This window comes from Phaseolus vulgaris, chromosome 5 (genome assembly GCF_000499845.2).
Source record: "Phaseolus vulgaris cultivar G19833 chromosome 5, P. vulgaris v2.0, whole genome shotgun sequence".
In the NCBI taxonomy this organism is placed as follows: domain Eukaryota; kingdom Viridiplantae; phylum Streptophyta; class Magnoliopsida; order Fabales; family Fabaceae; genus Phaseolus; species Phaseolus vulgaris.
Genome location: NC_023755.2, coordinates 26,955,231 through 27,027,319, shown reverse-complemented (window position 1 = coordinate 27,027,319; position 72,089 = coordinate 26,955,231). Strand labels below are relative to the sequence as shown.

Genomic DNA, 72,089 nt, shown 5'->3' with positions numbered 1-72,089 from the left:
AATTGCTCTTTTCTCTTGCATCAAGACACAACCCAAACCCTGATAGGAAGCATCACAGTAAACTTCAAAAGGTTTTCCTGTATCAGGAATCACTAACACCGGAGCACTAGTTAACCTTTTCCTCAGCTCTATGAAACTCTACTCACATCTGTCAGTCCAAGCAAAAGGTTGATCTTTGCGGGTTAACTGAGTCAAAGGAGCTACTACCCTGGAAAAATATTCGATGAACCTCCGATAGTAGCCAGCTAGACCCACAAAACTTCTTATCTCAGTGACTGTCTTAGGACGTTCCCACTGAAGCACTGCCTCTACCTGGGCTGGATCTACTGAGATCCCCTGAGCTGATATTACATGCCCTAAGAAGTTGACTTCCTTAAGCCATAAGTCACACTTAGAGAACTTAGCATATAATTGCTTCTCCCTCAGAATCTCCAACACTATCTTCAGATGTTCTTCATGTTCTTTCTTGGTTCTTGAATAAATAAGTATGTCGTCTATAAAGACTACAACAAACTTATCCAAGAAAGGACGAAAAATTCTATTCATGTAATCCATGAACAGATCTGGAGCATTTGTTACTCCAAACGGCATCACCACATATTCATAGTGTCCATAACGAGACCTAAAGGCTGTCTTCTGAACATCTTCAGCCTTTACCAAAATCTGGTGATATCCAGATCTCAGATCAATCTTTAAGAACACTGAAGCTCCATGTAACTGATCCATCAAATCATCAATTCTGGACAGAGGATACTTGTTCTTGATGGTCAACTTATTCAACTATCTGTAATCTACACACAACCGAAACCCTCCATCTTTCTTCTTAACTAGAAGCACCGGAGCCCCCCATGGAGATACACTGGGCCTGATGAATCGTTTCTCCAACAAATCTTCAACTTGCTTCTTTAGTTCAATCAACTCAGCTGGAGCCATTCTATAGGGTCCCATTGACACTGGTCCAGCTCCAGGTACCAAATCAATAGAGAATTTCACTTCTCTCTTGGGAGGTAATCCAGGTATTTCTTCTGGAAATACATCCATGAAATCCTTCACCACATGTATACTGCTCATTTCTTCTTCATTCTTCACTTTCATCTGAGTTAAGATTACAAAGCATCTTGATTCTTCTTTCAATTCTGACCACACATGTTGAGCAGATATCACATCTGACTCTTTGAAATCTGAAAACATGATTTTCTGTTGACCACAATCTATGAGAATGTGATTGGCAGATAGCCAATCCATTCCTAGGATAACATCCAGATCCTGAAGAGGTAGGTAGACAGATCAAATTTATTTTGAACCTGCGTCCCTCTACTATTACTGGACATTCAGAGCAAACTGTAGGGGTCAATACTTTTCCTGATGTAGGTGTAGAGACCATCAGTTCAAACGACAACTCTTTCACTAAAAGACCCAACTCATCTACACACAAACTTGATACAAAAGAATGTGTCGCTCTTGAATCAAACAAAACTTTAACACATCTACCAGCTATATAACATAGACCTTGTACCAAGTTACCCGACTGAGATGCTTCAGCTCCTCGCATAGCAAAAACTCTCCCTGTTGCCTGAGGTCTACTGCCTTCACTCCTAAATTGTTGAAAATCGCCTGATGGAGTCATCCTATTCTTGTTAGGACAATCTCTAGCAAAATGTCCCATCTTTTGGCATGTAAAACATCTTTTCTCTGGAGTTCCCTTGGTGCACATATTAGTGGTATGTGGTCCACCACAATGGAAACATCTAGGTTTCCATGATTGTTGCTGCTGAAACTGGGGTGGAGCTGCTCCTGTCCTTGCTGTGGAGATCTAGCATAAGGCTTGTGTGGTTGATGTTGTACCTTGGCCTTCCCACTAGAAGACCCTCCTGGGTGTGATCTCATTACCCTGGAATCACCCTTTTCCAAGGTCTCCACCATCTTCGCCTTCTCCACTAAGGCAGGAAACTCCTTGATGCACATAGGTGATATAGTCTTCTTCAACTCATGTTTTAAACCTTCTTCAAACTTCCTACACCTCCAAGCCTCAGAGGTAGCTTGGGTGTAGAATCTGGCTAAATACTCAAACCTAGCGGCATAAGCATTCACTGACATCTCTCCTTGTTCCAACTTGAGAAATTCAGCTTCCTTTGCAAACCTTGCACTATCTGGAAAATATTTCTCCAGAAACTTCACTCTAAAACACTCCCAGTCCAAAACTTCAGCTCTGGTTTCCATCATTTGTTGAGCTCCCATCCACCAGAACTCTACTTCTCCAGACAACAAATATGTAGCAAAAACCAATTTCTTATCCTCAGGGCAGGAGGTTGCCCTAAAGATCTTCTCTAGCTCCCTTATCCATTGGTCTGCTTGATCAGGAGTGGCATAACCCACCCAAGTTCAGTGGGAATGCCTCATAAACTCTGTGAGTCCCATCTGTTCCTAGGACAAACTGACATGGGAAGCTGTTGCAGCAGATCTAGCATTCTTCCAATGATGCATTGCTGCCTGGTGATTCTGAGCCATTGCCACATTCTGTTGTTGGATAGCATTTGCCATCATCTCAATAGCCTTGGCAATCTGGTTCATCTCAGAATAAGGTTGGAGAGGGGTAGGAGGTCTAGGAGCCATTCTATAAAACACACAAAAAAGATTCATGCTAAATCTTTAGAATTTTAAACTATGTAGTTTTACTAACAAACAAACTAAAGCACACATAAACAACCCCATAACCCTTAGGTCTCCTAAGGTTCGAACAGCTCTGATACCATAATGTAACATCCCTAACTTTTACCTTTTTTAAAAAAAAAAATAAAAAATTACGTACAATATCTAATTAGCGTACAATATCTAATTAACATATAAACATATATTGTTTTCTCATATTTGTATCTCAAAATATATCCCTCTTCATAGGGATTTAATATATACATCCAAAAAGAAGTTTAAAAACAAAACAAAGCAAAGCATTCAATTTAAATCTATCTAATCCTTCTGCTGCTCACTGAGGAGCTCTATTACCTGCAATCTCATATGCTCCCGTGTAAATACACGATCATCACAGTTAGAGAAACAACACAACCAAATAACAGGGTAAGCTAGTCATATAAAACAAAATTCTATAAAATTTCACTTTGAAATAAATAAAACATAAATCATAAGTCTCATACAAATTCTCAAATCATCAAATGTCATACAATTTCTCAAATCATCAAGTGTCATACAAATTCTATATTCATCTTTCACATATCAGACTTCCACTGACTCATGTAACATAGACACTTGACTCTACTTCCGGAAGACTCGTGCGTTGACTTAGACTCAGAGATTTGCACCTGTCATACTATCTCACTGTGAAATCCACACAGTTATGCGCATAAAGAATCTCAATATCATATCTCTCCTAGTATGACAGGGTTAACTCATATAACAGGTCAATTTAGTTATCTTTCAAACAACTTACCCATTCATATGAACCTCCTTCGACTCTCACCACCTGAATAACTTCATCTATATGATTTCATTATCTCAGGAGAGTCAGGATATCTCCTTCTAGACGAATCCCTAGTCAATGCACATCCTAAACAATCTTAACACGGTATTTTCTTTCCTGAAAATACTATGTTTTGATTAAAAATTCATATTCTAAACATCACAATCTCCAACATCAAACAATCAAATCATTCCACAATTTAGAATTTGCAAAAAACACAACAATTCATTTACTAATCATATAAATGTCTTGAATCAAAAGGGTTCCAAAGTGTTTATGAATAATGTCAAGTTTTACTATCCAAAAAGAGAAACAATAAAAGGAGAATGAAATAAAATTTATCTCTCAACTACCACTATATCCAACAGCTCTCAACTTCTTCCAATTTGCACAAGCAATAACTAATTCCAACATGTATTTAATAAAAAGGATGAGGAAGCCACAACATGAAAATGACAATTAAAGTTTGATCACCAATTGTTAAACCCAACAACTAATTTATCTCAAAAACACCAGAATTCATATTACAATCAACATAGCTCTCAAAATAATCAACTCATAATTTACTTTAAAAATTGTCACAAACAATTTTAGTTCATAAACTGAATCATCAGGAAATATTCAAAATATATGCTCTGAAATTGTCAAGAAAAAAAATCATCACAAACCTTTTTCAAGTACATTCAGTAATTCATTCAATTCCAAACTTATATGCATTCTACTCCATCTACTATATCTAAATTTTACATTTCAATCTCAAACAGTTTCCAATCTATACCAAACAAGAGATCCTGTAAGAAAATTTTGAAACTGGTGACCACGTCAACCCCACATCCAGATCTTCTAGCTTAGGGTTCTATTGGCAATTTAAAAATATAGCTTCCCTTACCTGAACTTTAGCTGATGCTCACTAGGAGCTCCAAATCTACCAAAAGCCTAAAGGTAATTAACCTGCACCACAAAATCCTGATAAAAATCTACCACTAAAAAAAAACCCGTACAACCCGTACAAATTCAAAACTAACCCGTACAAAATCTAATATATCAAAATTAACTCAAAAGAAAAAGGAGCCAAGAATGAACTTACTCTATTTGAGCTTTTGATCCGGCAAACTTATAGGGTTCACTACCAAGAGTCCAACGGCAGACTCCGATCGCCAAACTAATAAGCGAGGTAGTCAGAATCTTAAAGAAAAGGGAGAGAAAAGGAAAAAAAGGAACAAAACTGAACTTACTCTATAAGAGATTCTGATCGGGTAGACTTGTAGTCTTCGCTACCAGGAGTCTAACGGTATATTCTGATCGTCAAACTAATGAGCGAAGAGATCAAAATCTTAGAGAGAAGGGAGAGAAAGGAAAATGATACTTTTAGAGAGATGGTGGTTCTTTTAAAATGAAACCTGAATAACTGATTTTTCTATTTATATGCCCTTTTTCATTTTAATAATAAAATATTCAGGTATCATTTAAAATATACCACTTCTACTCTAAGGTTATTTTCTAGATCCTTACAGGTAGTAAGGATATCAGATTAAATCTTTCAAATCAGTTTTCACAAGGATTTGCTTCAAGCTTTGGACTTTTCTAAGAGTGGAATAGAGTTGCTTTGTAACTTTTGAATTCAATATGTGATTGTATCAGGTGTGATCGTTCCTTTTCTCTCTTGAATGTTGTAATTATGTGTAAACGTGTTCTGTGCAGATCCAAAGGGTGTTTTGTGATTTGTGGTGTGTTGTTTGCTAAAGGAGGTGTGTCTTCTTGAAGGGTTCAAGATCACCTTTTTGGTGTGTGGTTTGTAATCAAGGTTATTGATTGCTTAGTGGAATACCCAATGGTTTTTGGAGACTGGATGTAGCTCTTGGATAAGAGTGAACCAATATCAATCTGCTGTGTGAATCTTTCTATCCTTAATCTCATTTAAAAACAATTTTGGTTTGTTTTTATTAACTTCCGATAAAAACAACTGGTTGAATCGCATAAACAACAGGTTGATTTTCTGGAAACATAATAAAACAAATTTGTTTCTTGGCTAACTTGGTTTCTTTCTCTTTGATTCTTCATTTGCTTTCTCTATGCCTTCAATATTTGCGAAAATCTTTTAAAAAGAATTCATCCCCCTTTTAAACAATTGGCATCAATAGCTAGGTTTTTGAAAGTCATACAAGTTTTGATCCAAAAATCTTTTTTCATGGCTGATAAACTACCCTTTGGGGAGGGTGCATCTATTAATAGACCACCTCTGTTTGGTGGTGTAAATTACCAGGTTTAGAAGGTAAGGATGAAGATCTTTGTAGAATCAATTGATAGAGGAATTTGGGATGCAATTAAAAATGGTCCTTTTGTTCCTATGCTTGAAAATGATAAAGTGATTTCTAAAAAACCTTGGTCCCAATGGACGGAGCATGAAAGAAAAAAAGGCTCAATATGATTGTATTGCAAAGAATATTATTACATCTGCCTTATGTTCTTATGATTTTTTCAGGGTGTCAGAATGTGAACCAACAAGGGAAATGTGGGATACTCTAGAAGTCACTTATGAAGGAACAAATGACGTGAAGAGAGTAAGGAAGCATGTTCTCATTCAAGATTATGAGATGTTTATGATGCAGAAAGGGGAAACAATTGTTGAATTACAAAAGAGGTTTACCCAAATTGTCAACCACCTCATGAGCTTGGAAAGATGTTTGAAAAAAAAGGAACTCAACATAAAAAATCCTCAAGTGCCTAGACAGATCTTGGTAGCCCAAGGTCACAACTATCTCTAAGTCTAATGATTTAACATCTATGACCATAACTTCATTGTTTGGAAAGCTCAAAGAAAATGAATTAGAGATGAACAAGCTGAATGTTCAACACTAAGTTTGCTGACCAGGAAATTCAACAAATTCCTGAAGAAAAACAACAACAAAAGTCAATCTTCCAACATGTATAGTAGCAAGAAACTCAATGATTTTAACTCTAACAAATATACCTGCTTTGGTTGTGGTGAACAGGGACTTATTAAAGCTGATTGCCCCAACAGTGAGAATAAAGAAAGACGAGCAAGCAAGAAATGAGAAAAGAAAGGCAAAGCCAAGAAAGCCTACATTGCTTGGCAAGATAATGAAGTTTCTTCATCTAACTCATTTTCAAGAGATGAAGAAGCAAATATTTTCTTGATGGAAAAAGAAGAAACTGATGTAAGTAGTGTAAGTTCCAACCCTTCAATTAATTTTGAAAACTATAGCCAACTTCTTGATGCTTTTAAAGAAACTCATGAAGAAGCTAATAGGTTAACGCTTTCAAATAACCGGTTAAAAGGCTTGAATAATTGGCTGGAAAATAGAGTCAAGGTATTGGAAGAAGAGCTGGATAATTTGAAAAGTTATTTTGAAAATCTGGATATGATTTACAAGAACTTTTCTTGGAAGTGTGATTCAAATGTTTGTGAAAACTGTGAATCTCTTGAAAAGAAGGTTCACTATCTTGTGAAAATTGTGAACAAGCTTTCTAAAGGAAAATCTAACTTTAAAACTGTTCTTTCTTATAAAAAATGTGTCTTTGTTAAAGTTGGTTTGGGTTTTAATCCACAGAGCAAGAAAAGTGGTGTTTGAAAGCCTTTTTCAACATTTTGTGAAAAGCAATCGATTGAAAAGTTGAAACAACCGGTTGTTTCATACTTCTATTGTATGAAAAAGGGCCACTCTATCAGATTATGAAGAGTTGGAAAGTTTTCTATTTCCAGGGGTATTTTAAAGTGGGTTCCTAAGAATTCTAAGGATCCTAATGTTCCTACTAACAGTCATGGACCCAACTTTATAAGGGGACCAAATCTTGCTACTAGATCTTGTTTCTTGTAGGGTTCTTTGACAACAAACTAACACTTATGATACCTGAACTGTGGCTGTTCTAAAGCACATAACAAAGGATAAATGCAAGCCTGTCAAATTTACTCCTTAAGCAAGAAGGTCATGAGAAATATGGGGACAACAACAAAGGTACTCTTGGGAATCAAGAAAAATTTGGGTTAAAGAAGAAGTGCTCTGGGGAAAACTCATCAAAGTGATGTCTGCTCTTAAGGTTCAGAAGTATGCACCTTACTTAGATTCTTGACAAGTCAAAAATTCATGACCCATGTAAAGTAAGTTGGATATTCTCATCTTATGCATGTGCCTCATATGACCAGATGAACATCTAAACGTTTTTATCTTGGTTAAATTTGTTGAGGTTGTCTCTGTGCAAAGATATGAATGTATTTCATTATGCATTTCCCATCACTTTGAAATATTATTTGCTTTGAAAAACATTTTCTTGGTGTCTCAGTAAAACAACCGATTGTTTTCACGAAACAACCAATTGTTTTACCTCTGACACATCTGAACAAAGTTGCCATGAATTCTTATGCATGGTTACAACTATTTTTTTTTTCTTTCAAAACCCATTGTGGGTCATACATGCATTTATTGTGCCTCTAAATAAGATAATAAAGGGATATATTCTTTGTTTTCCTTGAAATTCAAAGCTTTTTATGAATGGCAACCACATTGGTGGTCATGGGGTTGATGAATATTTGTAAATATGATTATATTTGGAGTCTTCACCTTGCTTGGAGGTGGTGAATGCAAATGTATCTTTGAAACATCTGGAAGATTTGTCTTAGCAGAAAATATTTCTCCAAATCCACCCCTTGGGCAAACATTAAACCAGCTTCCTAGTCAAAACTATATTCTATTGATGATGGTTCAAAAGATTTGGGTGTAGTTGGGATGTGCTATAAGTGCAAAATGATCATTTTTATCCCAACTGATTTACTTTTGTTGACATCGAGTTATGAGGATGGGATATGCTATATGGACACTATGAACTTAGATGGTGAGACCAACTTGAAGATGAACTTTTTGAAGTGTTCTATTGTTGGTACTGCATATGGTGTGTGCTCTAGTGAGGTTGAACTTACTGCAACAAAGCATATGACTTTTGATATTGGGGACCAAGATGTAAGGTTTTACAAAAGAGTGTTCTAATGTATGGACCACCAGGAACGGGGAAGATCATGCTTGCCAAAGCTATTGCTAAGGAGTCTGGAGCAGTTTTTATCAATGTTTGGATATCAAACTTTATGAGAAAATGGTTTGGAGATGCCCAAACTCGTGTCTGTCATATTTAGCCTAGCTCATAAACTCTTGTCTGCCATCATATTCATTGATGAAGTTAACAACTTTTTGGATCATGGTGAAGCAATACTTTGACGTCTTCCTTAAGCATTTGAAATTGATATTCCAGATCAAAGGAAAACGATCGAGATATTGAATGTTATCTTGAAAGGTGAGAGAATTGAAGAAAACTTTGACTTTGACGTATAGCTTTCTTATGTGAAGGTTACACTAGTTCGGATCTCTTTGACCTGTGCAAAAAAACTGCATATTTTCCATTTAGAGAACTGTTGGATGAAGAAAATATAGGGGGAGAAATTGTGGTCTCCTTGTTGTAATTTTTAGGGTTTATGGTACTTTAATTCTATGTTAATTCTGCTGTTATCATAGCTCTAATACAATATAGATTTTTGCTGCAATTTTGATATGGTATCACATGTTGTTGCTATAATGGTGCTACCACACACACTAGTTTTCTTCTTAAGAAATGAGTTTCTTAAATTCAGTCTTTATCACTTGTCTTACACTATCTGAGAAGACAAACAGGGGGGAATTATCTGGATGGGTTGAACTGTTGTAATTTATCTGGTTTTTTATTTAGTTTAAATCCAACGTATATTTGTTGTTGCTTTGCTCTGATTTTGCACTTATTTCACTAGTTTTCACACTGGTTTTTATGGTTTTTTTTTGCTGGAAATCATATGATGAAAACTGGTTCAATGGTGTTGTTTAGATATGTGTTTTATTGCTATCTGGTACATGCACAATTGCTGTTTTGCAGGTGCTTTCAAATTCAAACAAGACAACACAAGCAAACCAGAGATTTTTTGACTTCATCAAATAGGGGGAGATTGTTGAAGATAGGCTTTGATGTCTCCAAATCTATGAAGATTGGTTGAAGGCCTTGTTGTTGCTTGTGTGTGTGGGTTCTAGGTAGTTTGAATTTGTAAATCCATTCTTAGTTAGGATCCAAAGTTGGTTTAAATCAAATTCTTTTGAAAAAGAGTGTTTTCCAAAGAAGTGAAAAAACAACCTTTTGTTTTATCATTTCAACCGGTTGTTTTACACTTAGTGTTTTCGAAACAGGTTTTGACAAAACTTGAAATTGGTTGACCTTGTTGTCAAACCAATTCAATTGGTTATTTTGACATTTCAATCGATTGTTTTATGAAAATCCTTAACATAATTCGTTAAGTTTGGTAATTATGTTTTAATTGATTCAAAACTGATTTGACTCTAGCATTGAATGTTTTTAATAGCCTTTTAGAGTTTAAATAATTTGTTTTACGCTCCTAGTAGTTATGATATCAAATTAAATCTTTTAAATCAGTTTTCTCCAATATTTGCTTCAAGTTTTGGATTTTTCTAAGAGTGGAATAGGATTGCTTTGTACTTTTGAATTCAATCTGTGATTGTATCAGATGTGATCATTCCTTTTCTCTCTTGAATACTGTAATTCTGTGTAAACATGTTCTGTGCAGATCCAGATGGTGTTACGAGATCTATGGTGTGTTGTTTGTCAAAGGAGGTGTGTGTTCTTGAAGGGTTCAAGATCACCTCTTTGGTGTGTGGTTTGTAACCAAGGTTATTGATAGCTTAGTGGAATACCCAATGGTTTCTGAGGATTGGATGTAGCTCTTGGATAAGAGTGAACCAGTATAAATCTGTTGTGTGATTGTTTTTATCCTTAATCTCGTTTAAACCTATTTTGGTTTGTTTTTATTAACTGTTGATGAAAACAACTGGTTGAATTGCATAAACAACTGGTTGATTTTCTAGAAACATAATAAAACATATTTGTTTCTTGGCTAACTTGGTTTCTTTCTCTTTGATTCTTCATTGGCTTGCTTTATACCTTTAATATTTGCAAAAATCTTTTATAAAGAATTCACCCCCTCTTGTTTAAGGCCTAAAGTTCTAACACTACCTTTTAGAAGGTTTATCATAAATTCTGCCCCTACCCCTCTCTCTCTTGCTCTCCAAGACACTCTCTCTAATAAATAGAGTGTCCTGCCTCATGTATTGACACCTTGAATTTTCAATAGAAAAAAAACTCTCTCACAGTTTTTAGTGAGTCTTGAGTACTCTCATTTGGGTCTTATCTTGAGTATAGCGCACTTCAACTGGTGGCTCTTCACCATTCATCTTGGAGTCTCCCACCACTCCAAGTGGCGTGACCACTCTTTCCATCATCCACAAGCTTATCTTGTTCTTTCTCTTTTCCTTTTTCCTTTGTTCCATTGATCATTTTCATTTCATGTCCTTTTAATGTTCTCTTCCATTCAGTCATCTTTTGCCATTTCTATCTTATATTTTTTAAATTTCACACGTCATCATCATCACCACATAATTCTATTTTCTCTTTTGCTCTCTAGAAGAAAACATTCACACGTACTTAACTACTTGGTTAAGTTCGTGTCCAGTGGCAATCTTCTTTGAGCTTATCACCATAATTGCTAATTCAAAAATCATAAACAAAGTTCAACCTCTGAATTGTGCAATCCTAAAATCAACTCACATCACATGTGTCGCCCCCTCTCATGCACTCTTGCTCACCAAGGCACTTGTATACATAAATAGGGTGTCTCACCTCTTGTATTGGATATTGAATGAATAGTTAAAAAACTCTGATTGAGTGAGTCTTGAATACTCCTAAATTCCTTTTAGTCTTATCTTGGCAAAGATGGCGTGATGTGAGTTGATTTTAGATTTATCCATTTTAAGGGTGACACTTTACTTATGATTTAGATTTTAGCAATAATATGGTGAGACCTAAGGAAGATCCCCATTGGACACGAACTTAACCAAGTGGTTAAGTAAGTGTGAAGGTTCACTTCCAAAGGAAAAGAGAAAAATCAAGATAAGGTGATAGTGATGATGCATTCAAAAAATTGAAAGACATGAAATGAAACAATTAAGATGTCCATGGCCAAATGCTAAATGGAAGAGCAACACAAGAACACAAAGGAAAACCGAATTATAACAAGTATAGGAACACATGATTAAAGTGACGTAATGGAAATGAAGGAAAAGGATGGAAGTGGCTTGGCCATCTCCTTGTTGGCTTGAATTGTATCATGGCTGCAAGTGGTGACTCACATCCTCACTCATCTTAGAACTTCCTCCTTTAAGTTGCGTGATTCACTCCCATTCTCTCCACTCCAAAAGATTCTTCATCCCTATCCTCTTTTCCTTTCATTATTCCGCCTATTTTCATTCATTGTTGTTCATTTATCTTCTTTTCAATTCGGTCTTTTGATTCCTTTGTCTTGCTTTAATTTTGTGTTCATCATCATCATCATAAAGAATGTGTGTGCTTTTTCTATTTGTTATTTAGAATAGAACCTTCACACTTACTTAACCACTTGGTTAAGTTTGTGTCCAATGACAATCTTCATTGAGTTTCAGCATAGCTTGTTAATAAAAAATCATAATCCAAGTAAAAATCTCTAAAAATGTGCAATTCTAAAATCAACTCACATCAGATTTTCAGGATACCAATGAATTTTCCAGGAAAATACAATAGCCATGGACTGATCTTCGATTAATACGATATCCTCCCCAATCTGAATCGCAATAGGCTTTCATCTTAAGATCATTATTAGAGGGAAGTAATATTCCTTGCCTGGGTGTCCCCTTGATTTACTTCAAAACCCATAATGTTTCATCCTAATGTGTGTTGCGAGACTCTTGCATAAATTGGCTTAAAGTTCTAACTGAGTAGACAATATCTGACCTTATAATGGTGAGGTAAATGAGCCTTCCAACCAACCTATGATATTTATTTGGGTCATGTAATAAACCACCATCAGTAAGAGTGAGTTTTAAATTTTGCAACATGGGGAACTTCTCCGATTTTTCCCCAATTAGACTTATATCGTCCAAAATGCTCAACATAAATTTTCTTTGAGACATAAAAATGTCATGTTTAGATCGAGAAAATTCAAATCCCAAAAAATATTTTAAGGTGACAAGATCCTTGATTCGAAAATATTGGATCAAAAATACCTTGAGATGCTTGATTTCGACATCATCATTTCCTGTTAAAAGTATATCATCCACATAGAACAAGATAGTTGTGAAAGATGATCCAATAGTCTTGGTACATAAAGAAGTCTGCTTTTGATTGAATATATCATGCTTAGCTAAAAAAGTGCAGTGAGTAGAAGATAAGTTGGAATAAGACATAAAATGAGAAAGTGGGTATCGTGTACCTGGGAGAAAACCTTGGCTAAGAGTGGACTGATTGGTGCGGGATGGCATCAAGTAATCTTTATGCCATGTAGGAGGATGTTTGACACTTGTAGAATATCGAAGTGGTTGTGTAGAAATATCAGGGGATGATATAAGCTCAGGAGATGCAGTGGTCATAGGTTCAAGAATGGGCTCAATGGGTATGAGTTTGGTAATGAGCTCATTGGGTGAAGTTGGTGTGGTAAGAAATGTAGAATTTTGATGGTTTAAGTCAAAGAATAAATTTGGTAGCACAAAAGAGTGTAAAGGTGATGTTGTTTTATGAAAAGGAAAAATGGTTTCGTGAAAAACCACGTCCCTGCTGGAAAAAACAGTGTTATCTTCAAGATTATATAATCTGTAGTCTTTATGATTAAGTGGATATCCAATAAAGATGCACCATCGAGCACGGGGATCAAATTTATGTTTGGGATAATTCATTGTTGCATAACATAGGCTGACAAAAATACGTAAATGTGTAACAGATGGAACTTGGTTTTATAATAGTTGAAAATGTGTTTTATTTGACAGAATGAGGGAAGGTAAGAAGTTAATGAGGTAAACCGCGGTTAAAACACAATCTCCCAAAAAACGAATAGGTAAATTAGACTGATAAAGAAGAGATCGTGCAACTGCGAGGATATGATAGTGTTTACACTCAACCACCCCGTTTTGTTGGGGGTATAGACACATGTACGTTGACATTCAATGTCGTGATCAAGAAAAAATTGACGCATGGAATGAAATTCCGTACCATTATTTGTTCGGACGACTTTAACAATGATGTGGAATTGTGTATATACACATGTGATGAAAGATTGTGGTAAATGTTGAGTATCTGATTTGTATTGCATAAAAAAAACCCATGTGCATCAAGTGAAATCATGGATGATGGTTAAAAAAATTGTGCATTTGAATAAGTAGGTGATTTATGAGGGTCACAAATATCATAATGTAATAAACTAAATGGACGTTATGTATTTATTGCACTAGAAGTAAAAGGAAGTCTTGCTTGTTTAGCAATGGGATAGATATTGTAGTTCTTATGAGTAGACGTATTATTGAAAGAAAATAACAAAGATGTCAATTTTAAATGGGATGAAGACGGATGGGGAAATCTTATATGCCAGAGATCCGTATTGTTGGAAACATGAAAAGAGTCAGGCAATTTTTTGGAAGGTTTCATATAATTTAGATCACCTTGTTGTCCACCCAAGCCAATTATCCTCCCCGTAGCCAGATCTCGCAGGATACAACCATTTGGAAGTAAGACAACACAACAATTTATGTGACGAGATAATTTGAGCCACGTTGGGTAGTTTGATCCATTCAATTTCTCTGGGACAAGTAGGTGTTTGGGTTGATCTGAATGATATACGTAGTATGGATTTGATGTATCGGTAACTATGTTTATGGAGTTTTTGACATACATGGCTGTTAAGGATATAAAAGAGCGAAAGAAAATTTTGTAGAGTCATCAGAAACGGTGCTTTGATGTCATGTCAAATATTATGGAAATGATATTTCTGTATATTCCTTCAACGCATGCCTACTATTTATATACAATCATATTAGAGAGATATGCTCCATATAATTCACTACTCCATATGTTATGCCTATCTATCAGCAATTACACCAAACTATTACCTTGTTTTACCATGTATACTATACATTGATACACTTTATATACATATATGGAAAATATAATAATTTCAATACTTATGGTACCTCGAAATACTCAATTTTCAGCCTCAACAAAAACCATTATGAAGTTTATTGCATGAGATTGTTTCCTCTTCAAATTTCTCATTGTTAAAATTTATGACATTCCTTTTTTTCATATGCATCATACCACAACACTACATATTGTTGAACCAAGTGGTGTTCATGTTTTGAAGAATCCAAATCCTTTGAAGGATGTTGAAGCCTCTGCTATGCTTGATGTTGCTGTGCTGGTTTAAGCTTTGTTCTGGGGTAGTTTATATGTTGTAATCCACTATGTGATTAAATCTAAAGCATTAGCATTCTCAATCTTTGTGAAAGTAAAATGTGTTGAACCAAGTGGTGTTCAATGTTTTGAAGAATCCAAATCCTTTGAAGGATGTTGAAGCCTCTGCTTTGCTGTGTGTTGCTGTGCTGGTTTAAGCTTTGTTCTGCGGTAGTTTAATGTTGTAATCCACCCTTAGATTAAATCTCAAGCAATTAGCATCTCAATCTTTATCAAAGTAAAATGTTTTTCAAACTAAGTTGAAACAACCGATTGTTTTGTCGAAACAACCGATTGTTTATACTTAGGTGTTTTGAGAAAATTTGAAAACTGTTTTTGAATGGTGAAATCTGTTAAGTAACAAAACAACTGATTGATTCAAGGAAACAATCGATTGTTTGTTTTGAAACCATAACAGAAAAATTGTTTTCTTTGACTGAGCTTTAAATGCTTTAACTGAATACGCTCCAGTCATTAAATGCTTTGACCAATCTATTTTAAATGCAAAAGAGTTTGTTAAGATTTGATAACAAACTATATTCTTGAATATATTCTGAAAAACTGTTTTTAAGGATTAAGAATCTTGAGACAAAGTTTTTTTAACTAAGAGTTTTTCAAAGAGTTCTGAGATTGCTTAAGAGTTGAGAGATTGATCAAGGTCCTGGAATAGGATTCTACTTGTATTGATTTCAGATATTCATCTGTAACAAGTGTAATTTTTGTAAACTACTGAACAATTCGTTTGTGTGTTTTGCTGAGATTGGCTGTGTGATCTTGAGGTGTTCAAGATCAACAATCTTAGTGTTGGCCAAAGAGAGTGTGTTTCTTGAGGTTTTCAAGGTCATTCTCTTGGTTGTTGTGTAAGTGATCAAGGTGTGATTACTTAGTGGATTTCCTCAGGGTTCTGAGAAGACTGGATGTAGCTCTGGGTTTGGAGTGAACCAGTATAAACAACTGTGTACAATTTCTCTATCCCTATCTCTTTAAATTCAGTTTTGTCTTTTTGAGACTGGTATAAACAACCGATTGTTTCGCTAAAACAACCGATTGTTTTTCCAGCTTTGTGCTTTTGCTGTTTGTTTTGGAAAAATTGAATCCTTAATCAAGGTTCTTTCAAAGAATTTCTATTCTAAGTTTAAAAGTTTTCAAAAATCCTCCTTAAACAATTCACCCCCTTCTCGTTTAAGGCCATATATTCTAACAAAATGTTTTCAAACTAAGTTAAAACAACCGATTGTTTTGTCGAAACAACTGATTGTTTATACTTAGGTGTTTTGAGAAAAAGATTGAAAACTGTTTTGAATGGTTGAACTGTTAAAGTACCAAAACAACTGATTGATTCGAGGAAACAACCGATTGTTTGTTTTGGGACCATAACAGAAAAACTGTTTTCTTGTTGACTGAGCTTTAAATGTTTTAACTGTTTACGCTCCAGTCATTAAATGCTTTGACCAATCTTTTAATGCAACTTAAGAGTTTGTTAAGATTTGATAACAAACTACATCTTTGAATACATTCAGAAAAACAGATTTGATTTTTTAAGAATCTTTGACAAAGTTTTTCTTAAGTGTTTTTCAAAGTGCTGAGATTGCTAAGAGTTTGTGATTGATCAAAGTGTTGGAATAGGATTCTGCTTGTATTGATTTCAGATTATCTTCTGTAACAAGTGTAATCCTTGTACCTGTTGAACAATTCGTTTCTGTGTTTGCTGAGATTGGTTGTGTGTTCTTTAGGTGTTCAAGATCAACAATCTTAGTGTTGGTCAAGGAGAGTGTGTTTCTTGAGGTGTTCAAGGTCATTCTCTTGGTTGTGGTGTAAGTGATCAAGTGGTGATTGCTTAGTGGATTTCCTCAGGGTTCTGAGAAGACTAGATGTAGCTCTGGATTTGGAGTGAACCAGTATAAACAACTGTGTACAATTTCTCTATCCCTATCTTTTTAAATTCAGTTTTGTCAATTAATAACTGGTATAAACAACCGATTATTTCGGTAAAACAACCGATTGTTTTTCCAGTATTGTGCTTTTGCTTTATGTTTTGAAAAACTGAATACTTAATCAAGGTTTTCTTGAAGTATTTTTCATTCTAAGCTTAAAAGTTTACTAAAATCTTTCTTAAACAATTCACCCCCCCTTCTCGTTTAAGGCCATATATTCTAGCAATTGGCATCAAGAGCTTGGTTCTTGAAAGTTATTCAAGTTGATAAAAAATCTTTTCTATGGCTGGGAACCTATCTTTTGAGGATGGTGCTTCAATCTACAAACCACCTTTATTCTGTGGATTGAATTATAAGTTTTGGGAAGCAAGAATGAAAATCTTTATTGAATCTATTGATAAAAGAATTTGGTATTCAATTGAGAATGGTCCTTACATTCCAAAGTTCAAAAAGGATAATTCTTTCATTGCAAAACCTTTGTCCAAATGGAAAAATGATGAATGTAAGATGGCCCAGCTTGATCGTTCTGCTTAAAACATTATAGCTTCTGCACTAGATACTAATGATTTTTTCAGGATATCAAAGTGCAAAACTGCTAAGGAAATGTGGGAGACACTCAAGGCTACTCATGAACCAAAAGAAGAAATGACAAAAAGTCAAGCAAGAAGGAAGAGAAGGCAAAATAAGAAAAGCCTCAATCTTTGCTTCATGGCCAGAAAGGAGGATGACTCAAGTAGTGTAAGTTCATCAAACTCTTCAAACTCTTAAAATTATGGTCAATTGCTTCAAGCCTTTCAAGAAACGCATGAAGAAGTCAACCGATTGGCTCTCTTGAACAATCGGTTAAAAGAAAAGAACAGCTGGCTAGAAAACAGAGTAAAGACACTGGAAGAGGATTTAGAACATTCAAAAATGGATTTTGAAAATCTGGAAATCATTTACAAAAACTCCTCTTGCAAGTGTGATACTCTAGTTTGTGAAAATTGCGAAAATCTTGAAAAGAAGGTCCACTATTTTGTTAAAACAGTGGATAAGCTTTCTAAAGGCCAATCCAACTTTGAGAGTGTGCTAGCATCTCAAAATTGTGTTTTTGGAAAATCTGGATTGGGTTTTAATCCACAAAACAAACAAGATAGATTTTCAAAATCATTTTCGAAAATGCCAGAAAAGCAATCGATTGGACCATCGAAACAACCGATTGTTACATGCTTCTATTGCATGAAAAGAGGCCATTCTGTGAGGTTCTGTAAAATCAGAAAACATGTTGTTCCTAAAGGGCTTATGAAGTGGATTCCTAAGGGAAATAAAGCTTTAATTGATAAGTATAAACCAGATGGACCCACATTTATAAGGGGACCAAATCTTTGTACTTGAAAATTTCTTTTGTAGGAAATCTTGGAGGAGCGCAAGCAATTATGGTACTTGGACAGTGGATGCTCCAAGCATATGACAAGGGACAAATCAAAGTTCCTGAGAATATCCTTTAACCAAGAGGGTCATGTCACCTATGGAGACAACAACAAAGGAAAAATTCTTGGGAGAGGATCCATAGGAGATGAGAACATCTTGGTAATCCATGATGTGCTCTTTGTTGAAGGCCTAAAGCATAATCTGCTGAGCATTAGCCAACTTTGTGACAAGGGATATCAAGTGATGTTCAAGTCAAACACATGTGAAATTTGTCTACCCAACACCAAAGAGGTAATGTTGGTAGGTAAGAGAGTTAATAATGTGTATCTTCTAGATATCTCTTCACCATGCTCAATTGGATGTCTCCTATCCAAGCAAGATGAATCTTGGCTTTGGCATAGAAGAATTGCTCATATTCACATGAATCATTTGAACAAGCTAATATCAAAGGATCTTGTGATTGGGCTGTCAAAACTCAAGTTTGAGAGGGATCACATTTGTGAAGCATGCCAAAAAGGGAAACAAGTGAAAAGTTCTTTTAAAACCAAAAATGTTGTCTCTTCTTTGAGACCTCTTGAACTTCTTCACATGGATCTCTTTGGACCCTCTAGAACTATGAGTCTTGGTGGAAATTATTATGTTCTTGTTATTGTTTATGATTTCTCTAGGTACACTTGGACTTTGTTCTTGGAATCAAAGAGTGATGCCTTTGCTGCATTCAAAAAGCTAGCAAGAAGACTACAAAACACAAAGAGCAGCAACATAGGTTCTATAAGGAGTGATCATGGAGGAGAATTTCAGAATGAGAAGTTTGGCAAATTCTGTGAGAAGTTGGGAATTCTGCACAATTTCTCTACTCCAAGAACACCACAACAAAATGGAGTTGTAGAGAGGAAGAACAAGTCTCTTGAAGAGCTTGCAAGAACAATGCTTAGTGAATCATCACTTCCTAAGTATTTTTGAACAGATGTAGTGAGCACCTCTTGTTATGTGATGAATAGGGTGCTTATAAGGCCCATTTTGAAGAAAACTCCATATGAACTTTTCAATGGAAGGAAGCCCAACATCAGTCACCTCAAAGTCTTTGGCTGCAGCTGTTCCGTTCTCAACAATGGAAAGGAAAGCTTGGGAAAGTTTGATGAGAAAGCGGACCTTGGTATATTCATTGGTTATTCACTCACAAGTCATGCATATAGAGTCTACAACAAGAGGTTGATGACTGTAGAAGAATCCGTTCATGTTGTCTTTGATGAGGTAGATCGCATAATCAGTCGGATCCCAAAGACTAGAGCTGAGGAAGATGAACAGAGCATCAGTTTGGAGAAGCTGGAAATCTGTGCAGAAAAACAACCGGTTGATTCGTAGAAACAACCGATTGAAATTATGCAACAGAGTGAGCTGCCCAAAGAGTGGAGGATTCCTAGAGATCTGTCAATGGATAACATCATAGGGCAGATAAAGGAAGGTGTCTCCACACGTAGCTCCATCTCAAACTTTTGCAGACACACAACTTTTGTATCTCAAATTGAACCAAAGTCAATTGAGGAAGCTCTTAAGGATGAGAAGTGGGTTGAAGCTATGCATGAAGAGCTAAATCAGTTTGAAAGGAATGAGATTCTGACTTTGCAGGTTGTAAGCTAGATAGAAAGAGCACAAGTGGCACTTGTCATCTTCTTGGCTCAAGTCTAATCTCATGGCATAGGAAGAAGCAAGCATGTGTTGCTCTCTCTACTGCTGAGGCTGAATATATAGCTGCTGGTAGCTGCTGTGCACAGATTCTATGGCTCAAGCAACAACTTGCAGATTTTGGTTTACAAATCAGCAAGGTTCCTTTGATGTGTGATAACACAAGTGCTATCAATCTCACCAAAAATCAGATTCAGCACTCAAGGACCAAACATATTGAGATAAGACATCATTTCATCAGGGATCATGTACAAAATGGGAACTGTGAAGTGAAGTTTATGCAGACCAAACTGCAGTTAGCTGACATTTTCACAAAGCCTTTACCAAAAGAGAGCTTTTTCTTCTTAAGAAATGAGTTAGGTATTCTTGATCTTAATAATCTCTCTTAAATCTGTTTTTGGTACATGCTAAAGTCTATTTGTGAAGACAAATAGGGGGAGAATTTATTGGATCTTGTATATCTTTGTCTGATACTGCATAAAATGTTAAAATCTCTGATATAAAAGTGTTTTTTGCTGCTGTTGATAGAAACAACCGATTGTTTCGTTTAAACAACCGATTGTTTATTATGTTTCATGCTTTAAAAGAGTAATAAACTGACTTGCTGCTGTAAGAAGCTTTGGATAGTATAAATGCTTTTTCTGCAGGAACTGCTTCAGATTTAATCAGATCAAACACAAGCACCAAGGATTTATCTTCATCAAATAGGGGGAGATTGTTGAACCAAGTGGTGTTCATGTTTTGAAGAATCCAAATCCTTTGAAGGATGTTGAAGCCTCTGCTATGCTTGATGTTGCTGTGCTGGTTTAAGCTTTGTTCTAGGGTAGTTTATATGTTGTAATCCACTCTGTGATTAAATCTAAAGCATTAGCATTCTCAATCTTTGTGAAAGTAAAATGTTTTCAAACTAAGTTAAAACAACCGATTGTTTTGTCGAAACAACCGATTGGTTATACTTAGGTGTTTTGAGAAAAAGATTGAAAACTGTTTTGAATGGTTGAACTGTTAAAGTACCAAAACAACCGATTGATTCAAGGAAACAACCGATTGTTTGTTTTGGGACCGTAATAGAAAAACTGTTTTCTTGTTGACTGAGCTTTAAATGTTTTAATTGCTTACGCTCCAGTCATTAAATGCTTTGACCAATCTTTTAATGCAATTTAAGAGTTTGTTAAGATTTGATAACAAACTACATCTTTGAATACATTCAGAAAAACAGATTTGATTTTTTAAGAATCTTTGACAAAGTTTTTCTTAAGTGTTTTTCAAAGTGCTGAGATTGCTAAGAGTTTGTGATTGATCAAAGTGTTGGAATAGGATTTTGCTTGTATTGATTTCAGATTATCTTCTGTAACAAGTGTAATCCTTGTACTCTGTTGAACAATTCGTTTCTGTGTTTGCTGAGATTGGTTGTGTGTTCTTGAGGTGTTCAAGATCAACAATCTTAGTGTTGGCCAAGGAAAGTGTGTTTCTTAAGGTGTTCAAGGTCATTCTCTTGGTTGTGGTGTAAGTGATCAAGTGGTGATTGCTTAGTGGATTTCCTCAGGGTTCTGAGAAGACTGGATGTAGCTCTGGATTTGGAGTGAACCAGTATAAACAACTGTGTACAATTTCTCTATCCCTATCTCTTTAAATTCAGTTTTGTCAATTAATAACTGGTATAAACAACCGATTGTTTTGGTAAAACAACCGATTGTTTTTCCAGTATTGTGCTTTTGCTTTATGTTTTGAAAAACTGAATTCTTAATCAAGGTTTTCTTGAAGTATTTTTCATTCTAAGCTTAAAAGTTTACTAAAATCTTTCTTAAACAATTCACCCCCTCTCGTTTAAGGTCATATATTCTAACACATATCACATACCATTATTGCTTCTACATTGCATACTCCCTACCATAGGCGTTTTACACCTCACACACACCATTTTTTTTTTACTTTAGACAATACTGAACTAAGTCACACTTATATAATCGTTTCCTGAACATAAAAAGGTAACGATTTTACAAGTGTGATTTAAGGACTACCAGAGACCACATTTGTCTTTAGAATATGTGCTAAACAATAAAATTGTGGTAAAAAAGCGGACATAGACGTATAAATGTGGAATAAAAGTGAAAAAGACAACACTTTTAAAAATATGGCTTATAAATCACTATAGATCATATTTTTCGCATCATGGATGTTTAAGTCACCATTTTGTAGTGTGACATTTTAAAAAAGAATAAACCACAATGAAAATTTGTGGCCTAACATAATAAAAATATGACCTTTAATTATGGACATTTTAAACTATATATTTAATTAAACTTGCATTTAATATAGGAAACTATTAATAAAATACACTACAAGAAAATCATGAAATAGAAACCAATTTTTGGAGACCAAAATAATTAGTTACAATAGGAACTAAAATAGAGACCATTTTAGAAACTAAAAAAAAAAATGGTTTCTAAATTAGTTTCTATTATTTTGTATTATTGTTAAATAGTTTCTAAATTGATATTAATTAGCAACTAAGGTTTTAACTACCAATTATTTAGTTTCTAAATTTGGTAGCAAAAACTTTGGTTGCTAATTAGATACCAATTTAGAAACTATTTAACAATAAAATAGAAACTAATTTAGAAACCAAATTTCTTTTTACTTTCTAAAATGGTCTCTAATTTAGTTACTATTGCAACTAATTATTTTGGTTTCTACAAATTGGTTTCTATTTCATTATTTTCTTGTAGCGATATGGTTACTTTAACCAATTTTTTTTCTTAAATTGTGAATATTTTAAACTACATTCAATTAATATATTGATAAAATAAAATAAAATATACTTTAAATTTCAAATATTCAATATGATTTTCTTTGTTTTTCATTTTCTAACACGTTCCTGAAACAGTTTCCAATAAAATTAATCTTTGTAATAGTTTCCACTGATTTACAAATTAAATTTCAAGACAAAATCTTATTTTAAAATTGAAATCCAAATTATTAATATTATTATTATTAATATTTTGTTAATAATAATAATATTGATAATGAGAGAATAAAAATAACATCAATAATAATATTAATATTACTATTATTTTTATTAATATTATTATTATTATTATTACTAATAATAATATTATTATCAATAATAATATTAATAATAATAAAAATATTAATATTAATAATAATATTTTAATTATAAATAATAATAACAATAATAAAATAACTATGATAATATGACAATAAAATTTGTATATGGTACAATGGTTATAAGTTTTATCTTTACTCATGAAACTTATGTTCGACAAATGTGGCATACGATAAAAAAGTGTTGTCTAAACATTAACATAATTTGTTTTTAAAACAAGTGTGGTCATAAGATAAAAGTTGTTGTCTTTGAACAATGCTCATACCAAAATATTTGACGATAGGAAAATTGTAACCTAAAATTTAGGGACACAATTTTTATGCTTTAGGTCACGATTTTATATTGTTGCTTAAAATAATATTTGTTAAAGTAAAAAAGTTACATTCTATTATATGTATAACTTTTAACCTAATGATAAATACTTAATTCAAGAATTAATATAAAAATAATTATAAATTCAAGTTCTAACAGAATAATTGTTGAGAGAAGGCATAATCCATATGTTAATTGTTGATAAATGCTAGATGATATAAACTAGAAATTGTGCTTGGACATTATTTTTGTTGTACTTATTTTGTTAATCCTTGATAAAAGCTAGATGAGTAAAACTATAAAATTGTGCTTTGGAGTATTACTTTTGCTGTGTTTATTTGGGTCCTTAGCCAATCAATTTAGTTTGAAGGTAGTGAATATTTCTTAGAGTATAGAAACGATATATAGAGAGAAACTTTCTTAATAGATTGTTTTGTTGGTTGAAATATTTGGGACGATAAAGTAGTTATTAAGTATTTATGTCATAATAACAAATACATAATAACTTTTTTTTGTCTTTATAAATGTATGTTTATGTATATGGTTGAAACCTCAAATATCTCGTTTAATATATTATTCTTTTGTTGAATAAAATAATGAAGACGTTTTTTCTATTAAATGAAAATTTACTTAAATTGGCAAAATGGGGTTAGGACAAAGACAAGGTGTGTATACTTGGGGAAAGATAGACCATATTAGCTTCTGATACACGAGATGGAGACACAAAATTTTCATGTCCTTTTTTTTTCAAATATGAAAATAAAGTATTGGTAGGTGACAACGGAGATAGCATACGGCATTGAATTTTGACTCCAATTTAATTAAAAATGAAAGCATATCTTTGGTATCCACAAAAGTATGCTTATTTAATGACACGCCATAAATTGATCATATTATTTAGTCAATCAACTCGATCTAAGAATTGTGAGAAGTGCATATAGAAGATTTTAGAGTGACCAAATGCAGAAACTCACGATAAATTTTATCATTATTTTTAGTTTCTTTTTAAATATTGTATTTTTTTCAAAAATATGTTATTTTTAAATTTTAAGATAATATCAAGTATTTTTATCTTTTATACTTTATTTTAAGATAATATATATACGTATATAAGTTAATTAATTTTTATTGGTTATATATACGAGAGGTGACGATGAATTCGTAGCGATGGTGTGTGTATGCGTGGATGAGACTCTCTCTCACCTAAACACACTATGACTCACCAAAACCTTCATACGTGTTTCATTTTCTGATTGACAAATTCTTCGTATTTTAATCTCACTAGCTTGATGGCTGCATCATGCTTCCACGCTTCTTCTGCATGTTGTTCAAGTTTTCAACTTAATATTCCGAATTCTGATAGTTTAAAGGAGAAGGCACAAGATTTTGGTTACGTAGCATAAGAAATTTCTGGAATTCGTATAATTCATTGAAAGATTCAGTGATGTAATGCTGTTTCATGGATATGTTTATTAATTCTTCATACATAGAATAACAATCTGGTGCAAAGGAGGTAGACACGGAGAGTAAACTAATTAATACGCATCAATATTGCGTAGCTAACGGCTGCTATATCACTCGTCCAAAAAAGGTAAAAAAGGACGATTATTTTAGCTTTAAAATGGAGATTTTTTTATCAGTACTTTTCAGCGTATAGTCTATTCTCTTCAAGAAAGAAGGTGACTATTTAGTTGCCGTGTTACATTCTGTCTAAAAAGGTTATGGTAAAAGTCTTCGTTTTATACTCTCCATAATCTTAGCACACATGGTGCTCCAATCTCAGTAACGGTGGTGGTGAAGAGTAGCGGAGGTGAACGACAACGACGGGCTCACAACAGTGGCTAGCAGCGGCGAAGAACCAATGGAGGCACAAAAAACAACTAATGAAGACAGAGGTGGTGAAAGACAATGAAACAACAAACAATGAAAACTTTTTCCAACAATGTAAGACAAAAATGAATAAAAGAAACAAATAAGCAATGGTGAGTGAATGAAAGAAACTTACACATTGACAAAGAGCTTGAAGATGAAGAAGAAGTAGAGAGAGCACGAAGCAGAGAGAGCACGAAGCAAAGAAGGAAGACAAAGTGCAAGAAGATGAAGAAAATACGAAAGCATAAGTGACACACTACGAATTAGGATAATAAAATGAGTGTAAAACGGCGGCTCAGAGGTAAATGCACCATTTTAGACCAAAGCGCTTAGTCTAAAACGACGACTATGAGTTAAAACGTCGTTTTAGACCAAAACGTTTGCTCTAAGACGGCGACTACCTCTCATAGCCACCTTTGTAGATCAAGCTCTTTGGTTTAAAACAACGCTTTAACTCATAGCTGTTGTTTTAGACTCGCTTTAATTTCAAAAATGCTACCACGTTTTGATGGAAAACGTTTGACACTAAAAAGCTGTGAATGTACTAGTAATTGTATATAAAACTATATGAATACTAGTTATACCTAAAATTCTAATTAACAATTTGAAAATCTTATTAGAATATTTGTAAAGAATACTTAGTGTAATGAACTCATCCTCGAGCAAATTTAATGAACTCATCTAACATTTTAACATTTTAACATTTTATATATATATATATATATATATATATATATATTGTTTATATTTAAAATTTAGCATTTAGGGTATGTCTTTCTCTCTCTTTTTCTTTATATATATATATATATATATATATATATATATAACAATAGATAAATTAAATTAAACTGGAACACTATGAATGTTCCAATTGCCTAAATATAAGAATTGTATCCAAGCATTGTGATCCACATTACATTATATTCTACAACAAAACAAAGAACATAATATAGACAAAGAAGGCTTATAGTTAGTACCAAAATAAAAACCTTAAGAGTGTATATGCATTATGGTTTTAAAGTGATAAAACATCTTCCATAAAAAAAATCCCAAAAAAAAAAAGTTGCACATGTAATTTGGGCTTCATAAAAATGCACACATATTTGCTTCCCTCATATAAGTAGTTGATAGGACAACTTCATGTCAATAGAGTCTTTTTAGTGTTGAATTTTCTGTCCCTTACCTTTATAATTGTATATCAAACCTGTATGAAGATCAAGAAGAATATCTAGATGGTCTGATATAACTGTTATCCCATTATACTACATCTGTCAAATGTGACTAAGAAAACAATAGCATAATGATCTTAAACAAACTTGGGGACACAAATACCAATCAGAAGAGAAGATCGCTTTGGGATATTTATTGGATATTGAAGCCCTATTTTTAATTTGAATCATCATAAAAACTTCAATCTCGTTTGATTTATGCCTTTTAAAAATAACATCACTTCTATGAGTCCAAATTGACTAGACAGTAGAACACACAATTTCCTAGATTTGATTGCATTTAGTATTGAACCCTATGTGAACATTGTTGATCAAGAGTGATCAAAGGCTTTGAAGAATCCAAATCCAAGTGTTTGATGCAAGGCTGGGAGTTGTTGTTGTGTTTAGGATAGGATCTGGGTAGTTTATTTGTGTAATCCACTCTTTGTTGAATCTAAAGCTAATGTGTTTTAAAACCTTTTTTAGTTTAAAGTGTTTTTCAAACTAAGTGAAAAACAACTTGTTGTTTTGTCGAAACAACCGATTGTTTTGCTCTTAGGTGTTTTTGAAAAGGTTGAAAATTGTTTTGGTTTGTTGACTTGCTGTCAAACAAAAACAATCGATTGTTTCGTGGTTTCAATCGATTGTTTCTTTGAAAATCCTAATAGAATTCTGTTTTGTTAGTTGAGTGTGATTTAAATGATTTTCAACTAAATACGCTCATCTATTAAATGCTTTGACCAATCTTTGAAAGCTATAAATAGTTTGGTTATGTTTTATGACAAACAAGAAAAGCAAATTTGAGTTTTTCAGTTGAGAAAGATTGCTTTCAAGTTTTGAACATTCACATCAAGCTTTGGGTTTTCTCAAGAGAGAGTGGAATAGGATTACATTTGTATTGATTTCAGATTGTTCTGTAAAAAAGTGTAATTCGTTTTGAAAATTTTGTAAATTCTGGTGTTGTTGCCAAGGAGTGTTGTGTGCTCTTGAGGTTGTCAAGATCAACATTCTTGGTGTGTGTTGTGCCAAAGGAAGTGTGTTTCTTGAAGGGTTCAAGGTCACTTCTTTAGTGGTTTTGTGTGTAATCCGTTTTGATTACTTAGTGGATTGCCCAGTGGCTTCTTCTCTTAAACTCAATTAAATTCAGTTGTTATTGCTTTACTGACATAAACAACTGATTGTTTCGAAGAAACAACTGATTGTTTTTCTAGTGCTTTGCTGTTTTGTGTTTTATATCTTGGTTAACTGAATTTATGATTGAGTTTCATACAAAAGATTTTGTTCTAGCTGAAAAAGTTTTTAAAAACCCCCTTAAAACAATTCACCCCCTGTCGTTTAAGGCCATATATTCTAACAATTGACATCAAGAGCTTGGTACTTGAAAAATACTTAAGTTTGATAACTACCTTTTGGGGAGGGTGCCTCAATTAACAGACCACCTCTGTTCTGTGGTTTAAATCATCAATCCTGGAAAGTAACAATGAAAATCTTTGTTGAATCTCTTGATAAAGGAATTTGGGATGCAATTGAAAATGGCCCTTTTATTCCTAAATTTGAAAAGGATGGATCTTCTATTGAAAAACCTTGGTCCCAATGGACTGATGCTAAAAATAAAAAGGCCAAGTTTGATTGTTTCGCCAAGAATATCATAACATCTGCTTTGAATTCAGATGAATTTTCCAAGATATCACAATGTTCATCGGCCAAGGAAATGTGGGACACTTTGGAAGTCACCCATGAAGGAACAAATGATGTGAAGAGAGCAAGTAAACATACTCTAATACAAGTGTATTAAATGTTCAGAATGTTTAAGGGAGAATCTATTGCTGAAATGCAAAAGAGGTTCACTCACATCATCAACCATCTAATGAGCCTTGGGAAAACCTTTGATAAAGAAGAACTAAACATCCAGATTCTCAAGTGCCTTGACAGATCTTGGCAACCTAAGGTAACAACAATTTCTGAATCAAAAGATTTAACATCCTTGACAACGGCTTCATTGTTTGGTAAGCTTAGAGAAAATGAGTTAGAGATGAATAAACTCAATGTTCAAGAAAGTGAAGACAAGCATGTGAGAAGCATTGCCTTGAAAGCTGCCAAGCACAAAAGCAAACAAGATTCAAGTGAGGAAGAAAACCTTAGCTTACTGTCCAAAAAGTTTAGTAGATTCTTGAAGAGAAATCGCAACAAAGAAAGGTATGGAAACAAGAAAACTAGTGATTTCAATTCTAACAATTATACTTCCTTTGGTTGTGGTGAACAACGACATATAAAGCTGATTACCCAAATAAAGAAAGCAATGAAAAGAAGTCAAGCTACAAGGAAAAGAAAGGAAAATCAAGAAGGGCATATATTGCTTGGGATGAAAATGAAGTATCCTCATCAAGCTCCTCATCAAGTGAAGATGAAAAAGCTAACATATTCTTAATTGCAGAAGGAGATGATGAGTCAAGCAGCTCAAGCAGTGTAAGTTCATGTGCTTCCCTAAGTGCTAAAAATTATAGTAAATTGCTTCAAGCTTTTCAAGAAACTCATGAAGAAGCTAACTGATTGGTTCTCTCAAACAACCGATTGAAAAGGTTGAACAACTGGCTTGAAAAGAGGGTTAAGACACATGAAGAAGAGCTGGAAAAATCAAAAATTGATTTTGAAAAGTTTGAAAAACATTGCAAAAACTCTTCTCATGTGTGTGACTCTCTTGTTTGTGAAAACTGTGAAAATCTTGAAAAGAAAGTTCATTATCTTGTTAGAACTGTGGATAAGCTTTCAAAGGGTAAATCCAACTTTGAGAATGTCTTGGCATCTCAAAATTGTGTTTTTGGAAGAGCTGGATTAGGTTTTAATCCACAGAACAAGCAAGATAAGTTTTCAAAGACTTTTTCAAAACTGTCAGTAAAACAACCGATTGTTAAGTCGAAACAACCGGTTGTTACATGCTTTTATTGCATGAAAAGAGGCCATTCAATTAGATTCTGTAAAATAAGGAAATATTTTGTTCCTAGAGGTTTCATGAAATGGATTCCCAAAGGTTGTGAGGTTTCAAATGACAAAAATAAATCAAATGGACCCACATTTGTAAGGGGACCAAATATTGTTGCTTGAATTCATTTTGATGCAGGGATACTAGAGAAACATGAAGCTCTGAGTTATCTGATCACGATCTTGGAAGAAAAGGATTGTGACTGGAACTGAATTGAGGGTAAGTACCAGTCCAAGCTATTTCAAAAGCCAAAAGAAGCATTCTTGATCACAAACAATGAATCATTGAAGGGACTTCATAAAAGGATAAGACCTTCCTTATATTTGCTTTTTATTTACTGATTCATGATTAATTTATTCTTCTTTTTCAAATGAGCAATTACATCTGTTTTGAACCTCTCTCAGTCTATGTCTGAAACTCACATTCTGTTAAACTGTTGCAGAAAAACAACCGATTATTTCTCCTCTGACAGCACTGGGAATAATTGATTTAATTTCTCTAAACATTTTGTCTGTTGCAGATCTCAATAATAAAGGGATCTTGATACAATAAAGTAGTCTTGAAAGCCTGATTTGGTTCTGGAGGAAGTTACAAGTTGTCATAAAGGAATATATTCCATATCTTGAAAATTCAAGAGCCTTTATGTCTAGTCAAAAGTCACATGTACTGACCATGTGCTTTTTTGCTCTATGCTGACGTTTTCTGTGCAGAGCTTGGACCAGTTTCCTTTCTTGAAGACTGAAGGTTTCTCCTTTGCTATAAAATCTGTTGCAGTTGTTTTCCTTCACAAAAACAACCAATTGGCTCATCTCTTGCAACATCTCTTTCTCTCCTTGTGTGTGTGCCTTTGTCTCATTCTGCTCTCATGGATTCCACTCCACTTACATCCAAGAGGATCAAAACGAGGGTTGTGAGGTAAGGAGGAAGGCTTGAGGGCTGGTTTTTAGGAGATAATGAATTAATTGAGAGGTATCGTTTTGAGACAAGTACAAAAGTGATGAACAATCCAAAAGTTGTCTCCTTTGATTGGTTGAAAAGCCAAAATCTGGACAATGTGAGAAGGCTTCTCAAGGATCAGCCGCTAAAGAGGTTCTTGGAGGTGAAGGGGAACATTTATCCAAATTTAATTCGGGTGTTCTACACAAATTTAAAGTTTGAAGGAAACAATCTTGTTTCACATGGAGATTACCCATGATGTATGGACTGTTGTAACTGGGTTAAAGTATGCTGGTCTTAGAATCAATAAAGGAAACATTGGTGTTGTGGAAGATTTCAACAAGATTCAATACTACAAAAGTTGTTTGAAGAATCTATAAGCTCAAGTAAGAACTTGTTTAGTCGGAGGATTGAAATTAGATGAGAGGGTGTTGGCTCTCATTGTCACTTGGATTCTAACTCCAAGGGGGAGCAACCATTTTGTTTTAACAGAAGAAGATCTTGTCTATATCTACTACATCATGAAGAAAGTCAAGATCAATTGGATTCATATCATCAAAGAGCATATGCAAAAGTCCATGAGGTTAAGTGACTACCATTACCCCTATGTTGTTTTAATTTATAAATTTCTACTCTATTTTGAAGTGAATCTTGAAGATGAAACCTCCGAGTTGGTAAAATCAACACAAGAAGTGAACAATGGTTCACTAAGAAAAATGGGTTTCACCAAGATAAATGGAAGATGGGTAAGCAAAGATGGTGATCATGGTGGTTCCTCAAGTGCTACAGCTGCTGATTTTGATGAAGAAGATCAAGCTGCTGATATGAATATTCACAATGAAGAACAACCTGCAACTGACTTTGATGCTGGAACAAGTGTTGGACATCAAAGGGATGGGATTCCCTCAATGTCTTCTTTTGAAAGATACATGGTGGATAAACTTGATAGCTTTGCTGAAAATCAAAGAAATCTCTATGATCTTTGTGTTACAAATTTCCAAAACATTGACAACAGATTCCAGAGCATGGACACTCACTTTCAGACCCTGAATGAACAATTTGAAGTTGTTCAGAACCAGATCTTTGAGCTGCAATATGGCAAGGATGACTGTAGAAAAAGAACCAGTTGAATGCTCGGGACAACCGATTGTTTTTGCTATGTGGAAGCTTTACTGCTCTTTCTTTTTATATTCTGTTTTATCTGGAACAAATTCTGTCTTATCTCTTCCTAAAGTCTATTTGTGAAGACAAATAGGGGGAGAAATTTGTGTTGTGTTGTCTAAAACTCTGCAAACTTTATCTGCTTAAGTGGTTTTTATTCTGTTGTTGTTGATGATGTTTTATAGTTTGAAAGTGGTTTTCCTTTTTGGCTGGTTTTCTCTGCTGTAATGGTTATGCAGAAAACAAGCTAAATGTGTTATTCTAACCTGCTGCTAAAGATGTTGTGTATTGCATAAGTTTTGTTTTCCATGAACTGTTTCAGATTCAAACAAAGTCCAACAAAAGCAACAAGGATTTGTCTTCATCAAATAGGGGGAGATTGTTGATCAAGAGTGATCAAAGGCTTTGAAGAATCCAAATCCAAGGCTGGGAGTTGTTGTTGTGTTTAGGATAGGATCTGGGTAGTTTATTTGTGTAATCACTATTTGTTGAATCTAAAGCTAATGTGTTTTAAAACCTTTTTGAGTTTAAAGTGTTTTTCAAACTAAGTGAAAAACAACCTGTTGTTTTGTCGAAACAACCAATTGTTTTGCTCTTAGGTATTTTTAAAAGGGTTGAAAACTGTTTTGGTTTGTTGACTTGCTGTCAAACCAAAACAATCGATTGTTTTGTGGTTTCAATCGATTGTTTCTTTGAAAATCCTAATAGAATTATGTTTTGCTAGTTGAGTGTGCTTTAAATGATTTTCAACTGAATACGCTCATCTATTAAATGCTTTGACCAATCTTTGAAAGCTATAAATAATTTGGTTATGTTTTATAACAAACAAGAAAAACATATTTGAGTTTTTCAGTTGAGAAAGATTGTTTTCAAGTTTTGAACATTCACATCAAGCTTTGGGTTTTCTCAAGAGAGAGTGGAATAGGATTACATCTGTATTGATTTCAGATTGTTCAGTAAACAAGTGTAATTCATTCTAAACATTTTGTAAATCCTGGTATTGTTGCCAAGGAGTGTTGTGTGCTCTTGAGGTTGTCAAGATCAACATTCTTGGTGTGTGTTGTGCCAAAGGAAGTGTGTTTCTTGAAGGGTTCAAGGTCACTTCTTTGGTGGTTTTGTGTGTAATCTGTTTTGATTGCTTAGTGGATTGCACAGTGGCTTCTGGGGACTGGATGTAGCTCTTAGTTTAAGAGTGAACCAGTATAAATTGTTTGTGTATCTCTTTCTTCCCTTAAACTCATTTAAATTCATTTGTTATTGCTTTGCTGGTATAAACAACCGATTGTTTCGAAGAAACAACCGATTGTGTTTCTGGTGCTTTGCTGTTTTGTGTTTTATAGCTTGGTTAACTGAATTTCTGATTGAGTTTCATACAAAGGATTTTCTTCTAGCTGAAAAAGTTTTCAAAAACCCCTTTTTAAACAATTCACTCCCCTCTCGTTTAAGGCCATATATTCTAACAAACATTGCCAAGAAAATGTAGTTTAGCATTTTTATGATGCGTTGATATAATTCTTAACCAATTATCACACAAATTCCATATTTTATTAGCCATCTGACAAGAGAATAAAAGTGACTAGTAGATTTTTCTACATGATCACACATAGCACATGTGTATGCACAAGGATACTTCTAAAGGTTAAGTTATCAAGTGTAGCTAGTTTGTTTTGAAACATTCTCCATACAAAAACAAAATTGGGGGTAGTGCTTTAATATTTCAAAAACTTATATAGATGTTATCTCCTCCTCAACCAAGTTATTTGTAACAAACTAGATGCAAATATCATAGTATAACCTATTTTTTCATCAAACTTCCAAATCCATTCATCCAAATTTTGTCTATGTACAATGGTTATGTCAAGTTTCTGTAACAATTCACACACCATAGACTTTCCATTGAAACCATTCCCTCCTCCACCTAAGTGACCAAATCCATTGATTCCCTTGCCAAGTACCTAACTCACATATCTTTATGTCTTTTTCGTTCAAAGTTAGTGTATAATCTGGGGTATTTTGTCTCTTAATGGTTTTTCACCTAACCAAGTATCATTTCAAAATAGAACCTTCCTCAATTGCATTATTATGTTGTCCATAAACCATTTTTCTCCTTCACCATAACCACAGGCTCTCTTAAGGTCCCTCCACCACATTGAGTTGTATATGCTATCCTTACGGTCCAATATTGAACGCCATGTGCCATATTTTGATTTTAAAACATATATCCGTAGTTTGCTCTCTTCCTTTCCCAATCTTCAAACCCATTGACCTAGCAAAGCTCTATTGAAACATCTCATATCTTTAATACCTAAATCACCTACTTTCTTAGGTTTGCAAATAACTTTCCAACTAACCCATGCTATTTTCCTACCTTCATATCCCACCCCGACAAAATATCTCTCTTGATTTTCACAATTTATTTTCATACATTATTTGGCATTTTAAACAAGGATAAATAATATAAAGGCATAATAGATAACACAAATTTTATTAAGGTGACCCTAGCAACATATATGTTTCCCTTTCCATTTAGCTAATCTCCTTTTAATTTTAGTTACCATCTCTTTCCAAAAAAAAAAAAATTCATATAGTTTTCCCTCGCATGATATATAAATGGGATATCCATGATAGGGTAATTAAATTATATAAAGTCTAAGTAACTTTGGTTGTTGTACTCCCAAACCTCCTATCTATCTTTGTCTCATGAAAGTTTATCTTTAGAATACTTTTAATTAGCACAATGTTATTAGTTTGTGCCTTACATATAAACAAGGTGTCATCTGCAAATTGTAACATACTAACCTTAAGGACATTGTTACCTAGTCGAATCCCTTGAAAAAAACCTTTTTTTTTTGTCTATGTCACAACTCCAACTAAGCCTTCTACCACAATAAGGAAAACAAAAGGTGTCAGAGAGTCACCCTGTCTTAATCCATTTTCTAATTTGAACTCCTCCGTAGGGCTACCATTTACTAAAATAAATAATGTTGATGATTCAAGACATCCTCCAATCCATTTGATCCATTTGGCACTAAATCTAGTTTTTCCATCATATAAAGTAGGAATCCCAATTTCCAGAGTCGTACGCCTTTTCAAAGTTCACTTTTAGTATAATACATTCCTCCTTCTTTCTTCTTATTTCATTTATAACTTCATTAGCCACTAGAACATTGTCTAATAAATCTATGACCTTTTGGAGAACACTCTGTAACCCTTTTGCTAGGATCTTATACTAATTTGTATATGCACCCTACAAGTGAGGGATTGGTTTATAATCTTCCAATTTTTGTGGGTTATCAAGTTTATGGACCCAACAACACTACTAGAAAATTATTAAATAGAAACCAATTTTAGAGTTGGTAGCTAAAACTTTGGTAGCTAATTACATACTAATTTAGTAACTATTTATCAATAATAGAAACTAATTTAGATACCAATAATTTTTTTAGTCTTTAAAATAGTATCTAATTTAGTAAATATAACAACTAATTATCTTTGGTCTCTAAAGTTAGTTTCTATTTAATAATTTTCTTGTAGTGCAAAAAATGAAGTATTAGTGCCCTTAGGTCATTTTCCTAGATCACTACAAAAAAACGTGTATAATGCGGCGGTTATTTTCGTAAAAACTGACGTTTTTAACCGCCGCTTCTTGCCGCCACAAAGTTTAATGTGGCGGTCAATTAAGAACCGTTGTAGCAGACGCCATATTATGCATTGTATAAAGTGGCGGTTTTAAGCGTGTAATTGACGTTAGTTATAAATGTCGTAATTTTGAAACTGGGTACACCAATTCTAACGTAAATAGTGGCAGTTTTAACTGCCACTTAATACGATATAATATGAATTTAATTTAAATTTTAATATTTATAAAAATTAATTTAATTTTGTTTTATAATTTGATTTCATAATATTATTTAATTTTATATTATAATTAAATTTCAGTACGTAATTAAATTTCATAATATAATTAAATTATAAGATAAATTAATTTTATAATAAAATTATACCTCATAATATAATTAAAATTGATAAATATAATAATAAGAAATGATTTTATTCATTCATTAAGATAACAAAGTTTATAATGTCAAACTAATCCAAAAAACAATTAAATTAAATTGTCAAAATGTAAATTTTATTTGAATATATTACAACTAATGTCATAGTCCTAATTCTAATTTGTCTTGTTGCCTCCACTTGATCCAATAATATTCTGGTTCAATGATGAAGTACGACTTCCATCATCCGGTGCCTGAAATTAATTAAAATATGTTTAGAGTTAATTTTCAAATTTTAAAAAATAAATGAATTATTTTAGAAAAGAGAGAAAGAAAAAATAACATGTGACAAATTAATTATTTAAAATAGGAGGAAAGTGAAGCTTGCAACAAAGAAAGTTGTAGATGGAATAACTACATAACAAATGAAATCAGTGTTATATATTAATATATCTAATTCAGGTAACAGGTAAGTGTCTAGACATGTATGCATACTCAACCTTTGTCGTTTCAATTTCAAATTAGGTAAGCTCCCATTGTATTCCTCGTTTTCAAAGGCCAGTGGACCTGCAAACAAATTTGTTATAAGGAATAAATTGAAACAAATAAAAAAAATTTAAAGGATAAATTAGTCACTTTAAAAAATAATCTTTCAAAAATACTTTAAAATATAGCAAAGAATTGGAATTAAAATTAAAAATAAATATTAATTATTGTTAGTATTATAATAGTAATAGAGAAATTTTATGTTCATTAACTGTCATTCATCATAACAATAATAATCCATCAATGGAATTAAATCATAATCCTAGATATTGTTGCAAAGGAAATGCAAAAGAATGCAGCATTTCAAACTAGTTTGAAAAATCTACCTTGGAGCCGTTAGGGACCAATTCTTGGAGTGTCTTAAGCCGCTCACTTATTCTCTCTCTTCTGTTCTGTGATACACTCGTACAAACATTCTATCAGCATTGAGCTTATATTTAAGTTTTCTTAATTTGCAATCAAAACATGGAACATATATGCGACATACATAATTTAACTTAGGTTTGAAGTAATTAAGCAAACCTTGGCAGCAACATTTTGAGGATCCTTGAGTGGGCTTCACTTTGGTTTTGTTGCTTTACTTGTAGTTGTGCATGGCTTCTTGGCATTGGCAGCTTGCATGGTCTCTCCCTATAAACACCAAAATCATTCTTCCATTCTAATTAATTTAATGTACTTCTTATGAACTAATGCTAAATAAATGTATAAAAAGAAGCTAGATGTGATTAAGAAAGCAATGATTAATACCATAAAATATCGCTTTCTCAAGACTAAATCTTGTGCTGCTGACTCATTTAGGCTATCACTATGGGCATTTGGTTCTGAGTATAGCAACCCAGAAGATGAACTTTCACCATGTTGTTGCTTCTCTTTTGCACCTTTGAACATGGAGCTATAGCAAGTAGCAATTTCAGAGCAACTGAAATTTTGGACCAGGCGCATGTCTGTGGTGCTTTTGGGACTAACATGGTTCCATTGGTCACAACCTTCATGCAAATTACTCTCTTTGGAAAACAGCCAACTCTGCTGAAAGCTAAGGAAAGACTCACTACCTTGCATGAGGTTGCTGAACTCATTGACTTTGAAATTGATCAGACCTTGCCAGAATCAAAATGCTGCATTATAAAATTATAAAATTATAAAATGTTGCATGTAAACACAATTTCACAGTATGAATGCATGAATATGTGTGTTTTCATGGCCAATTCACCATTATAAAGCTCATTAGGATGTTTTCACCTTTTGCATTTTATCAAGTCAGAAGAAAATTACCTCGGAATTTAGGAAAAAATAAATAAAGCTAGTGTGCATATGAGAGCACCCAGTTCTGGAGATAAACAACAGAATTGTTTGACTCTATTTGATGGTAGATTTTAAACCAATTTTAGGACCTTCCTCTGTTGTTTAAGGCTAGAGTATTTTTTAGTGGACTTCATTCACTTAAAAACCTCATGTACCAATTGATATAACAAAATTGAAAAACCATAAATTGGAGAACTTTCTAAAATCTAACATTTCCTTAATTAATCACAGCGACACCAATTTATTACATGCAGTGACAGAAACTGTAATCAACATGTAGCCAAATGACCATTGGTTTTGTCCACAGGCATCAGAAGATGAATTACTTCACTTAAGCATTGCCCACTACTCCATCACCAACATTTCTGCAACAAAATAAATGCAATTAAGCAACTAATTTGAAGAGGGAAGGATTATAAATAGCATGGCATCATCGCTGCTACAACGAATGGTTGCAATATGCTTCCAAATAGATTCCAGGAGGGAAAAGCTTTTAAAACCAATAACCTAAGATTCCAGTACCAAGCACAGTGGCTAGAAAGATCATTTGATGACCTTTCTACCATATCCACGTGTTCCTAAAATCTAACATTCAAATTCAAAAGCTATAATGCTGTTAAACAACACAACTAACTATATGCAACTCAAACCACTATTCTCAAATCCAGTTTAGATATTATAATAAAATACAAATAGTAAAATAAAACCTACAACAACCCTTAAAATAGTTACGCCCTTTTTCCGATTAGTTGCCTTGACCATGTCAAATTTCTCAATATGGCTTACACCTAGCACCTACATCACATCACAGAAACTAAGATACAATTCAAACAACTTCAAATTTCAAAGTGTGAACTAATTACAGAGTAGATTTTACTCTTTACCTCATAAGGATTAAAGTCACCATCGGAATTAAAGCTCCCTGTCACAGATGCAGCAGCACAGATAATCTTTCTTTCACTCCATGTTGTTGTCTGGGTAAACCTGAAAATCGACACCGAATTACATTTTATTAACCCTAGAAATGTGTGGTATGCGAAAAACAAATTAATTTGAACGAAAACTAAATTCGTTCTTCGATTCTTGCTAATGGATAGAGAGAGAGAGAGAGAGAGAGAGAGAAAATGGATGACCTGAGAGAGGTTGAAATTTTGGGACGGAGATTGTTACGAGAGAAACTCAATTTGGGGCAGTGCAGAATATTGGAGATTCCCAGAGCCATTGGGCGCGCCACTGCAACGATGCAATGTTATCTCTCTCAATTTATGTCTGAAATTTGAGATAACGAAATGGGGCGGTGAGTGAGGGTTTACGAAATACAACTGGGGAACGTTTGTGGTGAGGGTGAGAGGAAGGGTTTACGATTGCGGTGAGGGTGAGAGGAAAGGGTTTACAAAATGGGGTTGAGATGGTTAAGAAGAATGTGAAGACTGAAAGAGGATCGGGGCGGGAGTGAAGGTTTTTTAGAGGTTGAGTGAAAGAGGTACATTTTCAAGAATATCGAAGAGGGAAAAATGAAAACTTTGGAAAAGATTAAGGTTATGGAGGGAACAAAAAGCGGAAGAAATTTTATTTTGAAGGTAAATTGTGACGGTTCTAAATGTCACATTTCGAATGAAGATTATGGCGCTTATGAAAATGTCGTATTATACAGTAAATTGTGGCGGTTTTTAATAACTGTCATATTATAACCGCCACTATATACACGTTTTTTTGTAGTGGATTATGGAAGCATATAATTGCCTTTGTTATATCTTGATTTACTGTGTTCCAATTTTTCTTTAGAAAATTAAAATTATACCATATGGCCTAGGAATTTTATGAACATGTCATGCCCAAACTGCTTCCTTAATGTGTACCTCCATGAATACCCCAATCAGGAAAACATTATCTTTTATAGAAATAGTGGGAAATTTTGTGTTATCCAACATCAAGTTAATGTTCTCGCTTTTTTAGTATTTCATTTTAATTCTGTCAAATAATTTTTGTTTGACCTTATTGTGTTCCTCACACCATTGGTTATCAATATAGATCGTTTTAAACAAATTTTGTATCCTTATCCATTTTTTTATGCAAGAATTATGTCTTAAGATCCCCTTCCACAAACCATTTTACTTTTGCCTTCTACTTTTCCCAGGCCTCTTGTTTGAAGAGTAGTTTATTTATTGTAGCTAACACTTCCCTTCTACTCTCCCTATCTTTTATGTCATTCTTCGTCCCTATTATCCAACTCTTTTACTTTAAGAATTAATGTGTACTTAATTTTGTTTAGGTCACCAAAGGTATCCTTATTCCATTATTTTAGATCTAACTTTAATTTCTTTATTTTTTTCTTTCAAAAACTAAATATCATTTCCTTGCATATTAAAGTTGTCCCAATTCTTATTTGGGAATTTTGAAAAGCCTATGTGGGATTCCCAAACATCTATGTACCTAAACGGTTTTGGACCCCAATCAATTATGTTATGTTTAAGTATTAAAGGAAATTGGACTGGGATGGATCTTTCCATTACATATTGTTTACTGTCAGGCCATATATTCAACTACTCTCGAGCTACCATAATTCTATCTATTCTAATATTTTTAGTTTCATTAGTTTTATACCATGTGTATCTTCTACCTATCAAAGGGATATCTAAAAGTTCAATGTCCTCAATGAATTTAGTAAATTTATATATGGCAATTTTATCAGCCCCCTCATGAGTCACTCCCTTTCTCTTTTCAAACCTTCTAATTCCTTTAAAGTCTTTTACTACACACACTGATGAACATAATTTTATTCACATTCAATAACTTTAATCATAGGTTATTGGACTACAATAATAAACAAATCCATTATTTTAATTAAGATTCATATAATTGGGTTTATTTGGGTTTTAACTATTATTTTGTTAATTTTTTATTTTAGAGTAAATGGTCTGAAGGAAGTGTCTACCTTTTTGGATGGGCCAAATATGCAAAAATTCTAAGTTGCTTCTTTGAATCAAAACAAATTTTTGAGAGGATTTTATGTAAACTAGGACAAATTTTCTCACCTAAGTGGGAATTGAATCTTTTCCAATATTTTCTCCACTATTTTCTCATGATCTTCTCCATAATTTTCTCCACTATCTTCCCCACCAAAAGCGGTGCCTCCAATATGGAATGTAGAGGAGGTTGCTTGGAGCATGCTTATTTAAGGAAAGCCAGGGAAACACATAGAGGACACCAATGTTTCTTAGTGCAAAGTTGCTTCCTTTGTTTATTGTTTTGAATTTTTATCTTTGTATTTTTTCCTCTGCGTGGAAGGCTAAACCTTTGGTTGATTCCTTTGTAACTCCTCATTGAGTTCTGAGGTTCTGATCAATAAAAGTTTTGTTTTTCAATTCTCTATAGCAGTTGTTTTAATATTCTAATCTCTTGGAAAAATAGTTTTTGTGAGAGGTTGTACTTGAGCATGATTTTGAGTCTTCCTTATCTTAAAATTTGGTTTATTTAGTTAGTTTGCAATGTTCTAATTAAATTCTTGGACGCATGATTCAAGAGAGAGGAGATAAACATTCTCATGGAGTATACACATGCATGCAACAAAGTGGGTACTGATTAAACCAGTAGATGCATATTTTACTAGTGAACTTCAATTGAATCCACTATAAGAAATAATGATGGTAGAGTCCCCAAAAGAGCAACGCAAAGAGCAAAAGAGAGACACTACATGAGAGGCTAGTGTGGGCTTAGCGTCCCAATAGAAATGGAAGTTAATCTTTTGGTGGCTATGCATTAGAGACGACCTCCAATGGGACACAAATTTATAAGGTAGTGTTGGATAATCTTACATAAAGAAAAAATATATTATTTAACTATAACATAGGCTTGGGGGACACTAAAATAAATATAAAATTAAATAATTATTAAGAAGTGGACTTTAAGCTTAACCTAATCTTATAAAACCGACTTATAAGGTGAGGTTTGCACCCATTTATATACTATGAAGTGTCCTAATCTCTAGGAGATGTGGAATCTCCAACACCCCCCTTACGTTAAGGCTACCAACTCGTGCGGGGGACTATATATTATGGGTGGTCCGATAACGGTCTGATAGCGGGTGGCCTGATAAGACAAACAAACAATCGCTAGGATAGACTCGAAATGACTCTGATGCCATATTAAGAAGTGAATTTTAAGCCTAACTCAACCTCATAAAATCGACTTATAAGGTGAGGTTTGCACCAACCTATATAATGTGAAATGTCCTAATCTCCAGTCAATGTGGGATCTCCAACAATAATTAACTTAGCATGGGCTAAGGTGACAATAAACGTCCATGTCACCTTAGTGTCGCATACACCTACGCTAAATGTAATAAAATATTAACTTGCATCCACTTTGTGTCCTCATTCTATACGCTAACTTATTATTATTAGTTTAATAATTTTTAACTTGCATCTCCATTCTAGACTAAATATTATTTTGTCACTTAATTGTTTTTATTGCATCTACTTTGTGTCCTCATTCTATATACTAACTTATTATTATTATTATTTAATAATTTTTAGCGTGAGTTAAAGGTCTCCATTAATATTTGACTTTTATTTTTGTATCCAACTTGAGTAGACTTCACCCATGATAGTGACTTATTTTTTATAGACCCCGCATTTTGTTGGCAGCTAAAATGGATTTTTCTTGTAGTGATCGGATTGACGTATGTTCAATTTGGTTTAACTCACTGTTTGAGGATTGAAAAATGACAAATTTTTAGAGAACCTAAGAAGAACTCAATGATAGAAAAACTTGGAGATCAATCACTTTTTATTTATTATTTTAATCTCTTTCATTTTAACAAACTTGAGGTTGAAAAATTTGGTGCTGTCTAAGAATAGAAAAGTAGTTTTAAAACCGAATTCTCATTCTTCTTAACCCTCGAACGAGTGGTACACTCAATAATTCTACAAAATCAAGGTAAATAATAATTTAAATACAAATGGATTATGTGAAGGAAATTCAAATATTTTTTTTTCTGCGCTAAGAAAACAAGTGATATAAAAGGCATCAGTCAAGCAATGACTAATCGGATTATTGTGGTAACTAGCTAGAATTATTGAGACACAATGATAAAATACTGAAGAATGCGCACTAATTAGCATAGTCGATTTTCAACAATTCTGAGTAATAATTAATAAAGGCTTCATGATTGGATGAAGTAAATGCATCCTGCTGTGGGCACTATTTTTTTCTTAGTCAGCAAAGAAAGCGATTTTGATCAATAAAAGTGCCAGTTTCAAATCTTCCCACGAACCTAACTTCACAAATGGGTTTTAAGATTCAAAAATAGAAAGTCTCATAAAATATAAATAAAAAATGACCGCAAAATCAGACGCTAGCAGAAGGCAACAAAAGTTTCATTTGTTTCGTTTCATTTTCAACAAAATGGAGATCGCCTTTCAGAAATCACGTGGATCTTTTTCGTTCAAGAGATTTGTGACTTTAAAACTTGGTAAAATTTTCTTAGTTTTGCATATATATATATATATATATATATGAAATAAGAATAATTGTAGGGACAAGTAGAAAAATATATGTTGGGATGACACAAACAATACTCGAAGAAAATTAAAATTAATATTATCAATATTATTTATATTATTAATACTAAAAAAAATGTGTCAGAATTTCTTATATATAAAAGCTTTCATGTTAGATATCTCAGCTAGGCTGACACCTCAAGTAACAACAATCATGTGTTATCACATGAAAAAGTATTATTAAAAAAAGAATAAAGAAAGAAAATACAAAAAAAAAATATGAGGAAACTAGATCAAAAGTCATATGTTAAAAAAAAACGATATATAGGTAGACTATACCTATTCATAAAGAATTCTAAGAACAAACTAGATGGAAGCCTATTATACTAATGAAATAATTCTCTACGAATAAAACCTAAATTAGCCAACTTATCAGCACACACGCATTCCTTTCACAAAAAATATGAATTACCCTAAACCTGATTTTCCCATAGTAATTAAGATAAGTATTTCATCAATTACGAAGCATCCACGAAACATTAAACGCAACACAAACTAAGACAGGATTACATTCAAGTCACACATTTGTAAGCCTCGTCTTTTGAGCTTCCTCGATAGCATGTATAACTTCATAAAACTCAACAACCATAACCGTCTGAACTTCAAGGAACACAGAGAAAGGCACGAGAATTCCTTATCTTAGGTGTATTTTTATTTACTAAAATTAACTATAAATTTATATTATAATATTTTAATTTATCAAAATTTATGTGTATTTATATTTTTTAATATTAATATGTGTATTTATATTTTTTATTATTATTATATATGTTTATTCATATTTAATAAAATTAACTATAAATTTATATAATGATATTATAATTTATCATAAACTTAATTATATACATAATAATAATTACATTATAAGTTTATAATAATTGTATTTTTTTTAATTAGTATATGATAAATTTATAAATATCTTATAAATTATAATACATTTCTATATTATTATAAGCATATAATATTTATATTAATATTTTATACGACACACGTTTTAAAATGGTAATTTATGATTTTTAGTTGAAAAAGAAAAATAACTATTTTTATAAATTTTTAACAAGATAGTTTATTTTTAATAAATAATTAATTTAAAAAAGTTAAAATTCTAAATATTTATTGAATTAATTAGTTTTAGGAACATCATTTAATCAAAGCTACGCAATTTATATTAACTAATTAATTACGTATTAACTATAAGATATCATTAATATCAATTATTAAAAAAACAATTTTAATTTCTCATTTTTCAGTTATTATTTTTTCAAATAAACGTACAGGGGCAACCAACTTCATCATGTATAATATTTGTATTAATACTTTATACAATATATTTCTAAGATCGAAAATTTATAACTTCTCATTAAAAAAAGACTTCTTCATTATAATCTTTTAATAAGATAATTTAGTTTTAATAAATAACTACTTTGAAAAGTTAAAATTCAATTTTTTTATTAAATTAACTAATGTTAGCATCATATTTTATCAAAGATATTCGCAACAAATGTATATTAACTAATTAATTACATATTAATTATAAAATATTATTAATACCATAAAAACATAATAATAAATATTTGTATTGACATTTTATACGCAACAATTCTCAAACGGATAATTTAAAAAAATAGTTGGAACTGGTTAATGGATTAAACATTCAGATTTTAAGAAATAGTTGGAAGAGAGGAAACATATGAATAGATAGAGGACACTTCTTGTTCCTTCCGGTTGACCCGAAATGTCTTCGTGTACCTACGTTACTCCTATGTCCAGAATCCTTGCGTTTTGTACGTGTCTTTCCTGTGATGAACACCTGAAAACACAAAGACACCTAGAGATCGTTTGCACTCCGACGCTCAAGTCAGTACTAGGGTTAGGAAACACCGAAACTGTGTAACTGTCACTATGTGTGTTAAAGCGACGCAAGGGAATAGCGTACCTCGTCAAGTTTGTCGCCTTACTATTTATAAACTGAAACTAGGGTTTCCTCTTTACCCGAAATGGGCCTTTCTGATGGGCGGGTCCAACACTGTTGTTACCCTACACATAGGATAACCTAGCGTGTGGGGTCCCTAACTGGAGTGCAACCTCAGACGGGGTGACCACTTGGGTGCCTCCTAGTGCACCTGATCTCTGGGGTCACCCATCTCTGGGAGTGCCCTAGCTGTTTCGTGTGCCATGCATGCAGCTCACCCCTGGAATACGACCCTCACAGGTCATATCTTTCCAGTGGCTCTACACTTCGTGTTACGCTTGAACATGTCATCCACTCTACACGCATGGACCCTCGTGATCTAGGCTTCTCCCTTACTGATATCTGGGATCCACCTCTCGTGGCCCAGCTCTACTGTTTGAGTTCCCGATGTCCGATCTCTCCACACTGTCTAGTGCAAGTCGGTACATCCTGATGACTGATGTCTGACCACTCTTGACTCTTTGACGCACGTGCTTTGTGAGACACTAACTCACGCCGCTCGTGGGACCCGCTTATGTGGCACCAACATTACCAGTGGTCAACAACGCTCAAGGACTGGTCGGTACACTTCTCTTACTCTAAAGAAGGTTGTGGGTTAGTTACTTAAAATAAAGAAATGAAGAGTTAAAAGAGAAAAATAATTAGATGGAGGAGCACTTAAAGGAGGAAGGAGAAGGTTAACCAAAAAGTAGAGAGTTAAAATATTTCTAAAAGAGATTAGAAGAAAATGTTACTGTACCGCCCTGGTAGTCGGAAGTGATGACGTGGCATCAAGCTACGGTGTCGGTGTGTTGACAAGACGCCAGGTTGGCAAAAGGGAAAGAAGTCGGGGGGGCTCGTGAAGTCGCCAGTTATTAAGTTGGCATGTTCCGATCTCCAGTATACCAGAATCGGCGATCACCGGGTTAAAGATGAAGTCGCCAGATGTAAACTCAGGCGACCTAGTGATTGGAGATCGCCAGAGCAAGCACATCGCCAGAGATGAAGGTGGTGCAGATTATGAAGGCGGCCGGCGAGACCACTGGGAAGGTGTACGAAGGCACCCTAACTCGCCAGTTCCAGTAGAGATCGCACTCCCAAGTTAGCTATGCACTAGGCAGTACCATGCATAAGTAACTTAGCCAAAAGAGAGTCAGAAGCAGCGCCCAAGTCAAGGAGGCTCCAGATGATGGCACGTGTACGACTGTATGCGAGCCACGTGTCCAGGTCTGTAACTGCCAGGAGAGAGAAAGTGACCAGGTATAAAAGGGTTCCCAACGAACTTTCGAGGTACACACGTTCAGATTATACTCTTTAGGCTTGCGAGTTCTTGAGCATACTGTGAGAGAGAACATTGCACGGTTCCTTGAGAGTTCTTGAGTGTTATTGCTCTTAGTATTTGGTGGTTCGGTCACTGACTTGGGCGTTGGAGTGCGATCGGCCGCAGCGGCGCCGCTCTGTTCTTTTGCAGGTTCTTGAGGTGGATCTTGGCGGAGGACGGAGGTTGAAGCGGTGCACACGTCGATCCAAGTTTGACGAGGCAAGTTCCAACGTTCTGGTCAACAGGCAGGATCATCAGGCGCCCACCGTGGGGCCGTGTAAAACCTGTTCCCATCCACAGCGTGAGTTCTTGGAGGTTTTCGTAGTTTTCTGCGTGGTTGTGTGCTGGTGCAACCATTGTTCGCTGTTCGTTTGAGATTTGTTCAGTGATTTCGCGTTTTCCACCGTTCGTTCGGGTTTTTGTTCGGTGAAGTGAGGTTTTCTGCTGTTTTCGGGAGATTTGTTCGGTGAAGTTTGAGTTCTTTGGCTCGTTGTGTTATCCGTAGGAGAAGCGGTGGTTTCTGGTGGAGTTGCAGGTTTCTTTGGAGGATTCGCGGTGTTCTTGAGTTTTTTGCGAAGTTTTGCGAGGTTATGACCGATTGATCGCTGAATCAATCGTAGCTGAAGTAAGTGTTGTTCGCTGCATTCTGTGATTCGCCAAGTTTCATGAGAAAAATGAGAAGCAATCGTTCAAGTCCAGTCGCGCCCGTCGCTGCTGAAGGCGCCGCCGCCATGACCATGGCGCAGATGGCAGAGATGATGCGTTCGTTGCAGGCAACTGTGGAAGCCTCGCGCATAGAACAGGCGAGAATGCATGAGGACCTGGCTGCCTCTCGCGCCAGGAACGATGAGCTTAGCAAGGTGACTGAGGAGCTGCGTCAAGCTCTTCAGGAGCAGCAAGGGCGTTCTATTGCTGAAGAGGTTGCGCCGTCGTCGCCACCTCGTGTTTTTCCTATGCCTTTCGCTCAGGCGATTACTGACATGCCTATTCCTGCGAGTGTGGTTCCTGTTAAGGCTGTTTTCACCGGCGTGGAGGATCCTGAGGCTCATCTCACCACGTTCCATACGCAGATGATGTTGTCAGGGGGATCAGACGCCGTGTACTGCAAGATGTTCGTGAGCACACTCCAGGGAACGGCGCTGGAATGGTTTGTGAGCCTGCCTAACGGTCACATTACCAATTTCCAACAGTTCTCGAAGATTTTCGTCGAGCAGTACATCGTGAATAAGGCACCGCCCAGGGTGTCTTATGATTTGTTTGATATAAGGCAATATCAGGGAGAGTCCCTCAGGGACTACCTAAATCGCTTTGGGGCGCAGATGGTCAGATCACCGGCCAAAGATGAAGAAATGCTGGTCTACGCATTTAAGAAGGGCGTGCTGCCGGGACCATTCTGCGAGGCATTGATCAGGGCTCACCCCGCCACGTTTGCTGAGGTTAGGCGACTTGCGGTGGCCCACATCGCCGACGAGAGCGAAGTCGCCGAGAAGAGAGGAAGCGTGGCTCCCGCTAGGCCACGCGCCCAGACCAGGATCCAGCCACAGAGGGTGCTGGAGACAGCGGCGGCCAGAAGGGATCAGAGGACTCGCCATCCTTATGATCCAAGGAAGAACAAGGGTAGGGGCCAAGGACGCCAGCAACCAGCACGCCGGGAATACAATCGCCCGCCTAAGCACAAGTTTGTCATGGGTTTGGCGGACCTGATCGCCATTCCCAATATATCTGCTAGGTTGAAGGCGCCAGAAAAGGTGGGCGACAAGGTGTTGGGACCAAAGCCAGACGCCTGGTGTGAGTTTCACCAGGGCTTTAGCCATACAGTGGACTCGTGCTTGGCATTAGGATACCAGCTCGACGATCTGGTTAAGAGCGGGTTCCTAAACGACTATTTGCTGGATAGAAGGACGGGGGGCGCGTCGAGCTCCCAACCAGCAGGTGCTGAGGCTCAGCAGCACGAGATGCCCACGCACGGAGAGATCCACACCATTGCAGGGGGTTTCTCAGGAGGTGGATGCACCGCATCACAGAGGAAGAGGTACGCGAGGTCTGTGATGACGGTGGATATGTTTGAAGACCACTCACCAGAAGTGGATATTACCTTCACCAAGCAAGATCTTGGGGATGTTGTGCCTCATGACAACGATCCCATAGTAATTTCGCTGATAACAGCAGGAAGAAAGGTCCACAGGGTGCTGGTGGACCAAGGAAGCTCGGCAGACGTGATGTTTTGGCCGACTTTCACGCAGCTGGAGCTGCCCCTTGACCAGCTGAGGCCCTATGGAGGGTGCTTGTATGGTTTCGCTGGTGACCAGGTGGAGGTCAGGGGGTACATAGAGTTGAGGACAACGTTTACAGATGTGGCGGGTTCAAGAACGAAAAAAATCAAATACCTTGTTGTAAACGCTCCTTCAGCATACAACATCCTGTTGGGAAGACCCACGCTCAACAGGATAGGTGCCATACCGTCGACCCGGCACATGAAGGTGAAGTTGCCGTCTATGGAGGGGGTGGTGATCACCATCAAGTCCGATCAGAAAGAAGCGAAGAAGTGCTATGAGAATAGCCTGAAAAACAAAAGATCAGTGAGTTACGTGACAACCACCCCGCCTCCCGGTGTGAAGCCCAGGTCGACGGAAATAGAAGAGACCGCCGGAAGAGACGTGGAGATGGTGGATGCTGAGCTAGGGGAGGGGAATGCTGGTCCAAAGGAGGAAGAGGCCAGGAATCGCCCTGAGGAAGCGAGAGAACTGGGAATCGCCAGGGCGGTGATCGCCAGAGAAACCAGACCAAAACCCGTCGAGCAGTGGCTCGAGAGAGAAATCGGGGGAAAGATCTTCAAGCTAGGAAGATCCCTGGAGGATGAGCTCCAGGACCAGATCGCCAAGGTGATAGAACGGCATCTGGATGCGTTTGCATGGTCCGCTTCGGACATGCCCGGGATCGATCCCGACTTCTTGTGCCATCATCTGGCGATGGACAACTTGGTAAGACCAGTGCGACAAAGAAGAAGAAAGTTCAACGAGGAGAGGAGGCAGGCGATTAGGGACGAAACACAGAAACTCCTCGCTGCAGGCCACATCAGGGAAGTCCAGTACCCTGAATGGCTGGCAAATGTCGTGCTGGTGAAGAAGAGTAATGGGAAATGGCGCATGTGCGTCGATTTCACCGATCTGAATAAAGCTTGTCCGAAGGACTCATATCCTTTGCCAAGCATTGATGCCCTGGTGGACAGTGCTGCAGGGTGTAAGTTGTTGAGCTTCCTGGATGCCTTCTCGGGGTATAATCAGATCAAGATGCATCCCATGGATGAAGAGAAGACCGCCTTCATGACCGAGAGATCGTGCTACTCCTATAAGGTGATGCCGTTTGGGCTGAAGAACGCAAGGGCCACGTACCAGAGGTTGATGGATCGAGTACTTGCACCGATGCTGGGAAGGAATGTGCAAGCGTACGTCGATGACATGGTCATGACCTCGCCAGAGAAAAGCAAGCACGTTGCGGACTTGGAGGAGTTGTTCACAACGATCGCCAAGTTCAAATTGAAGTTGAATCCAGAGAAATGCATTTTCGGCGTGGAGGCTGGAAAGTTTTTGGGTTTCCTCTTAACTGAAAGAGGCATAGAGGCCAACCCTGATAAGTGTGCCGCCATCTTGGCGATGAGGAGCCCAGCTACGGTGAAGGAGGTTCAACAGCTAACAGGTCGGATGGCAGCCCTGTCTCGCTTCGTGTCAGCTAGCGGAGAAAAGGGTCATCCCTATTTTCAGTGCCTAAGGAGGAATAACAAGTTCGCTTGGACGAAGGAGTGCGAGGAAGCCTTCGTCAAGCTGAAGGAATATCTGGCGAGCCCGCCGGTTCTGTGTAAACCGCTGGTGGGAACCCCTCTCAGGTTGTATTTTGCTGTAACTAAGAGGGCGGTGAGTGCGGTGCTCGCCCAGGATCAAGATCAGGCTCAGAAGCCTATTTATTTTGTTAGTAAGGTGTTGCAGGGCCCCGGAACGAGATATCAAGCCCTGGAAAAGGCTGCGCTGGCTGTGGTATTTTCGGCGAGGAGGTTGCGCCACTATTTGCATAGCTTCACCATACTGGTGATGACTGACCTACCCATCCAGAAGGTCTTGAAGAAGCCTGACGTTGCGGGAAGGATGGTGAAGTGGGCGGTAGAATTGTCAGTGTTTGATATTAAGTATGAGCCCCGAGGCCCGATCAAGGGGCAAATCTTTGCAGATTTCGTGGTCGAGCTCTCATCCGAAGCGACACGAGTTGAGGGGGACGACTTCTGTTGGGTACTCTCGGTGGATGGATCGTCAAACCAGCAGGGTAGCGGTGCTGGAGTCATCTTGGAAGGACCCAACGGCGTGCTGATCGAACAATCTTTGAGGTTTGCCTTCAAAGCCAGCAACAATCAAGCAGAATATGAGGCGCTGATCGCCGGGATTTTGCTGGCCAAAGAGATGGGAGCCATGGTGTTATGGCTAAGAGTGACTCGCTGCTAGTCACAGGACAAGTAACAGGCGAGTTCCAGGCTAAAGATCCACAAATGGCGGCTTACTTGGAGTATGTGTTGGAATTGAAGAGTTCCTTTGCCTCCTTTGAAGTGGTGCATGTGCCCAGAGAGCAGAATGCCCGAGCTGACTTGCTGGCCAAGCTCGCCAGTTCAGGCAAGGGGGGTAGGCAGAGGACGGTGATTCAAGAAACTCTGAAGACGCCAAGGGCATTTGTAGCAGATCACCTGGTTCTTCAGATAAGCAGGTCGACGGAAAAAGCGGCAAGAAGTCACAAGTCTTTAACGCAAGAAACGTTGAGATCGCCGAGAATTAGAGCGTGTCGGGGAGAGAGGGTGAACATGACACAGGTCTGCGCTACCCATGAGCCAGACACCTGGATAACACAGTACAAGCGGTGCCTGGCAGATGGCCTTCTCCCGCTGGATCCGGCAGAGGCTAGGAAGGTAAAGAAAAATTCTAGCAAGTACACATTGATTGATGGCGATCTGTACAGGTTTGGGTTCACTCACCCACTCCTAGAATGTATACATGGCAAGAAGTGCACGAGAATCATGGCAGAGCTCCACGAAGGAATATGCGGAAGCCACGTCGGGGGTCGAGCTCTGGCCGCAAGGACTCTGCGTGCAGGTTACTACTGGCCATCGATGAGAGAAGACTGCAAGAAGTATGCCCAATGTTGCAAACAATGCCAACAGCACGCCGATTGGCACAAGGCGCCTCCCGAGGAGTTGAAGTCGATCTACAGCCCTTGGCCGTTTCATACTTGGGGAATCGACATCCTGGGACCATTCCCGCTGGCGATCAGGCAGATGAAGTACTTGGTGGTGGCGATTGAGTATTTCACCAAGTGGATCGAAGCAGAACCAGTGGCCCAGATCACCGCACACAAGATCGAAGGTTTCGTGTGGAAGAACATTGTGTGCCGATTTGGAGTGCCCAAGCGCCTGGTGTCGGACAATGGGACTCAGTTTGCAAGCCACCTGTTGAAGAAGCTGTGCGAAGGGGTGGGAATTCAACAAGTGTTTGCATCCGTCGAGCACCCTCAGACGAATGGCCAGGTGGAGTAAGCTAATCGGGTGTTGCTGAGAGGTTTGAAGAGAAGGCTAGAGAAAGCCAAAGGAAGCTGGGCTGAGGAGGTACCCCGCATAGTCTGGGCGTACCACACCACCGAGCAGTCAGGAACCCATGAGACCCCGTTCAGCTTGGTCTATGGGTGTGATGCAATGATTCCAGTAGAGATCCAGGAGAGCTCGCCGAGATTCCAGAACTTCGTCGAGGAAGACTCGAATGAAGAGAGAAGGCTGAACCTGGATCTACTGGATGAGGTCAGGGAAGAGGCGAGATTGAAGGCTGAAGCGGTGAAGAGAAGGATTGAACGAAGATAAAACTCAAAGGTGATGCCAAGACAGTTTAGAGAAGGCGACCTGGTGATGAGGAAAGCCCACCAGTACGAGATGGAGAATAAACTGTCGCCCAAGTGGACGGGGCCGTTCAGAATAACTGAGGCGCTCGGGAACGGCGCCTACCGCTTAGAGACATTGGAAGGAGGGGCGATTCCTCGCACTTGGAACGCCACGCACCTGAAGTTGTATTACAGTTAAGAAGCTTTGTAAGTAAAGACAAACACGAAGTTATATTACAATATCTCTGTTAAAACAGTTTGAAGGGGGCACTCTTTTTTCCCTAAGGAGGGTTTTTAATGAGGCCACCCAATAAAGAGAAGTTTTCAAAGTACAAGTTGTTTTAGATTGCGTGCCTGTTGTTTTCAGAAAGTTTTGAAGAAAGACCTTGTCACTTATATGTGACTTAAGGCAAGTTAAAGATATATTGCACGCTTTCTAAAAAGTTTTAAGTCCTCATCGTTTTTCTGCGATCGGAGGCATCAATTAAAGTTTTAAGTCCTCATCGTTTTTCGGCGATCGGAGGCATCAGTTAAAGTTTTAAGCCCTCATCGTCTCTCGGCGATCGGAGGCACAAGTTAAATTTTTAAGTCCTCATCGTTTTTCGGCGATCGGAGGCATCAGTTAAAGTTTTAAGCCCTCATCGTCTCTCGGCGATCGGAGGCACAAGTTAAAGTTAAAGTCCTCATCGTCTTTTGGCGATCGGAGGCACCAGTTAAAAGACCTCAACGCCCTCGCGCGTCCTGAGGCGAGTTAAAGACCTCCTCGCCGTCGAGCGAGTGCAGGCGAGGAAGAGCGAAAAGTCCTCAGTGTTTCTGGGGGCGAGAAGATGTGACCCCTGGGGCAATGTAGAGGCACCAGTGAAAAGTCCTCAGTGTTTCTGGGGGCGAGAAGATGTAACCCCTGGGGCAATGTAGAGGCACCAGTAAAAAGTCCTCAGTGTTTCTGGGGGGAGGAGATGTAACCCCTGGGGCAATGTAGAGGCACGATTTAAAGACCTTCTCGCCTATGAGCGAGTTCAGGCAAGATAAAATCCTTCTCGTCTCGAACGAGTTCAGGTATGGTGTAAAGGGTGGAAGAAGTTTGGAAGGTGGCTAAGGTAGGTTCGAAGAGAGCGCCTAGCCACCCGATCTTTTGTTCTGAAGTTCAGGAAGGTAGAGAAGGATCTGAAAGGCGCCTCTACCCCAGATAAAGAACAATGGCCAAGGTATGAAGCCAGAAAGAAGCTGATATCGCCAAGAGTCTTTGGCGACCAGAAAGAGTTCAAGCAGTGGCGAGAAAGTTAAAAACCCGTTTTGATGAAGCAGATCGGGTGAAGCGATGTTTTAAGCCAATAGTTGAGTTAAAGTTTGTTGCTTGAAGAGTAATTTTGCGCTAAGGTTGATTGCCTTAAGATTACAAGTTGTTAAAGTGATTATTATTTGAAGTTGAAATGGTTCGAAACAGTTAAGTACAAGATCGTGCCTACGAAATTACTAAGTCATTTCTCTGAAGTAAATTGCGCAAGGGAAGTTAAAGCAGCTAAAGAAGATATAAGAGGAAATACACAGACTTTGTCATTAAAATGAGTATCAGTTCAAGAACACATATACAGAAAAAGGAAAAAGTTCATTACAATTATATACAAAGAGAAAATATAAAGGTAGTGGATGGAGGAAATTGATCAGTCTTCAGCAGGAACCACCTCTCCATCCACCACCTCATTGTTAAGGGACACCATGCTAAGATCCAGATCGGGGAACAAGCAGGCGAACTGTTCCCGTGCAGCCTCGAATCCAGCAGCCAGGATCTGGGCAGAACTCAGATTAAGTTCTTCAATTTGTTTCTTGAGTTTTTCAGTTTGTTCCTTCAACCCCTTGTTCTGCTGCTCCAGCTCTTCAACTTGCTTCTTGAGTTTTTCGTTGGTTTCTTGAGCCTGGAGAAGGTCTTCAGCAACCTTATTGGATTCTGCTTGCACCTGGCCCAGTTCAGCAGCAATCTCCCCTTTTTCCTTGTTGGCTTCGGCAAGCTCAGCCATGGCGTCATCCCTCGCTTTCTCCACCTTTCCAAGGAAGACCTCCCGGTCGGCTGACCTTTCTTCCAGTTTCTTCACCTTGGCGGCGTCAGCTTTTATTGAGGCCTCTAGGTCAGCCACCTTAATGCGATAAGGTACAATCTTGCTCTCCAGCTCAATTTTCTCTTGGGCCAGAAGCTGCACCTTGTGGCGTAGATCGGTGGCCTCCTTACGCGCCAACCGAAGCTCGGTGCTCATCGCATCTTCTACTCGGGAGTGTTCAACCTCCGCGAGTGTCAGATTGAAGGACAACTTCTCCACCTCAACCCTCATAGTGCTATTCTCAGTTCGAAGGTTGAAGAGGTCGTCCTGGAGCTTCCTGGTGGAGCTCTCCACAGCTCTAGATATAATGGTGGGGAAGTCTTCTGCCATCATCTTCAGTTTAGCAGAGAAAGGCTCCCACATCCTCTTAACCTCAATGGAGAGACCTGCCTGTGGAGGCGCCGGTTGGGCCTGTTGTTGGCTCTCGCCGCCACCTTCTTTAGTTGGTTGATCAGCATGTGCTTCTTGGCGAGGTGGCAACGTCGGGGATTCAGTAATTAGAATTGGAGAGCTATGAGCAACTTCATCCCCGATTGGAGCAACGTCTGCGGCTGAGGCATTTGAAGGAGGACCCCCTCCAGCTGTTGCACAAGGCGTGGAGGCGCTCGGGGGGTCCTCCATGAAGTTTGGCTCGGGGGCCTCAACCGCAGGTGGCGCAGATGCCAATGGAATGGCTTGGACTGGTGAAGCAGGAGCTGGTGGAGGTGGCAATGATGGAGGAGGAGCAGGCGTAGACGGCGGTGTTGATGTTGGAAGAGGGGGTGGAGCAGGTGGAGAAGAAGGTGCCACCCTCTTCCTCTTCGTGACAAGGCCATCTTCGGTTACCTCGTCGTCTTCCTCTTCCTCCTCATGGACTACTTGGGGAGCTTTCCTCTTGGGTCTCCTGAGGACAAGTTTTTTCCGTTGGTTGGCGGGTTGGGCCTCAGAGGAAGTTGGGCCCCTGGGTGGCGATCTGCCTTGAGCAGCAGCGATCTCCACCACAGAGTTTGGCACGGTTTGGGAACCCGATGCCAACCCGTGGGTTCGGGCGAGCGCCCTCAGTTCATGGAGCTTGCCCTGGCCCAACATATTATCTGCATAGAGCAAAAATGCATGGGTTAGTTCAGAGAGAAAATAAATGCATAAGGCAATATGCAGCAAAGCAGATAAAGGGTGCAGAAAAATAAAACCAAAGTCTTGCGCACAACGCACAAGACGCCCAGAAACAGTTAACAGAAGTAGTATTAGAACAAGAACTTAAGCGTTCTAACCTATTCGAATTTCGAGTTGGTCCTCGAAGAACTCGAAGCAGATGAGTGTGGTGGTGAGGAAGGTGATGTTGGCATCTGCCACACTCTTCCAGAAGAAACAGAGATCTCTGTCCAAAGCGCCCATGCTATCAGGACTTCTGGGTCTCCTGAAGCAGCTTTTGGACTCTTTGTTCCCCTTGTTTACCCAGTACAAGGGGAAACCGTTGAGCAAGGAAGCGTCCTTGTCGTTGGGGCGTATCTGGACGAACTTGCCTTTCCAGTCTTTATAGGATTGCTGGAAGATGGAGAGGATCGACCTCCCAGCAATCCCGTTCAAGCTAACCCACAGGCGATCTCCTGGGTGCTTGGCTTCAAAAAGAAACAAGAAGACATCCACAGATGCTGGCAACCCCAGGTGGTCGCACATGACTTGAAACGCCCAACTGTTGGGATGAAGCTGGGCGGCGGCGATGTTGAGCTCGGTGAGAAGCTCCCTCTCAAAGCGAGTGAAGGGAAACCTGAGTTTCACCTTCTTGAATAAGGTTGTGTAAACGAAGCAGAAGGGTCCACCGTTGTTTGCCTTGTCGTCAGCGCAAACTAGCAGGTCATGGGGGCAAGGTAGCACCGTCATCTTCTCGTCGTGCTCCTTGTGGAATGATTGGTGAGGCTCATCCCCCTTCGTCAATCGCAAAACTGCCCCAGCAGTGTTCACAGAAGACGTTTCCCTCAACAAGGTCGAGTTGGCCCAAGGATATAGTTTTTTGAAGTCTGGTGGGGGAACGGAGGCTCCTCCGGTGACAGGCGGAGTCGCCTGGGCCAGGTTGGGGCGGGAAGGTGCAGGCCTCTCAGCCTGAGAAGACGAAGCGCCGCGTGCTCGCGGTGGGTCGTGTGCTTGTGAGGAAGGATTTCGTGATGAAGGAGGAGGATTTGGGGTGATCTTTGAGCGAGTCATTGTTGAAGCTGCAAAGGAAGAAGAAAAGGAAAAATGATCAGGGTTCACAGAGGCTGACTCGATCATGGAAGAAGGGTGAAAAACGAACGAACGTAGGTTCGTTGTGACGTTGACGGAGCCCTAAGTTACGAAAAAGGAGAAATAGCAAAAACAACCCACAACGTATGCACCAGATAGTTAAAGGATGATGCGAATCGGTTAAAATACAGGAAAAACCAGCAGAAGAAGGAAAGGAAGTACCTTTTTATGATCAGGAAGGCGATGAAGAATGTTGGAGATTCGGAATGTTGAAGAACGCTGAGAGCTTTTTTGCAGAAGAGAGTTGGAGCGTTTGAGGATACGAAGAAAAGTGATGGAACAGTGGAGCGAAAATGGGTTTAAGGGTTTTTCGAAATGGGTTTGGGAAGCGCAAACGTTAACTGAAGGTAACCGTTGATGAAGCCACGTGTCGAGCGATGGGTGAGGGGTTTGGTGGAGCGCCAGGGAAGCAGAAAGTACAACCGCTTGAAATTCTGCGCCAGTGCCACGTAGACCGATATTGACGTGACTCTTTTAGTCTTTTCGCTGGACAAGTCTTCGCTTAAGACTGGGGGGCTTGTGTACCGCCCTGGTAGTCGGAAGTGATGACGTGGCATCAAGCTACGGTGTCGGCGTGTTGACAAGACGCCAGGTTGGTAGAAGGGAAAGAAGTCGGGGGGCTCGTGAAGTCGCTAGTTATTAAGTTGGCGTGTTCCGATCTCCAGCATACCAGAATCGGCGATCACCGGGTTAAAGATGAAGTCGCCAGATGTAAACTCAGGCGACCTAGTGATTGGAGATCGCCAGAGCAAGCACATCGCCAGAGATGAAGGTGGTGCAAATTATGAAGGCGGCCGGCGAGATCACAGGGAAGGTGTACGAAGGCATCCTAACTCGCCAGTTCCAGTAGAGATCGCACTCCCAAGTTAGCTATGCACTAGGCAGTACCATGCATAAGTAACTTAGCCAAAAGAGAGTCAGAAGCAGCGCCCAAGTCAAGGAGGCTCCAGATGATGGCACGTGTACGACTGGATGCGAGCCACGTGTCCAGGTCTGTAACTGCCAGGAGAGAGAAAGTGACCAGGTATAAAAGGGTTTCCCAACGAACTTTCGAGGTACACACGTTCAGATTATACTCTTTACGCTTGCGAGTTCTTGAGCATACTGTGAGAGAGAACATTGCACGGTTCCTTGAGAGTTCTTGAGTGTTATTGCTCTTAGTATTTGGTGGTTCGGTCACTGACTTGGGCGTTGGAGTGCGATCGGCCGCAGCGGCGCCGCTCTGTTCTTTTGCAGGTTCTTGGGTTGGATCTTGGCGGAGGACGGAGGTCGAAGCGGTGCACACGTCGATCCAAGTTTGACGAGGCAAGTTCCAACGTTCTGGTCAACAGACATGATCAGTTACAAAAAAGAAAAAGAGAAAAATAAATCTTCTAAATTCAAAATTCAGAAACAATTCTGTAAGTAGTGTTTTAGTAATTATAAAATGACATAATAATCTAAATAAAATGTTAATATAAAGATAAAATGGAAAAAAATTATATACACTAAAAACAATTTTTAAAAATAATATCTACATATATAAAAATCTGTGCATAAATTTACATAAGAATGTACTTGCGGACAAATAAGGATTCATAGGTAATAATCCTTAAATAATGTTAACTTTATCTATAGATCAGATCCGTGAATAATTTTTTCGGTTTAGTACTTTTAATATTTTTCTATTTCTCTTATTTATTTGCAGAATGAAACAATTAATACGATAAGCTGAGAAACTATTTAGAAACATAAAATAATTTCTTAAACCATATATACAGTCTGTGCAGTGTGTGTGTACAAAGAAAGAAACGCGTTATGCATGAACAAGTAAAAGCCAATGGATGAGCCATGATCGAATACAGTGTTCATGAAGTCACGTCTAAAATTGAAAAGAAAAGACATAAGTCAAAACATTAAATGAAAGGTAGGGTATTCAGAGTTATTTTTGTGTGTTTGAAAAAAGTAGATATAGCTGGATGAACACGTTTTGCAATGTTGTTGTTAGACGTTCAACCTTAAACAGTGAAAATCTAGCATACCAGCTGAAGCTAGTTATATGCAGGAGCTTGGCAATGAATAACGTAGCATATCGGTGGTGCACTGTGGCACAGTCTATTATGGTAGACTTATTCTGTTGCATCTTCATTGGTCATTCATAACACAATCGACGCTAAACTCATCCTCTCATCATGGAGGAAAACTATAACAATCTCTGCGTCACTCACTAAAATTAATTATTCTTTGCATTAATAAATGTTTTTCTTATTATATGTAAGAAATTTTAGGTTGATTAAAAATAAGGAGATTTTATAACGTATAATGATTTTACGTTATTAAAAATAAGGATATTAATTATAATATATAAGTATTTTTTATCAGTAATAAAAAATAAATAAATGTTAACCACTTTAATGTAGATTTGCTTGGTGGTTACTGTTGAACTATTGTTGCGATTGGTTGGGAATGCAAAGTGTGTTCCATAATGTTTCATTGTTAAACTTCTCTCAGTTTAGGATGAGTAATGTGACGACTTTGACAAATGAAGTTTGGGGAGTGATCTGGATCGCAGTTGTCAACGAGATTTAGCAGCATAGAAATAGAGTAATTTTTTAAATGAGTGTAATAGATGTATTGGAAGTATTTGCTCTGGTACAACTAAAGATTTGATCTTAGGTTATATCCAAGTCACAAGCTGCGATTTTCTCTTTCTCGGATTGGTGTATTGAACCTTTGGTACAACATAATGAATGATGTCATGACGTTTTATTTATAATGTTTAAGTAAATACAATTTTATCTTATGAATGAATTTGATAAGGTTAAATTAAACTTAATATTAAAATTTATTTAACACATTTTTCTATATTAGCGGATGCAGTTTATTTAATGAAATTAATTTATAATTTATTATTACTAACTCATAAAAAATGTTTCAGTAAACAGTGACAGCAGAATATGTTACGAATAGGAGCACCTAATGCTTCTTAAGTAATCTAAAATAGTTTTTTTTAAATGTACGTATATTTTGGATTCTCGTAAGTATTTTTTTTAAGTTATTAAAATAATCTTTCTCGACCTACAATTAGATATTGAATATATGATGGCTGTAATAATATTAAATAAAAATTAAGATGGTGAGAATCTCAAACAGTGACAGAGTGAATGCGAAAGTGAATTAAATATAGTCAAATTCAAACTCATCACGACAAGAATAGTCTCGCTTCATTTCGTAAGTGAGCTCGTTCTCTTAGTTTGTAGTCACTTAATATGTTCAATAATTTTAAGTTTTTTGTTTTGAATTTCGAATTGACTAAAAATAAAAATAAACATGAGCTTACCGAGTTAGTGAGATTGAATATTTAAATTCCATTATGTTTAATTGTTATCGGATCCTATCAATTCTACCCTTAATGTGTTCGACGTGAAAAAGAGTTTTTGGCGTGAATATTTTCTATGTGAATATACTGTAAAAATAAAGTTAAATTACAATGTATATATTCTCTTTCAATTGCAGTAAAATCAAATAAAGAAGAACATTTAATTCTCTTTCCATTTAATATTCATTTTTTAGTGTATAATAAAAATAAGGGTAATGGAAAAAATGTTATTTTGAAACTTTAGAACTAACAAAAAATCTATTTTTAATTAAAAAAATTATAAAAAAGAGAGGGTAAATCTATATATTATTTATTTATTTAGTTTAAAAGATATTTAATAATGTAAAATCATGTATTATGGGCTGAGGAGTGTTGGGGGCATATATAATAAAAATATTTTTTCAAACAAAATTACAAATTGTACCTTGTAATAATACCAAAATATTTAAAATTAAAAATTAAAATAAAATTAATAATGAACATTTCTTAATAACATCCCTACAAGAAAATATGAAATAAAAACCAATTTTAAAGAAAAAAATAATTAGTTGCTATAGTAACTAAATTAGAGATCATTTTAAAAACTAACAAAAAATTGGTTTCTAAATTAGTTTTTATTATTGTTAAATGGTTTCTAAATTGGCATCTAATTAGCTACCAATATTTTAACTACCAATTATTTAGTTTCCAAATTTGGTAGCAAAAACTTTGGTTGTTAATTAGATACCAATTTAGAAACCATTTAACAATAATAGAAACTAATTTAGAACAAAAAAGTTTTTAGTTTCTAAAATGGTATCTAATTTAGTCACTATAAGAACTGTACCGGTATGGGCGAGGCCGAGACCTTAGAAGACTTGGCCGAATGACCGAGAGGCCATGAGAAGACTTGGCCGAAAGGCCGAGACCTTAGAAGACTTGGCCGAAAGGCCGAGAGGCCGAGACCCTATAAGACTTGGCCGAGACCTTATAAGACTCGACCAATACTAGTGGAATTTGGCCGATGGCCGACCCACACCATGGGAACTTGGCCGACGGCCGACCCCTACTACAGTTAACGCTCAAACCGAGATCAGTGAAGCTAATCCATCATCAAGAATTAGGTAATGCAACCCTAAGCGGTATCCACCTCGATAAACGGGCCCAACAAGGTAGGCCCATTAGAATAATATAAATAGCGCTCATCTCAAGGAGTAAGGTATGTCATTTATTACTGTTCACCTACCTGAGAGCTGACCACCCGCTTTACTGACTTGAGCGTCGGAGTGCCTTCGCAGGTACCCCCACCATCCGGTGATTCGCCCGACGACCGAGTGCCGAGTACCGAAAGATAAGCAAGAAGACGAGAAGAATCACAGTTCATCACCCAGTGACTTGTCCGACCGAAGGAAGAAGAAGAAGACTTCAATAGTTCTCTAGATCCCATCTCCCTAGCAGTAACAATAACTAATTATTTTTTATCTCTACAAAATTGGTTTCTATGTAGTGAATATTGTTTTATCAAACTAACGTTCTTAAAAAAAATAGATGAAGTATTCTTAAAAAAAATAGGTGAAGTGTTCAGAATTTAACATTCTTGAAAAAATAGTTAAAGTCTTGAAAAAATCATACGATTAAAAAAATTGATACTTCATTTCCTTTGAAATTACTATATATTTTGTTTAAAAGTATACCAAATATAAAATATACACATAGATTTTCACATATAAATGGAATAAATTATGGACAAATACATTCCTATTGCACTGCCAACATATTTAATAAAGTTAAATCTATATATTATACACTCATTAGGTAATATTATTTAGTTTGAGTTAAATACATGTCATTTATTAAACAAACTGAAATAAAGAATAAGAAAAGTGAAACATGTAAAAAGTTCATCTAGACTCATAATAATTTTTAAAATTTTAATCTTTAAATAATTTGCAATGAATGGAATCTTTATTTGAGTTTGCTGAGTTAACTTCATGACGATCCAATGTGGGAGTGTATGTATATATGGTTAGAGCTTTTGTAAAGTTTCTGCACATTATAGACCCGTCAAGCAAGTAACAAACATAGGAGTGAAAGGACGGTACCGAATCCCATTGACTTCAACATGTTTCTTAGGTTGATTGCCTTCCACTTAGCCTCTACTCTATATATACACGCTTTCTCCTCATTATCTACACCTACTAATCACGCTCCTTTTTTTCCGTCTTCTTTTTTTCTCTTTCTGATTTTCAGACACAAACTATAAGCATTGGGAATTTTTTTGCTATTGCTCCATCTTCTTCATCATGACCAACTCCTCTACTGAGAAGAATGGACTGAAGAAGGGTCCATGGACCCCAGAGGAAGATCAGAAACTCATCGATTACATTCACAAACATGGACACGGCAAATGGCGAACCATTCCCAAAAATGCAGGTACGTCCTTTTACTTTCTGCTAGATAATTGGACAATTATATGAAATGACTTTGAATTCATTTTTATAAAATTGATACTCATTTATATATTATAAAATATATTACTATATATTTAAAATGTATCTATAGGATTAAAAAGATGTGGAAAGAGTTGTCGGCTTCGCTGGGCTAACTACTTGAGACCTGATATAAAGAGAGGGAGATTCTCATTCGAAGAAGAAGAAGCCATCATCCAGTTACACAGTGTTCTGGGAAACAAGTAAGTGATAAATTAAAGTCCTAACATTTTTTCCTTGTTCCTACATGCATATTACCTCACTCTACTTTAACAATGTATTAAAAAAAAAACCTTTTGAATTTGCATATACGATATACGAAATCGCCAACTAATGCATGGACTTTAAACCCTGTGAAGCATTAAAATTCATTTTATAGTTAGAGAATGGTAGCTAGGGAACTATGCAAAGTCAATGATACATGCATGCAATGACAAACAACATTTTCTTATTTTTGTCACTTTGTAGAACAGCACACAGCACAGCAAATTAATTATTGATTTCTAAATGGAAAATTTTGTCCTGCACAGGTGGTCTACAATTGCTGCTAACTTGCCAGGAAGAACAGATAATGAGATCAAGAATTATTGGAACACCCACATCAAGAAAAAGCTATTCAAGATGGGGATTGATCCTGTTACTCACACACCACGCCTTGATGTTCTACAACTTGCCTCCATTCTCAACACATCTTTATTCAATTCATCACCCCAATTTAACCACCCTTTTCTTTCTGGGATCGGAAGATCAGTGATAAACCCAACCCACCTCCTAAGTTTGCTCTCCACTCTTCTGTCATGTCAAAGCAGAAACAACCCTGATAATGTACTGAATCACAATAATTACCAGCAAACTATTAGCCAACTTAGTGGGAGCAATCTATTGCAAAATCAACCCCAATGTTCCCAAATGCAACTTGAGACCATACCAACCTTCCAACCAAACCAACCCCAGGTTTCACTTCAAGAAAACCTTATTGCTAAGTCTAATCCATTGAACATGGAACACCAACTGATCAAAAGTAAATTACAGAATCAAATCTCCCCACTTGCTACCTCTTTTAGCCTTCAAAATCTTTGGCACTATGACAATGGAGACAACATATCGGGCTTATCAGTTCCCCAATCATCATCAGCTATGCAGTGTTTCTCTTCATCCAAGTTCAACTCTATATTCAACAATCTCTTGGGAAATCAGAATCTGTCTCACAACGAGGGGATCCCAAATTTCAATCTAACTTCACTGCTATCGTCCACAACTTCATCCAGCCCTTTGAATTCATCATCTTCCACGACATTTTTCAACGGAACCACAGAAGATGAAAGGGACACTTACGGCAGCAACATCTTAATGTATAACATTTCCAATGGCTTGAATGACTCTGGACTCTTGTGATTCAACTCCATTAATGCAAGCTGAGCTGTATGATAACTCTAGTTTGTTTCAGTACCTTAAAATTTGTTTATTTCGGTTCAGACTTTTTTCATACTTTCTTATTTCAATCATATGTATGGAATATTTATTCTATATATTTCCCAGTTTGATCCCTATTGGCAGATTCCCGATTACATGATGAGTTGAAACAATTCATTCCATTTTTGTTTGAGAGTTTAAATGTTTAATTTTCCTCAAATTTTGAATGTCTTGTCTAGAAATAACTGAAAATTATGAGAGAAAATAAGATAATTTTTTCTTTCCATTCAAATTGTATTAAAATATATAACTTTGTCTATGCATCATATTAAGAGTACCTAGCTACTTCAACTTAAATAGGTGGCAAAAATAGATGAATAGCACTAGAATTAATTGTCAAAAGTGTAACCGAGCACATTAATTATATTAAATTAAACGGCATAATTAATTAACACCTGCCAACTATTAAAAATTTAAGCAAACTATTATTGGAACTACTTAGACGCCTGCATTGACTATGTTTCATCTATTCATTTATCTAAAATCACTTTTTACATATTTCAACGTGATTATGGATTATTTAATATAAATTTAAACATGCACTGATTACAACTCCTTTTTCCAAATACATGAATGGAATATTAGAGAAGACTAAGAATTTGAGTAATTTTGATCGATAATTAGTTTTTTTTTTTTTCAATGAACACTTATAAAAAAAAGTCATAAATATAATCATAAAATTTATTCGAATGAGATGAACAAAGATTTGTATTGGTAAATTTTAACAATAAATATTTTAAAACGTTTTAAGAAAATACATAAATTATAAGATATTTTGATAATTTTATATAAAAACACTTTCAATTACTCTCTAAATTACATGTGTAAAATCAGAGAATGATAAGTTGTTTACAACATTTTTATTTAAAACAAAATATAAATAGCTTTTTTTTATCTAATCTGAAGTATAGCGAGATATAGTTTACAAAGAAACTCTAGTAGATATAACTAACTTAAAAGAAAATCACTTTAGAGAAATTCTATCATACAAGCCTAATTAATAATCAAAAAGAGAAAATGTTAAATATAATATTTCCTCCTTACGCAACCATATATCTAAGAACCACATGGAATTTGCCTGTTCAATCAGTCACAAAAGCAATTCCAAGTTGACTTCAAAATTGATCTGATAGAAAATTCGGTTTAAAATTTGTTAAACTGGTTTAAAATCAAGCAACCTAGTCAAAATTGGTTCTAATAGATTCATTAGAAAAAATAGTTTAAAAAAAACTAATAATATAATTACTATTACAATTAGTCTAAAGCTATATTATCGATAATTATAACAATTATATTCATTAAACTAGTTTTTAATATGGTAATGATTAAAACTTTAGTAGTAAGAAATTCATCATCAACATATAAAATTGATTAATATTTGTGATCATAAAAGGACTCTAAGTCTTTAATAAATAATTTGAAGAAAGTGAAAGGCTTCCCTCCTTATTATAAGCATTTATTGAACATAAACTTCTCCACGTAAGACTTTTTCAATACATAGTTACAGTGATTTTGGATTGTTAACATCCTCTTCTAGGACAACACTTGTTGCAATTAGTAAATTTGATTAATCATAATCAGTGTAATTATAGGTTCTATGTGTAAGATTATATAATGATTGGACTGTACTGTTTTTTCTAATGATATATAATTGAGATAGATAAATTTCAATTTTTTTTATAGGAGTTTAAACATCTCTTAAATATTATTTTTTTTGTCGGATAAGAAAAAAAAACTTGTCTATATTATTGTTTCAATGTCTGAACATGTGAGTTTTTCTTATTTGGTGGGATGCTTTTTGTGTCTGATTCCATGTTTGAGAAGTTAGGGACCACTTGAAAAGTGATGGAGAAATTGAAAGTTAGAAAAGATTAGGGTTGAAGGGAACAGTGAATTGGGAAATAAAGCTTAATGCATGAGGCACCAAAGTTACGTATAGGTATCTATTTGTCCTTCAAAGTTTTGACCTACCTACTGTGAGTATTATTACACTGTACATCACTATCTTATGTTTTCAAATTGAATTATATTTTATTTATAGAATATATTAATATTTTCCATGTCTATAGCATTAAGCTCACTAGAGCTTTCGACACCTGGCTCGGCTACCTGCACGTTTCACATGCTAATTAATTAATTACTTAACTATCTCTATTAGCTTCTCAAAGTTCCTATCTTTCACTATTCTTCCTCTTTCTTTCATTCCATCTTCAATGTAATCTAGATTACGATTTAACGTTTTACAAAAAAATAACATAACATTAGAAGCTTTTTCATGTTTATTAAAAAATAAAATCATTTTTAATATTTTTAATTTGTGAATAAAAGTAACTTTTCTATTATTAAAACTATTTGTATAAGATAATTTCTACCAATTAGTTTATATATAAATTAATTTTAGTTTATAGATTCCAATTTCTCTTTTTTCTCTCTTAAAAATTCTTAAATATATTTGTGATGATATGCAGGATGTACTTTGGTGGCTTTGGGACAATCGTTTTTTACATAAAAATATTTTTTTTTTCAAATTTGAGAAACTAAATACATATAAAATTAAATTAAAATAAGTTATTTAAAAAAATCATAAAATTATTTACTTCTCTAAGAAAAATAAAGTGATTTTTATTTATTGCAATAAAAAGTATTAAAACTATTTATAATTATTTTTTCAGTAACTGTTTTTAATTGTGTATTTAGAAAAACCTATTATATATATATAAGAATGCAATTACAAAATAATATACAACTTGAATATATATTTTTCTTGACTAGACCTCCTACTTAGAGTAAATTGGAAAATAGTTATATAAGTCATTAGAAGGAGAAAACTCTCACCTACATCATCTTGTTCGAATATTTGAATTAGGTATGCTTGTTTCTTTTTATTATTATTCTTATACCATGCTAGAGAATAGAGAAGGAGTAAAATATACATATAGTACCTAAATTTTAAATCAAAATTTATTAAATAAATAAACAATTAATTTTATCAATTTCTAACAAATTTTATCATTTTTTTTTAATTTTGTGAGTTTTTTTTTCCTAAACAATGAATCAAATGAATAAATTGGAACACTTCAAGAGTGTCTCAATCCTTATACAAAGATGCGCACGTTCAACCTCAAATGCTTTTCACCTATTTAAACAAAGTTATTGTACTGGCCAGTGCATAGTTCTCGATAGGCCTTTCGTATGATTGGTTCTTTTTACACCATGAGAGACATGCTCAGTTCTTTTTGCCCCATGAGAGACATACTCGGTTCTTTTTGCACCATGAGAGACCTACTCGGTTCTTTTTGCTCCGCGAGAGACCTGCTCGATGTTTGGGCCCAGGTAAACCTGTGTCAGTGGCCCTAGTCAGGTTGGCCCAGAACGCGTGATGGGTACACAAAGTAATTTCATTGATGCACTCGTCTAAAAGGTATATTTGTGTGGTAGATATAATCTTGTTATTATTGTTAATATGTGACAATATTTTCTCTATTACGTATTTGTTGCATGTTTCTGTTGCATATATGTTACACGTGGCTAGTTGCTATTAACCCTAGTAAGATAGGGATATGCTTGAGTAACAGAAGGTGGGCCTGCAGATAACACCTGAAGATCATTGGTGCCCGTGGCAGGTGGTTTTCTGTTACAAATAAAAGTTTAATATAATTACTTTCGGTTAAGATTCCCTGATCTCCAAGGAGAATGGTGTTATGTTGCATGAGCGGTGATAAAAGGAGAATAGGTCTCCAGGTAAAGGTACGCTATTTTTGCATACTTGACTAAATCATTATTTTTTCGGTGAACCCTAGCTGACTTGATCGTCGGAGTGTAATCAACACGTAGGGCCCAACAGAGCCTTATTCTAGTACAACAAAGGGACATGATTCTAGTTCCAGAGGAGACAGATCTAGGAGGCATCGTTCAACCTAAAGTCAACCGGCGAGAACATTTGGCGCCCACCATGGGGCCTGCTAAAACTTGATGTCATCCACACTTTGTTCAAGCTCGTAGACGGAGATGAGGAACGCAAGGCAAGTACTAGTGGTGCAAGAAGGTGCAGGCGAGGCTCCCACTTTGCAACAACTTATGGAGACCATCAAGGTCGTCCAAGAAGCCAATGAACAGTCCAGACAAGAACAAGAGAAAATACGAGAACAGTTACGCAAAACCAATAAGGATTTGCGACGTGACCGACGTATCCTGGGACAACAAGAGACGAACCCACCCTGAGAGAGACTGCCCCGAGCCTTTCTCGCGGGCCATCATGGACGAGCCAGTGCCTGCACACTATGTGGCACCCAAGATTGCTTTCACGGGGGGTGGAAGACCCAGAGAGTCACCTCACTGCGTTCAATGCCCAGATGATAATCTCGGGTGGTTCAGACGTAGTGCGATGCAAGATGTTCATGGGCACTTTCACAGGAACGACCATACAGTGGTTCAGTGGACTCCCTGATGGCCATATCTCCTTTTTTGCCCAGTTTTCCAAGCTATTCTGAGAACAGTTTCATGCAAACCGGGTCAAACCCCCCGTATTGTATGATCTCTTCAATGTGCGATAGAGGGAAGGGAAGACGTTGAAAGATTACCTGAATCAGTTTTGGGCACTCACCGTAACACTCCAAACCCATGACGAAAATTTCACGATGTCCTCTTTCGAGCAAGGGGTCGCTCCGGGGCCGTTTTGCGACTCCCTTATAAGGAATTCGGCCGAAACCTTTTCTGAAATTAGGCGAAGAGTAGTCGCTCACATCAATACTGAAGAAGCGGTTTTAGCCAGGAACAATAGTTCACACTCTCGGCTGTCTAAACCGAGAGAGGCAAGCAAGGCTCCTCGGCCTATGAGGGTCAACGAAACCTCGACCGAGAAGAAGGCAGAGTCAAGACTGCACCACTACCAGAAGGGAGAGTCCAAAGAAAGGGGCAAAAAGGAGGAGGTTTGCCCCAAATTCCGCATATCATACAAGGAATTGATAGCCATACCCGCAGTAGCCGAGAAGTTGAGGTTCTCCCAAAAGGCTGATAGAAACCTAGGAGGAAGGAAAGACATATGGTGTGAGTTTCATAAGGGTTTCAGACATGGTGTCGAACGGTGCAAGGCCTTAGGCTATCAGTTGGTCGAGCTTTTGAAGGAAGGCCTCTTGAAAGAGTATCTCAAGGTTGACGACAGAGAGCGACAAGGGGAAGCAGTTCCGGGGGACCCATCGCATGACATACTCATACATGCTGAGCTAAACACGATCTCGGATGGGTTCTCGGGTGGAGGAAACACGACAACCAAGCGTAAGAGGTACGCGAGGGCGGTAATGACGCTGGAGATGAAAGGTCACGATGACACCCCGAACCCGGATCTCTATTTCACTAAGGCAGACTTGGTGGGTGTAGTCCCTCATGACAACGACCCGATAGTAATATCTGTCATCATGGTGGGAAGAAAGGTGCATCGAGCCCTTATTGATCAAGGGAGCTCGAAGGACGTGTTGTTTTGGCCCACGTTCGTCAACTTCTGGTTATCCCCCGATCAGCTGAGGCCGCATGACATATGTTTAATCGGTTTCATAGGAGACCAGGTGGAGTGCCGAGGATATATTGACCTGAGGATAACCTTTTCAGATGAAGAAGTCGCCAGAACTATTGTTATCAGGTATGTGGTAGTCAATACTCCCTCTGCTTACAATCTGTTGTTGGGAAGACCCTCGTTAAACAGGTTAGGAGCAGTAACGCCCACAAAACACATGAAGATGAAGTTGCCATCCCTCGAGGGAAGGGTGATCACGATATGATCCAATCAAAAGGACGCTCGAAAATGTTACGAGAGCAGCCTAAATTGCAAGAGGAGTTACAACGCCGCCGCTAACTCCCAAGGGGAAAGGTAGTCGAAGTTTTGGAAACCAAGCTCAGCCACCGACCTCGACCCGGACCAGCTGGCGACGTCCAAGAAAGGGAAATTGAAGGAAAATTATTCAAGCTCGGTGCCTTTATGGAGCAGGAGCTACAAGATTAGATAGTCGGGGTGATAGCTAGACACCTGGACGCGTTTGCATGGACCTCCACCGACATGCCCGGGATAGATCCCGATTTCCTGTGCCATAGGATGACTATGGATAACAGGATCTGACCAGTGGTCCAGAGAAGGAGAAATTTCAATGAGGAAAGGCGCTTGGTTATCAAGACCGAGTTACAAAATTTGTTGAACGTCATCCATATCAGGGAGATTCGATACCTCGAGTGGCTGACAAACGTAGTGTTGGTCCGAAAGACCAACGACAAGTGGAGAATGTGCGTGGACTTCACAGACATGAACAAGGCCTGCCCGAAGGATTCCTACCCCCTTCCGAGCATTGATTCCTTGGTGGACAGTGCCTCGGGATGCCGACTGTTGAGCTTCCTAGACGCATTCTCAGGGTACAATTAGATTTGGATGCACCCAAATGACGAAGATAAGCATGCCAGCTATTGTTATAAGGTCATGCCATTTGGCCTAAAAAATGCTGGTGCCACCTATAAGCGCCTGATGTACATGATCCTCGCCCCTATGCTCAGGCGAAATGTGCAAGCATACGTGGACGACATGGTTGTCACCTCTGAGGAGGAAAAACAGCATGTAGCGGATATGGAGGAATTGTTTGAGACTGTGTGTAAGTATAATATGAAGTTAAACACCGAAAAATGTGTGTTTGGGGTAGAGGCAGGCAAATTCCTAGGATTCATGTTGACCGTGTTGAAGATGGATGAAGCTTCTTCTCTACCTAGTTTTAGTGTGTGTTTGATGTAGAAAATAACTAGTTTGCTTTGAAGTTTGTAAAAGGTTTAGATGATCTTGTATTTAGGCGTGTGTATGTGTAAGGTTGCCTTTTGCTACATGACCTATCTTAGATGCCTAACCAAGCCTAGAATAAGCACATGAAGTGGTTAAAAGTTTTTCCAAAAGCTTTCTAGAGGTTTCTTAAAAAATCAAGACTCTGCACAAAAATAAATCTGTTTCTCTGTAAAAGAACAGGTTTATTCTTTGGTTTGCTGAAAGGATTTTCGAAAGTTAGTTAGGGCACCAAAGGTACAACTCAGACAGTTATTTCAGTTAGCTGAGTTGGCAGTTTTCATAAAATAAATCTGTTCAGTTTAAAACTGAATCTGTTGTTTTCATAACAACTTTTCAACTATTTTTTGAAAAGAAGTTAGAAACTGTTTTCTATATAAAGAAAAGCCTCTCTCACATGAAAGGATGCTGAGCAATTACGTTTTTGACAGAGATTAAACACTTTCTATGTGAGAAGAAGGATTGAAAAGATTTTTGAAAGGTTTTCCAAAGGGATTTTCAAGTGTGCTTGTTCTAGGAAAACTTTGATCTTGGTGAAGGTGCTGGTGCAGTTCTGCAGCAAATTGAACTACTAGTTTTGAGTTCTTGCATCTTCTTTTCAGGTGTTATCTTTCCTTTATTCTGGTTTGTAAAGGTGTAAGTGTTAGTCACTCCTTGATAGGGTTTCTTGGAGTGCAAGGTGTGCTGAAATAGGGTTTTTCAGCATTGGTTGTATTGTTCTTGTAGTGTTTAAGAACTGTTGTGTGTAAGTGATTGATACTGTTTTTAGTGGATTCCACCTTGGAGTAAGGTGAAACTGGATGTAGCTCTGTACGAGTGAACCAGTATAAAAACTTGCTTGTCTTTTCCTCTCATCCCTGCACTCGCTTCTGGTTTTGCTTAATTCTGTCAAGAACTAAATTTGTACTTTTGAAATCAAATTTGTTAATTCTGGGTTTAATAAAAACTGTTCTTCCTGATTTGTTAAAGTTCTCTAATCACTAACAAAGTATTTGTATATGAGGTTTTAATTGGTTTAAGAACAAATAGTTTTATTCATTAAATCCTGACAAAGATTCATTCCCTTTGAAACCTTGTGTTGAATGAAACTGATTGATTTCTTGGCATAATCTGTATTCTTCAAGCTGTTAAAAGCTAACCAATCTGGCTCTGTTATATCTCTCTGTTTGATTGCAATTTTAATCTGAACAAGTTCAAATTGTGTTAGACTGTTCTGAAGAATCAATCTATTTCTTTTAAAAACAATCTGTTCTTTTTCTCTGATATACTAAAAACTGTTTGCATTTGCGAAAGTTTTATTTGTTCAATTCACCCCTCCGCTCTTGAACTTAGACACTAATAGACCTAACAATTGGTATCAAGAGCTAGGGCTTGTATTTTGCTCAAGTGTGTGTGCATGACGTCTGAGTTTAAAATGCCTTTTGCTGAAGGTGCGTCTATTAATAAACCTCCTATGTTTGGTGGTGTTAACTATGCTTTCTGGAAAATCAAGATGAAAATCTTTATGGAGTCTATTGTCATGGGAATCTGGGATGCAGTGGTCAGTGGACCTTTTATACCTATGCAGGTTGTCAAAGATGAAACAATAAAGAAGCCT

General features: G+C 36.7%; 2 protein-coding genes and 1 pseudogene across 2 annotated transcripts; 2 read left to right on the top strand and 1 right to left on the bottom strand.

Annotated features, from left to right (window-relative positions):
• Positions 1–35,483: 35,483 nt before the first annotated feature.
• On the bottom strand, positions 35,484–38,518 carry LOC137834221 (uncharacterized; annotated as a pseudogene).
• Positions 38,519–61,915: 23,397 nt separating this feature from the next.
• Positions 61,916–63,761, top strand: LOC137835354 (transcription factor MYB41-like). The gene is made up of 3 exons (XM_068643826.1): positions 61,916–62,155; positions 62,285–62,414; positions 62,742–63,761. Exons 1-3 carry the CDS (start codon positions 62,026–62,028, stop codon positions 63,604–63,606), a joined length of 1,125 nt encoding a protein of 374 aa, XP_068499927.1. The 5' UTR covers positions 61,916–62,025; the 3' UTR covers positions 63,607–63,761.
• Positions 63,762–68,321: 4,560 nt separating this feature from the next.
• On the top strand, positions 68,322–69,458 carry LOC137834220 (uncharacterized). The gene has a single exon (XM_068642282.1). It carries the CDS (start codon positions 68,322–68,324, stop codon positions 69,456–69,458), a length of 1,137 nt encoding a protein of 378 aa, XP_068498383.1.
• The last annotated feature ends 2,631 nt before the right edge of the window (positions 69,459–72,089 follow it).

Bases quoted from the DNA above. Each gene is read 5' to 3' on its own strand.
- LOC137835354 (XM_068643826.1), top strand. From the start codon at position 62,026: ATGACCAACTCCTCTACTGAGAAGAATGGACTGAAGAAGGGTCCATGG. The intron at 62,156-62,284 runs GTACGTCCTTTT...ATGTATCTATAG, and splicing joins AACCATTCCCAAAAATGCAG to GATTAAAAAGATGTGGAAAG. The intron at 62,415-62,741 runs GTAAGTGATAAA...TGTCCTGCACAG, and splicing joins CACAGTGTTCTGGGAAACAA to GTGGTCTACAATTGCTGCTA.
- LOC137834220 (XM_068642282.1), top strand. From the start codon at position 68,322: ATGTCCTCTTTCGAGCAAGGGGTCGCTCCGGGGCCGTTTTGCGACTCC.